The sequence below is a fragment of the Bos taurus genome, chromosome 25 (assembly GCF_002263795.3).
Source record: "Bos taurus isolate L1 Dominette 01449 registration number 42190680 breed Hereford chromosome 25, ARS-UCD2.0, whole genome shotgun sequence".
Lineage (NCBI taxonomy): Eukaryota > Metazoa > Chordata > Mammalia > Artiodactyla > Bovidae > Bos > Bos taurus.
The window spans coordinates 37,051,825-37,116,542 of record NC_037352.1 but is presented as its reverse complement, the minus strand read 5'-3'; the positions used below and the strand labels follow the sequence as shown (position 1 = coordinate 37,116,542).

The following is a 64,718-nucleotide window of genomic DNA, read 5'->3' as shown; positions in this document are numbered from 1 at the left end:
TAACGATCACATAGGGCCTTTGGTCCCCCATTCCTACCCCTGGTGAGATGACATGAGCACCAACTCAGAGAAGGGAGAGAGGTAGGAATTCAAAGACAGCCTGTGTGTCCAGCACGGTGCTCCAGCTCCCTGTGATGGCTCTGCTAGGTAGTTAGAATAGGGAAGGGAGTCCAGAATGGCGGTGGCTAAAAGACAAGGAAGGGAAAAGCCCGCAAAAATAGAGCAAAGGAAGGTCCAAGGACCGAGTGAGGACCTCAGGTAGAACAAATGGCATTCCTCGCTAGCCCAATTTATATAGGGCAGGCCCAGGGGGAGGAAAAACATATGAAAAGAGGAGCCAAAAGGCTGGGACTCTCTCTCTTCTCTTCTTGTCTTCTGGGTCAGCATGCCCTCACACCTTGAGGATGTATTTTCCTTTTATTCTCTAAATAAAACTGAGCTGTAACATGGAGCTATAACACTGATCTGTCCGAGGGCTATAACATGGTCTGTCCGAGAGCCGAGAGCTATAACACGGCCTGACAGCTGTGACAGGCCGAGGGCTTTAACGTCTGTTGCTTCAAGATTTTGTTGTGATGAGACAGAACCGAGGAGATTACACTCCCCTGATAGCTCCGAGGCATAAACGCTGTCCCCAGAGAGTACGGGAGGATACGGACAAGGTTCACACCAGCCCAGTCTGTGGCCCCAGAGGGAGTGACATAAATACGTGTTGAATGGATGGATGGATGAGTGAGTGAATGGATGAACGGATGGTGATAATGGATGGATGGATGAGTGAGTGAATGGATGAATGGATGGTGATAATGGATGGATGGATGAGTGAGTGAATGGATGAACGGATGGTGATAATGGATGGATGGATGAGTGAGTGAATGGGTGGATGAGTGAGTGAATGGATGAATGGATGGTGATGATGGATGGATGAACGGTGATAATGGACGGATAGATGGATGGATGGTGATGATGGATGGATGGATGAGTGGGTGAATGGATGATGGATGATGGATAGGTGCATGGGTGAATGAGTGAATGGATGGAGGATGGATGGTGATGATAGATGGACAAATAGACAGATAGATGGTTGGATGGATAGATGAGAGGTTATTCAGCTAAACTAATCTTTGAACCCACCAGTTTTTCAGACACTGGGCTTTGCTCGACCTTGGGAGAGTCACAGAAAGCAGAGATTCTCTTCTTTGGAAAACTAAGAATAAATACTTCTTGACAAAGAGGAATGATGCCAGACAGATAAAAAGCGAAAACGACTTTGAGATATTTTGAGATAATAAAATGAAAACGGCACAACGGTGCCAAATGAAACCAAACTGAGGTACAGGTCTAAGTGCAGTATGAGAAAGAAAGAAACGCAGCTGGAGAAACCTCTGCGCAGCAGCCGTGACCTCGGTATTTCTGGGATTCCATAGACTTCACAACTAATTAGGAATTCTCCAGTTGGCTTGGAATCAGAGAGTTTTCAAGCCGGGCTGGTTTTGGAGAACTCCTTGCGTAGGTCCAGCTTGCATCGGCCCCGATGCAGAACGCTGTGTTAGAGGAGCCGGTCTTGGGCCTCATCTTCCATTTCAGAGCCTGCAAGGACAGTTCCAGCAGTAGCCTGCTCAGGCTCTCCCCTCCTGAGATGACACTGCAGGATTCCAGGGGTCTCTGGAGCGAGGAGCTACTTCTGGGCCGAGACTCCGTACGGGTGTTTGGCCTCCAAGGCGCACACTGTGATTGTACTGCACCTGCGGAGGCCTCACCCGGCAACCCTCCTGGGAGGGCACTGCTCCCCTCCCCCACTTCCCCCAGGAACCAAACAGAAGCTGGGAACGCAGCTTCTGGAGCTGCCAGGAAGGACCCTCCAACCACCACCCAGGGGCGAAAAGCCAAAGGGAAACTCGTGAGACACCTCTGATGAACATTCGTTACATTTTTTACACTAAAGAATAATTTCCAATCCTAAAAACAGTCCTTCTCATTGAAAAAAAGAAAGCTTTAGGCAATACTGATAAGTTTAAAGAGGATTTAAGGGAAAAAAATCACCTGAAATCCCACCGCCCAGAGCTAATGGGTCCGACCACCTGGCTGACGATCCTTTCAGATAAGCTCTTAGGGCCTCTGCTTACAGAGGTGCCATTTTGCAAAAATGGGCTCGAGCTGTTCTATAGCCTTTCTTAAAAAAACAAAAACCAACAGCCTGCTGTCAGCCTCGTTCTATGCCAATGAATATGAATTTACATCGTCAGTTTGAAACCCATGCATTGTGCCTTTATCCCACTTGATTTATAGTTCATAATTAGATTATGAACGAATCCCCTATGGACATATAGGTTGTCTCCTGCTTTTCATCCTCACAAGAACATCCCACTAGCAGTCTCCTACAGAATTTTCCCTTCTGCTCCCTTCATGGAAAGCTAGCTCAGAGACGCCTGCAAGGAGAGAGGGAGAGAGAGCTGGAAAAAAAAGAGAGGAGGAAGGACTTCCCTGTGGTCCAGGGGCTTAGGGTTCTCTCTGGCTCTCAACACAAGGGGCTTGGGTCAGGGAACCAGATCTCACTTGCCACAACTAAAAGATCCCACGTGCCGCATCTAAGACCCGGTGCAGCCAAAATGAATGAATGAATAAGGAAATAAATGTGTGCTGTGCTAAGTCAGTTCAGTCATGTCCCATTCTTTGCAATCCCATGGACTGTAGTCTGCCAGGCTCCTCCATCCATGAGATTCTTCAGGCAAGAATACTGGAGTGGGTTGCCAGGGGATCTTCCTGACCCAGGGATTGACCCCGTGTCTCTCGCATCTCCTGCACTGGCGGGCAGGTTCTTTACTGCCAGCGCCACCTTAAAAGAGGAGGAGAGAAAAGAACAATGGTGTTTGGGCTTCTAAAGAGGTTCCCTGGAGGAGCTGAGGTGGCAGCCTGGGTGGGAAGTGCCTGGGGAGGGGTTGCTCCAGGCCCAAGGTGGGAGGGTGGGGCCAGAAGCCTGAGGCTTGACTCAGCTGCCCTTTGCCTGATCAGAAGGTTCCAGAACCCTAGAGGCGTGGGTCCAGCGTGCCCCAGCCCCAGCAGCTTAACAATAACCTGTATGTCCAAACCGTATGGAACGCAGAGCTGGGGTGATCAGAGAGGCTGTAATGAGCTGCTTCCACAGGGGTGGGGATCGGGTTGCTGAGGACATGACTCTGCTGACACCTGTGGAAACCGGCCGAGGGTCACCAGGCAGGATAAATATATTCCTACTCTGGCCCTACCCCCTCCCAGCCCCAGCCCTGAGCCAAGTCCTCAGAACTCACAGCTCCAACACTTGACCTTGCTCAGAGGAGCCCAACGTGCCCGGGGCATGCTGCCCAGGAGAGATAAGCAGAGGTACATGGAGGGAGTTTCTTGGGGTCTCCATTCTGAGTCATGTGAGAACATCCTTAATATGTAGGCAGCCTATTACCATTCAACAACAATTTAAAGACAAGCCATGGCCTAGGGGAAAGTATCTTCATAGCATATATCCAACAACAGCCTTGGGTCTAGAATATACAAAGAGCTCTCAAAATAAATTAATAAGAAAATAGGGACGTCTTAGGACTTCCAGTGTTTAAGACTCCATGCTCCATTGCAGGGGCCACGGCTTCCATCCCTGCTTGGAGAGCTAAGGTCCCACATGTGCTTAGTCGCTCAGTCGTGTCTGACTCTTCGCAACCCCATGGATTGTAGTCTTCCAGGCTCCTCTGTCCATGGCGATTCTCCAGGCAAGAATACTGGAGTGGGTTGCCATGCCCTCCTCCAAGGGATCTTCCCAATCCAGGGATCAAACCCAGGTCTCCCACATTGCATGCAAATTCTTTACAGTCTGAGCCACCAGAGAAGCCCAAGATCCTTCATGGCATGGCCCAAAGAAGAAAGGAGGAAGGAGGAAAGAGAGAAAGAAAACTATCTGATGATGAAAAATGGGCAAAAGGCCTGAACAGACGCCTCACTGCATCTGCTATCTGGGTGACAGATAAGCATGTGAAAAGATGCTCAGCATCATTCGTTGATGATGATTAGTTACAAATTTTTAAAAAGCATTTTTGAGTCCACAACTGATCATTTCATCATTTCTGTGAAGTTAGTGGTAGTTATTGTCATTATTATTAGTCCCATTTAATAGTGAAGAACTGGAGGCTCCTGGAGGTGAAATGACTTACCCAAGGTCAAAAATGAGACTCAGAGTCACGGAACTCCTTCCACTTAAGAGGTCTCTGTGGTTTAAGAATGTTCTAGAAGCCGACACTTTGTATCCAACTGGACAAGGTCACATTTCTCCTTTTAAGTGAGGAGAGAAGACCGCACCCAGCCGCATACCCTGCCATCATGGATGGACAGACCAGCTTCATAGCAGGAGGCCCTGGTACAGGGCTGGCCCCTAGGGGAGTGTAAGACAGAGTGACCACTGAATGCCCAACAGCAGGGGCGCTCATAGGCTGGAAAGGCCTGCCCCGTGGACCTTGCAGAGCTGGCGTTTGGCTTCCTAGGAAGGGGGCCTACCCCAGGAGCAGCTGGCTCCGATCCAGGGTCTGGCACATGGTAGCAAACCTGTAGGTTTGGCTTCCTGGCTGTGGATATGGACAGGAGTCCAATTAAAAAAAAGAAAACTTATTTATTTAATAATTTGGCTGCATCGGGTCTTAGCTGTGCCATGCGGGATATTTCATTGCGGCGCATGGACTCTCTAGTTGCCACACGCAGGCTTGGTTGCTGTAGGGCATGTGGGATCTTAGTTCCTTGACCAGGGATTGAACCCTGCACTATAAGGTGGATTCTCAACCGCCGGATCACCAGGGAAGTCATTAGGGGTTTGATTTCCATCGACTCACCTTGACTGAGAACTTCGCTCCATCCAAAGTTATGGATGGGCCCTGGTCCTGGCACTCGGGGACCCTGCAGGGGGCACTGCGGGGGTTGGGGGTGTGGTCCTCAGGGTGGAGAAGGAGCAGAAGGCAGAGGATGGATCAAAGTGCCGCTCCCCCACCTTCATCTCCTCAGCTCCCCTGCCCGCCTCAGTCTGCCTCCCGCTCCAGCACTCAGCACAGTTCTCCCCGACCAGAGGCCCGTAGACAACAGTGCAGCCTCCTTGGAGGCAGAGAAAGAGTCCAGTTAACTATCTGTCCTTGCTGGGGTCTAGTGAAGAACGTGCCGCAGAGCTCCAGGGACTGCGGAAAGGCAGGCAGGCAGGCGAGACTGTTGCATAAGGAGGAGCAGGCCTGTTCTGTTGGGAGCAGAGCCCAGCCCTCTGTGTATGCTGAGCCAAGGGGTTTCCAGATGCAGACACCAAGAACAACTTCCACTTCCCTGAATAGAGTGCTGTGCTTGGAGTCATTGGTCCCATCAAAGGGCTCCAGCTTTCATTCATTCAACAAATATTTTGTTGATCATCTACTAGATGCCAGGCACTTTACAAGTATGAACTCAATTCTCCCAACAACCTATTTAATTTCATGGCTGCAGCTATGAAATGAAAAGATGTTTGCTCCTTGGAAGGAAATCTATGACAATCCTAGACAGTGCATTAAAAAGCAGAGACATCACTTTGCCAACAAAGGTCTGTCTATATAGTCAAAGCTATGGTTTTTCCAGTAGTCAGGTACAGATGGGACAGCTGGACCATAAAGAAGGCTGAGCACCAAAGAATTGATGCTTCTGAACTGTGGTGTTGGAGAAGACTCTTGAGAGTCCCTTGGACTGCAAGGAGATCCAACCAGTCCACCCTAAAGGAGATCAGTCCTGAATATTCATTGGAAGGACCGATGCTGAAGCTGAAGCTCCAATACTTTGGCCACCTGATGCAAAGAGACGATACACAGAAAAAGACCCTGATGCTGGGAAAGATTGAGGGTGGGAGGAGAAGAGGATGAGATGGTTAGATAATATCACTGACTTAATGGACATGAATTTGAGTAAACTCCATGAGATAGTGGAGGACAGAGGGGCCTGCAGTCCTCAGGCGTGCTGCAGTCCCTGGGGTCACAAAGAGTCAGACACGACCTAGAGACTGAACAAGAAGCCTAATTGGTAATCACTGTTATCCTCATTTTATGGGCAAGAAAACTGAGGCAGGGAGAGCAGTAAGGGGCAAACCTCATGGAATCTGGTTTCTGATTCTAGTTCTTTTATTAAAAAAAATAATAACAGCTGTCTTTTATTAATTTATTTTGCCCATCCCTTGGGGTATGCAAGATCTTAGTTCCTTGACCAAGGGTGGAACCCATGCCTCCTGTAGTGGAAGCAGGGAGTCCCAACCACTGGGCCACCAGGGAAGTCCCATGAGTCCAAGTTCTTGACCACCACACTGCAGTACCTCCCAGTAGAGAGATCAAGCCCCTGTCATCACCACGCTTATGTTCTATGAGGACAAGACCCCCAAGTCACCTAGCAGATCTATAATGCATGGTTGGATAGTGACAAGTGCCAGGAAGAAAAACAAAGCCATGTCTCAGATGCTGACTCGCTGTGTGCTTTCTTGAAAATTGCTTCGTCTTTCTGAGCCTTGGTTTTCTCATCTGCTAAAAGCAGGTCATTCACTCATTCACCCTACCCACCTGCCCAGGTTGTTGGAAGGATCAAAATGAGCTCATGGACAAAGGAGCCCTTTGTTTTCATGGTTGAATCAACACCAACCCCTGACTCCACGAAATTCTCCCCCAGGAGATTCAGGTCAGCTTACCTCCTACAGAAAGACATCACTAGACTTCCCGCAGGTACCTTTAGGAGCCAGATGACTCCAAGCCCAGTGCGATTCTTAGTGTATTTTTGTAGGCAGAGAACAATGCATTCACCTGTTCTTGGTTACCTTGTGGGCCTTCCCCAGACCAAGCACACTTACTGAAATGGAACTTTCTGGCATGCTGACTATTAAAAACTCCCCCATGGAGACGTCCCTGGTGGTCCAGTGGTTAAGGCTCCACGATCCCAATGCAGGGGGAACGGGTTCGATCCCTGGTTGGGGGACTAGGGTCCCACATGCTGCATGATGGGGCCAAATAAATAAATTAATTAAATGAAAAAAAAAAAAAGATGGCCTTTTCAATTAAAAAATTTAAAAAACAACCCTTCCCTGTGAGAAAGACAAACCACAAGAGACTATGGGGGCAGATGCTGGATGCCCTATGTTTGCTTTAGGTCTGTCCCGTCGGCCACCCGATGGTAAGAGCTGACTCATTGGAAAAGACCCTAATGCTGGGAAAGATTGAGGGCAGGAGGAGAAGCGGGCGACAGAGGATGAATGGCATCCTCTGTCTGTTGAATGGCATGGCCATCGTGTCTGACTCGATGGACATGAATCTGAGTAAACGCCGGGAGTCGGTGATGGTCAGGGAGGCCTGGTGTGCTGCAGTGCATGGAGTCGCAAAGAGTCGGACACAGCTGAGCGACTGAACAACGACAACAGCAGTTTGCCACCCATCACCACCCTGTCCGGTGTCCCAGGAGGCTGGTCTCCCCTGGCCTTCCAGGTCCCTGCTCTCCCACTGGGTCTGGCTGGGCAGTGGCTGTGTCAGCCCTGAGGGCCAGGCTTTCCCTACAGCTGTATCCAGGTGGGGTGGCTCTTCAGTCACCTCTCTAGGGATGGGGGCGGCCCCTCACCATCCTCCGTGGGTTTCCCATGACACTGCCCCAGTTAGCTTGTTGTCTTTTCATCAAACTCTAGGCAGCAACCCTACAGCAGTGTGCTCTTTCTTGCTGGGCACCACCCCGCCCTGAAGAACCTCCTGTTGGGGAATATCCCTTCCCAGAATCACGGCAGGGCAGGGGCCAGGCTCTTCTCACTGGCCCCCAACTCATTAGCCAGAAGATGAGAATCACGAGGGAAGAAGCTGGAAGCGCCCCGGGCTCTGGGTGGGGCACTGCACTCCGAGGATGGACTCCAGGCCTCGGCTGGCGGGGGAGGGGTGGAGGGCCCCCCCCCCCTTCCTCTCCTGGATGTCTGGGCGCTGTCCTCAAAGGCTCTACCCAGAGAAGCTCCACTTTCATCATTCACAAGCCAGACTTCTGCACAAAGGTCTGCCCTTTAGAGAAGCCCTACTGCTAGAGAGATGAAAAACAACCCTATCCCGTGAACAGACTCTGAAGAGCAGTAGGTGGGAGGGAAGGGCACCTCGGCGGCAGCATCGAAGACAGCCCTGCAGGGAGGAGTCTCAGCCAAGATCTGATTTTTACCTTTGGGGAAACTGAGGCCCTGCTCAGGAGAAGTGAGGTTCATCCTCAGGTGTGCAGTATTCAGGCTGAGCGAGTGCTGGTAAAAGACCACTTGCCAATATGAGTCTTCATTGTGGGATTCCAGTTTTCAGAATACAGGGACATGCTCTAGGGATCAGATGGTAATAGAAAACATATGCAAGACATTACTATGTGCTAAATAAAAGGTTCTTTGGGTCTTAAGTAGTTGGTTCCCAGGCCCAAATCTAGAGAGAAAATAGGGAAATTAGCTCTGTCTTCAGTGGGCTCCTTTTTCCTTTAGGAGTGGATTCAGGGATTTCCCTGGTGGTCCAGAGATGAAGGCTCTGCGCTTCCAGTGTAGGGGGCCCGGGTTCGATCCCTGGTCGGGGGGCTAAGATCACACATGGTACACATGGTATGGCCAAAAAATAAATAAATAAGAGTGAATCGAGGCATCAACCCTAAATGTAAAAGTTCAAACTGTACCACTCTTAGAAGAAAATGCTGGACAAATCTTCATGACCTTGAGTTTGGCAGTGGGTTCTTAAATATGAAACCAAAAGCACAGGGTGGCAAAATTAAAAAAACAAAACAAAACAGATAAGTTGGACTGCATTAAAATTAACTTTTTGGGGGGTGGGGGAAGGAAAGATTGGGAGTTTGGGATTAACATATACAAACTAGTAAATATATTAATAGGATGATAAACTACAAGATCCTATTGGATAGGGCTTCCCGGATAGCTCAGTTAGTAAAGAATCCGCCTGCAATGCAAGAGACCCCGGTTCAATTCCTGGGTCGGGACGATCTGCTGAAAAAGGGACAGGCTACCCACTCCAGTATTCTTGGGCTTCCCTTGTGGCTCATATGGTAAAGAATCCGCCCGCAATGCGGGAGACCTGGGTTCAATCCCTGGGTTGGGAAGATCCCCTGGAGAAGGGAAAGGCTACCCACTCCAGTATTGTGGCCTGGAGAATTCCACGGACTGTATGGTCCATGGGGTCACACAGAGTCAGACACAACCGAGAGACTTTTACTTCCCTCACTGTATAGCACAGTGAGCTATACTCAATATACTGTGATAAGCCATATGAAAAAGAACACGAAAAGGAATATACATGTATAACTGAGTCATTTTGCTGGACAGCGGAAATGAACGCAATGTCGTAAATCAACTACACTGCAAAAAAATTTAAGATAGATAAAGAAGAAAAAATAAATAAAATTAACTTTTGTGCATCAAAGGACATTATCAAAAACTGAAAAAGCCCACAGAATGGGAGAAAATATTTGTAAATCATATATCTGATAAGGGTCCAGTATCTAAAATATATAAAGAACACTTCCAGCTCAACAACAGAAAGACAAACCAATTTAAAAATGGGCAAAGGACTTGACATTTTTCCAAAGATATGCAAGTGACCAACGAGCACATGAAAAGATGCTCAACATCATCAGGCATCAGTTCAGTTCATTCACTCAGTCGTGTCCGACTCTTTGCAACCCATGAATCACAGCACGCCTGGCCTCCCTGTCCATCACCATCTCCCAGAGTTCACTCAAACTCACGTCCATCGAGTCAGTGATGTCATCCAGCCATCTCATCCTCTGTCGTCCCCTTCTCCTCCTGCCCCCAATCCCTCCCAGCATCAGAGTCTTTTCCAATGAGTCAACTCTTCGCATGAGGTGGCCAAAGTACTGGAGTTTCAGCTTTAGCATCATTCTTTCCAAAGAACACCCAGGACTGATCTTTAGAATGGACTGATTGGATCTCCTTGGGGAGTCTAAATAAAAACCAGAATGAGATACCACTTCCCACCCATTAGGATGTCCATAGTTTTTATTTTTGTTTTTAAGGAAAATAACAAATGTTAGTGATGGATGTGTATTAGCTGCTCAGTCGTGTCCGACTCTTTGTGACCCCATGGACTGTAGCCCACCAGGCTCCTCTGTCCTTGAAATTCTCCAGGCAAGAATACTGGAATGGGTTGCCATTTCCTTCTCTAGGGGATCTTCCTGACCCAGGGATTGAACCCTGGTTTCCTGCATTGCAGGCAGATTCTTTACCACCTGAGCCACCAGGGAAGCCCAAATGTTAGGGAGGATGTGGAGAAATTGGAACCCTTGTGAACTGCTGGTGAGAAGGTGAAATGATTTAGCCTCCTGTGGGAATAGTTTGGGGATTCCTCAAAAAACTAAACATAGAATTACCAAATGGCCCAGCAATTCCATTCCTAAGGAAATATCCAAAAGAATGGAAAACAAACACAGGCGCACGTTTGTTCAGAGCAGCACAAGGCACAGCAGTCAAAAGGTGGAAACAAGGGACTCCCTGGTAGACCAGGGGTTATGAATCTGCCTTGCAATGCAGGAGACATGAGTTCAATTCCTGGTCAGGGAACTAAGATCTCCCAAGCTGCGGCGCAGTTGAGAGCCCCACACACCACAACCAGAGAGCCTGCGAGCCACAGTGGAAGATCCCGCGTGATGCAACGAGGATCCCATGTGCCCCAACACAGAACTGACACAAACAAAAAAATAAATAAAATAAAATAAAGGTGGGAACAACCCAGATATCCATCAGTGGATGAACAGATAAAGAAACTGTGGTCCAACAAAGAGAAAGAGGATTATTCAGCCCTAAAAAGGAGTGAAGTGCTGATACATTCAACAGTGTAGATGAACTTTGAAACCGTTATGCTAAATGAAAGAAGCCAGGCACAAAAGTCATTGTATGCCGTCGTATGGTTTTACTTCTAAAATTCTTAGAAAAGCTAAAACCATAAAGACAGAGAGCAGACTGGTGACTGCCTAGGGCTGGGTGAGAAACTGTTTGATGGTTTGTAGATTTCCTTTTGAGTTAATGAAAATGTTTTCAAACTGTTAATAGATAGAGGTGGTAAGCAGCTACAGAACACTGAGAATATACTAAATGCCACTGAGTTAGTTACTTAATATGGTTAATTTTATGTTACATTAAATTCTTTATCAATTAAAAGAATAGTGAATTAGGGATCAGAGGGTGGAGATGGGGTGATTGCAGAAGGAAGTTCCCTGGGCAAGTTTCTCCCTCCAGACCCAGAGGCTGTCTCTGGGCTTGAGAAAGTCACAAAGGACTCCTGCTGTGTTTAGTGGCTCTGACTCTTTGCGACCCCAGGCTCCTTTGTCCATGGGGATTCTCCAGGCAAGAATACTGGAGTGGGTTGCCGTGCCCTCCTCTAGGGGATCTTCTCAACCCAGGGATCAAACCCAGGTTTCCTGCATTGCAGGCGGATTCTTTACGATCTGAGCCATCAGAGAAGGACTCTTAAGGTCCTTCCATCCTCTTTTATGGATGGAAAAGACAAGCCCTGAGAAGACAGGGACTTGCTCAAGGCCTGGAGAACAAGGAAAACCACAGAAGAATTAGAGGTCAAGATTCAGAACTCAAAGCTGCCATTGTACCATGGTGCCCCATGGGCTCTGCTGGCCATGGTGGGCTGGAGGGGGCCCACAGCCATGATCAGATGAGGGAAGTCCAAGCTCACACTTCTGGCCTGAGCATATGAAAGGGACAGAGTCATCAACCAGCTTTTATCCAGGCTTATCCATGCCTAGGGCCTTGAATGAGCCCACCCATGTCTTCTTCCTTGAGCGTAAGCCCCCTGCATGGTGCAATTACAGTTTTAAGAGGAAAACTCATTAGCCAGCTCTTTGATTTCTGCCCACAGCCGACACCCCTGGGCTGAGGTCATCAGTTTTCCCACAAGGGCATTGGGAGGAAGGCAAATGTCCTAGCAGCAGGGCATTCACTGATCCCTGCAGAGGGACCTGGGAGCATCCAGTCAAGCCCTGGAAGGGGAGGCCTACTGAGCCCACTGGAGCCCTGGAGGGGTTCTTTTCTTCTTTTTTAAGTTTTGCTGGCTCAGACCTGCAGGGCAGGTATAAAAGGGAAAGGCCAGCCTCTGGGGGGACCCAATCTCTTCCAGTGTGACCTCAGGTGAGTACCGCAGAGGGGGCTGGGGGAGGTGGGGAATGGGGAGGGGGTGCCATGGAGAAGCCACCCAAGGAAAGGAGATGTAACAATGAGAGATTCACAAGGGGGAGCAGAGAGGAGGCATTTCTTGAGGGGCTGCAGAGTGGGCACGTCACTCAATGCTCCCGGGGCTCTGGACCTAGGGGACAGGAGAGAGCTGCCTCGTTCCACAGCGAGACAGGAACAGAGGGGCTTGAACCCAGATCAGCCCCACTCCACTGCACCATCCGGCTCCCACCAGGGGATGGCGGGGATGTTGGACTTGAGCTGGGTTCAATCCCCGCCACCCACTTCCCACACTCTGCAATGCATCTCTCCTCCTCTTAAGACACTTTAAGCATTTGCATCCCATGCACTGATTTTTTTCTCTGTTTTGTGGTTTGTGGTTTTGAAAACTGGATCTTGTTATCAAAGATGACTGGGAAAAGCAGTTGTCTGGGAGGCAGGGAGCAGGAGTTGTTTACATGCAGGGAGCCCTGGAAGATGCGGTCACAACTGAGCAGGAGGCTGGTGGCTCCTGAGAGGGGTGGTTCCTGGTGTCAGAGGCCTGCATGGCCCTCAGGGTTCCTGGTCCCAGGGATCTGTGCCCCAGGCCACCAGGCCAGGACAAGGGCCACCTGTGGTTTGTGGCAAAACCACCATTAAAAAAAAAAAATACAAGCAACTTAATTGGAATAAACAAAGGAGAATTTCTGGCCCCTCCTCCCTAATTAGGACGATTGAAAAGGAACCCAGCACAGAGACAGGAGAAGTTGTTTTGTTTTCAAGACAAATCTAATGCATTTTAAAAATCTGACCTTGTGGATACTCACGTTTTCTTTTCATGTGGATTTTGGTCTCATCTCCCTGGTGACTTCCATCTATGTCAATCAGAACCACTAAAATGAGACCGCAGAAAGGCAGTGCGATCGTCCTGCCAGGGACAGCAAATGGCAAGAGAAAGTTTATGAAGAGACAGTGTCTCTTCCAGAAAGGGGGTGGGGGACGCCCAGCGAGGCCACTGAGCTGCCCAGGGTGACTGTGGCAGAGCTGAGAGCCTGGTCTCCTAGATGCTGGAGGAAGACAGTCCAAAGCTACCGGGGACCTCCCAGCCCCATGCTCTCCACCAGAGATGGGACTCCGGGGGGATCGGGTAGGGTTCCTACCCTGGGCTTGGGGGTCTTCAGCAGGAGAACAATTGCATCATGATGTTCACCACCTTTACCCGAAATGTACCATCTCCTCCCCCTTTTTAACACAGATGACAAACCACAGTCGTATTAGCAGTACCTGTGACTTTGTCAGCAAAGGAAATCACCAGTATTTTCATATATCAGTTATTGCAGAGAGCTCAAAAGATTAATTCTCACGGCTGCTTTAAAATGAAAGTTACTAGACCTGCTGTTGTTGTAGCCACACATTCCGGGAAACAAACTCACTCAGACGGACAATGCAGATAGTGGAGTGCAGTTTATTACACCGGCGGGCCCAAGGCAGAGTCTCCTCTTAGCCAAGGAACCCAACCAGTTTTTGTGAAAGTCTTATATACCCTAAGTGTATAAGGTTCCCTGAAACTAGTCTGAACAAAGGAAAAAGAAAGATACAATCAAAGTTAACCCATGATCATATGTCTTAAGCCATATGCCTTAACAGTGGAGGAGTAATTATCAATAGGCCTGTGGTCATACCCCAATAAGCATAATACAATGTATGATTCTATTCGGTTACACAGATAATTAGGGTATTCTTTAGGCAACGGAGATCCCTGGGGCTCTTCCTTCTGGGGGCCAGATGTTCCAGTTGGTATGTCCTTTCCATAGATATTGGGCATATAGCTCAAAGCCCACAGTCCGGTCCAAGATAGAGTCCTGCTTTCGAGATGGAGCCTGTTCTGTTTCCTCCTTCACCGTTAGATCGTGTTACCAGATACCTTCATAAAGAAGTGCGTGTATTGCCGTATCAGGCATGTTTAATACTGTGTTCATTACATGTCGATGTCATTTGTTTCCTTGGTGATCTTATTCATTTTATTACCTGAATTTAAAGTTTTGTCCAATGAGAGCACAGACATCGCCAGATGGACAAAGAAGTCAGTGGGCCACAAAGGCACAGGACCCCTGATACCCCTTCTCTCATTCTCATTTTCTGTGAAATGGACCAGCTTAAGGGTTGGAGAACCCAGGCTTCGGCCAGAACTCTCTAACCTGGACACCACACTGAGGTGAGAAGAGGAGAACGCGTCTGGCTTTGCCTCCATCACTTTCCTGTTCCGACTCGGCCTCTTTTGGAAAACTGGCAGGGAATGCTGGAGCTCCCCCAAGGATACTTCAGTGCAGTAGGAGGCCCAGGAGCACCACTGTGAGAGCCTCCGTCTCCAGCTTAAAGGTGAAGGCTGTCCCCTTGGCTTGAGAACAGCACTTCTGGCAAAGGGGCTCAGAACCACCTGCTCCCCCAACCTTCCAGAAGGTCCTTCACCCTCAAGACAGACTGGGATGCCCCTGACTTCTCTCTGCTACTAAAAGTCCCCGGTCCTCTGCCTTCCTGAGAGACTGTCTGCATTTGGAAACCAAGAGGCCCAGCCTTGACTCCCGGCTGGCCTCATCTTTTTTTTTTTTTTTTGGCCTCATCTTAAGAGAGAGAATCACTGAGCCGGGGTGATTATTCAGCACCAGGGACTCACTTAGCATCTGACAAAGCCTGTGGCCCTCTGCTCAGGTTAGTGTTTTTAAATGCACAAAATAAACTATGCAGGGTCACAAAGGAAACCAGGGGTATTAAAATTCAGTTATCAAAATATTTTCAAAAATCAGTTTTTGATATAGCATTTCAAAGTAGACTTTACTGTTAGTAGTTTTAAATAATAACTTCTAAGTGAGGGTCTCATGAGACCATCATTTTGAAGCTGAGATGAGTGTAAGTCATATTTAGAGATGCCTGCAGCCATGCTACCGTGAAAGGAGAATAGTGGGATTTCTGTTGGGGACAGGCCACAGTAGAGCAGGACTGTGGTGGCTTGTGGCCTCTGCTCAGACCTTACGGGAAAATGAAAACCAAATGGTAATTGTTTTCTCGTCCCATTTCATGGTTAAAAGTCCATGCTTTAACCTCTCTTGGTCTTTATCTTCTCCTCCATAACATCAAATCCCTGAACCCTACTTCACAGCCTTAGTGTGGGGGCATATGGAACCACAGACGCAAAAGCATTGTGTGGTGGCTGGGGGTACACAACTCTGAGGAGCTATCAGTTTATTTGTTATTCTCAGTGGTATGTGTGTGCTTAGTCACTCAATCGTGCTGGACTCTTTGCAACCCAGTGGACTGTAGCCCACCAGGTCCTCTGTTCATGAGGTTTTCCCAGCAAGAATACTGGAGTGGGTGGCCACTTCCTACTCCAGGGGTTCTTCCTGACCCTCGCCTCTTGCATCTCCTGCATTGGCAGGTGGATTCTTTACCACTAGCACCACCTTGGAAGCCATTATTCTTAGTTATTAAGACCTAATAGCACCAAAACAATGAAAGTGGCATGAGAGAAGCAGCCCCAGCCTGTACTACAGTCTTGGCAAACCATCCTCTTTTTGCTCCGGCACCCAGGGAAGCCCTGGCTCCCACCGGTGGCTCCTTCCTGCTCCTCCCTCAGCTGAGCCACGATGCCCGGTGCACACAAAGGTGAATGTGTGGCTAATGTGGACCAGATGCCCTTCCTGGCACCTCCCGATAAGGGGAGGATCGAAGGCATGAACAAGCCCTATGATATCAAGAGGTCCTGCTGGGTCAAGGATGAGAAGGAGGGCTTCATTGCTGGGGAGAACCAGTCTGAACAGGGTGACCAAGTCACCATGAAGACGATCACCAACAAGCCGGGTGGGAAATGATCCTTAGGATGGAACTGAGCTTGAGTCCTGGACCCCCAGGACTCAAGAGGCATGGTGGCAAGAAGAGCTGATGCCTCTGAGTCCCCTGTGCTGGGTTCAAGTGCAGACTCAATGACACTCGACCTGTGGGGCCCTAAGCAAAACACTTTCCCTCTCTGACCTTTGGTTTTCTCACAGTAGAGATTCCAATGTGATATGACATGAGAGTGGTTTTGTATGCTCTGTAAAACAGTGAATGTGTGCAAGAGATCGTAACGAGAGTTGCGTGTGTGTGTGTGTGCACTCAGTGGTTTCAGTCGTGTCCGACTGACTCTTTGCGACCCCATGGACTGTAGCCCGCCAGGCTCCTCTGCCCATGGGATTCTCCAAGCAAGAATACTGAGTGGGTTGCCATGTCTTCCTCCAGGGGATCTTCCTGCCCCAGAGATCAAACTTGCATCTCCTACAGCTCCTGCATTTGCAGGCAGACTTTTTACCACTTAAGCCACCTGGGAAGCCCATCATGAGAGTTACTTATCTTTAAAGCCCCAGACAGCTCTCACATGGAATCAATTTTCTAAGAGTGAGGAGGAGCATCCCATCAAGAGTGAGAAGGAGCATCACATCCATCAGGAAATTGTGCTACGTGCCCATGATGGTGTGAGGGCTGTGAGACAGGACCTGGAATACCCTGGGCAACCCAGGTGAGCTCTCCAGTGTCATGAGCTACAGATGGTGGCACTGAGCCCGTTGCTGCATGGTGGTGCTGAGCTGGGGCTGCCTTGTCCTGGCTTGTAAGGATCCAACTCTAAACATTCAGGGGCTTTGCAGGTGGTCGTTAAACCTTTGGCATCCTGGTGTCAGCCATGGTGGAAATGACAAAAGGTGCAAATCATGGATTTTTCCCCCCCGTATAGCTGGTTTACTAGCACAGCTCTCTGCGTTGGTCCACACTCTGTCCAGCTACAAGGATTGACTTCAGAGAGTGGCTAGAAAATTTGGTTTAGGAGACCCCTCACCTGGAGCAAACTCCTGGGGGAGGCACTGGATATTTTGCTTAATGCTTTTAATAACCTTATGGTAGTGGGATGTATGAACCCTGTTTTGCAGAAGATTAAAGAGATTTTAGGTAACTTGCCTACAGCTACAAAGACAGTGAATGATGAATTCAGATTCAAAGCTTGCTGCATCTGGACTCACAGAGAACAAACTTAGGGTTGCCAGGTACAGGAGTCGGGGGAAGAGACAGGGAGTTTGGGATCGACATGTCCACTCTGCTGTGTTTAAAACAGATGACAAAAAGGTAGGTCCTCCTATACAGCACAGGGAACTCTGCTCAATGTTACGTGGCAGCCTGGATGGGAGGGGAGTTTAGGGAAGAATGGATGCATGTATATGTGTGGCTGAGTCCTTTTGCTGTCCACTTGAAACTATCACAGTATTGTTAATTGGCTATACTCCAATATAAAATTAAAAGTTAAAAAAAAAATAAAACTGATAAATCTAGGGGAAAAAATACCCCAGAGCTTACTGTATGTGGCTCCAACGTCCATGCCCCTTCTACAGCATCACCTCATTTTCCACGTGGACTGTGGGGGGTGGGGGGTGTGTGGGATCAGTGCTTGGTTAATTTCAGGGATAAGGGGACAGAGACCTTCCATGATCAGAACTTGTGATATCTAAGCTTTATTCTGTGCCTCGCCCCTCTTTGATAGGAGTGGCCATAGGAAAACGAGGCTACAGCTGGGGTCCAGTGGGTTTGAATACGAAAGTCAAGATTAACGTGCAGGAGAAGCATCCTTCTCAGAAGGGCAGGACACTGCAGTGCTGCCAGGAATGATGGATGATGAGAGCGAAGCGCCAGAGGCCCCAGTTTGGGTACAGTTTAAGGACAACACAACTTCTGGGAGCATCTGCGGTAGACAGGCATACAGCAGGGTTTGGGACAGAAAAGATCGACTCATCTGGCTCTTAATGATAAAGCCACAGAACTCCATTTCTCTGCTGGGGCTGAAAGACAAGTGTTTGCCTGTGGGCGAGGCCCAGAGATCAGGAAACTACCAGAAATGGACCCTGAAAGAAATCTAGCTGGATTTACTGTGGGCGTGGTGACCATTACTGGGTGTATTTTCCAGAACCGTCAAGATTTCAAATTATCTGCCTGTTGAACTCATAAATTATTAAAAGTCCCAGAAATCCCAGTTGGTGTTTGAGCCTCACATCTCAGGCTTCAGGCAGCGGAAAGATATTTGTTTTCCCGATCACATGTCTCAAGCTTTGGCCCCAGTCGCTGCCACACAAGAGCTGGCGCTAGTTCACATTTACAGGGGAAAAGCTGGGGTGCAGAGTGGGGATGGGAATTTGTTGTATTATTTTTACCCTAAAATATATATGGCTCATCGTTGTTGGGTTGTTTTTTTTTTTTTTTTTTTGGTCTTGTTTGCTAGCTTGCTTTCAATTTTATCCTTCAAGGTGGTTTACTGGGAGCAGGGGAATGCCTTTTTTTAATGGGAAATGTTCACTGCTATTTAGAAACCACCACTAATTCTCAAGGCAGAGGGCAAGAGTCACATCTCTGCACAGGGTCCCTGGGATCAATGAGCAAGTTCAGCTACCAGAATGGACTTGGCTGAAAGAGAAGCACTGGTCAGAGATGGTTTGAATATAGGGAGGGAACATCAAGGTCTTTTTACTTGATGCCGCTTCAGCCCATATAATCCTCCCAGCAACCAGCCAAGGAAGCCATTGCCGTCCCTACTTCAGAGGGGAGGCACCTAGAGCTCAGAGGGCCGTGGATGTTCCTCCCTGTCCCACGTCGACGGGACATGGCTGCACCGGGAGTTGGACCCACTGATCCAGTTTTTTTCTTGAAGCCAGAGAGCGGGTGGTACTCTGCCCGATGCCGCCGTGGTGTTGAGACAGTTCTATGTCCTGATGCGCGTGCTGTGTTTTGACCCTCAGACGCTCATCGTGAAGGAAGATGACATCCAGCAGATGAACCCTCCCAAATTCTACCAAACCAGCAACCTGGCGGACATGACCTTCCTGAGCGAGGCCAGCATCCTGGACAATCTGCGTCAATGCTACGTCAACACGAGGATCTGTGTAAGTGTCAGGGCTGGAGGGGGAGGAGGGGGTGGCTGCGGTTCTTCGGCCTCTCTCCTCCCCAACAACCCACGTGTCTGCCTCTCTAGATGTCTTTACTAGAAAAGAAAGAGGCAATCTGGTAGGACTGGGTGAGCTGGGGCCCCACTTCAAGGTCAGGGGACTTCCCTTCCCTGGGTTTTGGTGACAGTCAAGAGAGCTGCCGCTTACTTCTTCCCCTTGCCCTACTTCAATACTGCTTCAGTTCCAGATTCAGACCTTCGGCAGCACCAGAGCTACAGGCGGTGCTGGAGGATCTCTGGAAAGCTCTTGGGGTCATTTGCTAGGGCCACAGGCTGGTGAGGCATCACTGGATTTCACTCTGGGAAAAGCCACATCCGCAGCCTGGCTGCGCCTTGAGCTTGGGCAGAGAATGTCCGTGTGGGCTCAAGGCCAAGCTCAGGGCCTGGGCTTGCTCAGAGCCCCTCTGCAGCTGAGCCCTCGCTCCCAAGGGTGGCCACACCATGACTCTGGGCTAAGGGACTGCAGGCTCTGTGGACAGTGGCCTGAGGTACCAGGGCAGGAGTCTCCTCTTAAATCCAACACCTCAGTTGAACCACTGACTGAAAACCTGGGGTAGGCAGGGCAGCCGCCCTCTCGTGTCCCTCCTGCGAGGGTGGTGGGGGCCTCTCCTCTTCATTCTGGCCCAAAAAGGGACAGAACTCGCTTCTGTTCTGCTCTCTCTGCCCCACCCCAACCCCCAGGAGAGGGCTGGAGGGAAAGAGCGACTCGGTGGCTGGATCCCGGATGAGACACAGTGCGTCATCCTCTTACGTCTTTGCGTGGGTTCTCTGCCTCTTCTCTTTGCTCCTCTTTCTTTGGGTCGCTTTCTATTTAATAAGGTTCCTTTTAAAAATGCAATATAATGCAGCTCTGCTAAGGAGAAGCTGAGGGTGTGTATCCCCACTTGGAATACAAAATGGAAACTTTTCGAGTTGACATGAAAAGAGGCAGAGAGTGGAGACACAAGAGGTCAGTGTGAATGTCTGCCAGGAGAAGCTTGGGACCCATGAATTTGGCCATTTTCTGCCCTCACCTATTCTGCCCTCAAATAATTTCTTTCACTACTTCACTGGTTTTTCTGATTTTAAAAAAAAATGGAATGATTTCCTGAAAAAAATTGCCATAGGGTAAAAGAGTATCTTCTTAAGAGTAGACCAATCCCTGTTGCCCACCAGTTGGCAGATCGTGTCCATAAAGAACTCCATGAACTGTCATGGAAAACCTCTCCCATGAAGAAAATCCAAAAATCAAGATATAAAAGAGTATCATGTATCATTTCTATGTGAAATCTAAAATACGACAGAAATGAACATGTCTACAAAACAGAAGCCGACTCAGGCGTAGAGAACAGACTTGTAGTTGCCAAAGGGGATGGGTGCGGGGCGGGACAGGGAAGGAGCAGGACTTGGGGATTAGCACATGCAAGCTATTATCCATAGGACGGGTAAACAACACGTTCCTACCGGACAGTATAGATAACTATATTCAATATTCTGTGATACCCATAATGGAAAAGATGATGGAAAAGAATATATACGTATAACTGAATCACTTTGCCGTACAAAGTGCCGTACAAAGAAATGAACAGAATGTTGTAAATCAACCATACTTCAAAAAAACTTTTCCGTTAAAAAAATAAAAAATAATCTGTATCATAGAAAACAATTGTTTGCTTTAAGAACAAGGTGAGGGGACAAGAACATATCTCTGGGTTTGTTTGTATACTATGAGAAAGGGATATTAGAAACCAACATGGTGCTTCCTTCTGGGAGGAGGGGGCAGGCGCTGAGCAGCTGGGGGACTTTTTGCTGTGTATTTGTCCATAGAAACGATTATGTTATCAAGTCAGATCCTGGGGTTGGCCAAAAAGATCGTTCTGGTTTTTCCGTAAGATGTTACCAAAAAAAACCCTAATGAAATTTTGGCCAACCCAATAATTAAACCAAAAGAAAATGAAACAGATACATATTAAAGAGAAGACTGGTTTTGCCTACTGGATAAAGACTCAGACATAGATTCTGCCCTCAGAGAGAGCATCACGGAATCTTTCCAGGACGGCAGGATGCTCCAGCCAGGATGCTCTGCGATGGGCCGGGGTCCAGAGGGAAGGGGGAGTCAGGAGAAGGGCCAGATAATCCTCTTCTTTTCCTCTCACCAGACCTACTCGGACTTGTTCTGCATGACACTCAGCCCCTACCGGTGGCTGCCCATCCGCGGGGCCCACGTGGCCAACATGTACGAAGGCAAGAAGCGTGCATGGTGATGTCACCCCACCTCTTCTCCATCTCGGATAGCACCCACCACGACAGGCTCATGGGTGCGTGTGGGGGTGGGGATAGTACGGGGCCGCCGGGGCAGTCATGGCAGGGCTAGAAAAATCCCTTTGCCGCTGGGGCTCCAAATGCATAAGACCCCCGTGCTACCCAGTCCCAACCTTGATCCCTCATCACCCACTGAAGATTTTTTTTTTAATATTGCTCAGTGAGTGTGCTTGCTAAGTACCAACCCTACCTCACATCCCGTCTCATTTAAGCATTACAAAAACATGGGAAACAAGCTAAATAATGTCCAGAACTCAAGTCAACCCTTAACCATTCCCTATGCCATCTTCACCATACAGTACAAAGTGATTTTTATTATTGTTACTATTTATCTTGATGTTGCTTACGACTAGGCAGTTTCCTGAGATGGGGCTGGTAAATTCTTGGGCCCTTTGGCAAGGATGTGGGCTTCAGCGGCAGGTGTGTAGCCTCGGACCTGACGGGATCCTAGCTCTTCTTCATCTGCCGGCCACTGCAGCCGTGCAGGTGTCACGGCTAGGGTGTTGCCAAATGTTGAGTTTCTAAGTGTTTTCTAATTACATCTTCCTGTTGACAGGTCCCTCCCTACAGAGCGTGAGAATCAGTCTATGCTAATCACATAAGTGTCCCTCCTGCCTCTCAGTCTATAGACATGTAATTAGGTCTGTGTCTTACACATGTAATTAAGCCTTCTTAGAATTAATTGGGGGGACTTTGTATGGAAATCTGCAGTCTGCGAACGAGTGGGCTTAGCAGGGTAAGGCTGCTGCTGCTGCTGCTAAGTCACTTCAGTTGTGTCTGACTCTGTGCGATCCCATAGACGGCAGCCCACCAGGCTCCCCCATCCCTGGGATTCTCCAGGCAAGAACACTGGAGTGGGTTGCCATTTCCTTCTCCAATGCGTGCAAGTGAAAGGTGAAAGTGAAGTCGCTCAGTTGTGCCTGACTCTTAGCGACCCCGTGGACTGCAGCCCACCAGGCTCCTCCACCCATGAGATTCTCCAGGCAAGAGCACTGGAGTGGGGTGCCACTGCCTTCTCCAAGGGTAGGGCTGCATCTGCTAAACTGAGTCGGGGTGAGGGGTTTCGGGGCCCAAGTCCCCTCCTGCCCCACCCTGCCGGCCCCGATGGCTGGGACCTTTCATCGCTTTGCCTCTCTGCAGCCACTCCCCTCTCTGCCCGTCACTTGTCTGCACCCGCTCTCCACCTGCAGTGGAGAATCTGGTGCCGGCAAGACCGAGAACATGAAGAAAGTCATCCAGTACTTTGGCGACATTGGAGGAACTGGCAAACAGTCCTCGGATGGGAAGGTAGGGCCGTCTGGGGACACTTGGGGCCTAGGGTCCACACAGCAGAGCCCTGTGACCCTCACAGCTGCTCTCTGGGTTAGGGCCACTTTATAGATGAGGAGATGGTAGCTGAGAGATAAGCGACTTGGGCAGAGTCCCATAGAGAGAAGGTGGCTGCAGACCCAGATCTGACCCACTGGATGGACTCTGATGCTCCAGGCCACGTCTGCCCCTAGAAGTGCTGTGCCAGAGCCCCTTGTGCTTGGCAGGGGAAAGAGGGAACCGCCAGCTCCTGGTTACGCTGCTTCTGCAGGCCCTGGCAACCCCAGGGCTCAGGGAGCACTAGCTGGGCCAGTGGCAACTGTAAAAAGCCAACAGAGAGGAAAGGAAGACTTTGCAGGAGCACCAGGGGTGCCCAGGGAAGGGTTTCAAGGTTCACAGAGGAGTCTCTCCACCAAGAGCAAAGGAAAGAAACAGCAGCTAAGAATCAAGGCCTGTCATCTGGCAGGGGTGCTCCGACAGGGACTGCAGGGGCACAGTCCTCAGGCGGTGGCCCTCCTCCCAGGTCCCCTCCAGTCCCGCTCTGCCAGCCTCCCCAAGGCCGTGCCCCTCCTGGGTTCCTGGCACATACACCACTGTCATTTGAAAGCCCTGGCTTCCCAGGCAGCAGCCGACAGGCCACCCCACCTAGTGTTTCTCTCTGGGTCAGGGGTCCCCGGAGGATCAAATCATCAGGCAACGCTGAGCTGGAGGCTCCAGAAACAACAGCTCCTCCTGCTTCGTCAGTGTGACGGCGGCAGGGTGGCCCCAGGGTGGTGGGACAGGCTTTACCACCCCGCCCCAGGGAGGAAATCAGGGCTGACTGACACTCACCAATGGGATGACCCAAGTCCCAGCATCTCCTTCCCAGACACTGGTATCAGTCAGGAGTTTCCCCGGCGGTCCAGCGGTTAAGACTCCACACTGCCAATGCAGGGGACATAGGATCAATCCCTGGTCAGGGAGCTAAGACCACCCACGAGTCGTGTGGCACGGCCCCAAAATATTAATAAATAAAATGGTTCATAATAAATAATGCTTTAAAAAACAAACAAAAAGAGTCCAATTCAGCATTTAAATCCAGGGGCTTGAGTGCAGAGAAGTGGGCACACGGTGATGGAAGGACTAAGAAGTCAAAACAGGAAACCCGGAGATCGCAGCGGCTGGAGGCTGAACCCCCCCCCCGCCCCATCCACCCAGGGGCCCCGGGGCTGGCGGGATGCGGGAGAGGCGCTGTCCCCAGGGCCCTGGTGGCCCTGAAGCCTGTCTGGTGGGAGCTGGGTCGTGGATGGAGCTCAGTAGATCTGCTGCGCCTTTCCCTGCTGACCCCGTATGTCCTGCTGGGGCCTCTCACTGCCTGGGGAAGAGAGCTGGGCGGGGAGGAGGTGAGGATAAAAGGCGATGGAGACACCGAGACTCGTGTTCCAGGAGAGTTTGTCCTTGACTGATCCGGCGTCTCTCCATAGGAGGCACGGTACAGCGCCCTCTATGTGTCACTTCAGTTGCTCAGTCGTGTCTGACTCTGTGACCCCATGGACTGCAGCACGCCAGGCCTCGCTGTCCATTGCCAACCCCCGGAGCTTACTCAAACTCGTGCCCATTGAGTCGGTGATGCCAACCAACCATCTCATCCTCTGTTGTCCCCTTTCTCCTTCTGCCTTCAATCTTTCCCAGCATCAGAGTCTTATTTCTAATGAGTCAGTTCTTCGCATCAGGTGGCCAAAGTATTGGAGTTTCAGCTTCAGCATCAGTCCTTCCAATGAATATTCAGGACTGACAACTCCCACCACGCCTGCCTAAGGCGGAATTCCAGAGGGTTTTAGCCTCTCCTGCAGGGCACCCCTCTGCTCCATTAGATGCCCCAAAACTGCAGGCTACCCCCAGACCCTAGGTTTAGCTCCAAGACCTGTCCACTTCCTTCTCTGCCTGTCCAAGTGGGAAGTCCACAACTCCACGTACAGCCACCTCTGGCCCAGTCACCTTTCTGCAGTGCCCTTAGAATTCGGGGTGGGGGGGTGGGGGGAGGGAGGGTCAATGAGTGACCGCAGCCAGAGAGTGACAGGGTGACAAGCTTGGTCTGGAGTGCCACACGTGCTCCTTCATGACCCTCCCCGCCCAGGGCAAGTTCATCCGATCCACTTCGGAACTCCGGGCAAGCTGGCAGGAGCTGACGTCGAGAGCTGTGAGTCAGGCTTTTTTCAGAGAGTTCTTGGGGGCAGGACCAGCTACCGTCATGGGGTGCAGCGCACAGTGAAAGCACGGGCCCCTTGTTCCAAAAGTACTGAGAATTTCCAAATAGCAGCAGAGGGACTCAAGCGTGGGGCCCTGCTGAGCACAGCCTGGATCACATGCGGGAGGTCAGCCCTACTCCCAGGCCCCCCTCCCTCAGGAGCCAGCCCCCTGCCCTGGCCATGGGTCTGGGGGAGAGGGAAGAGGACTCATGCCTGGACATGGCACTGGGCTTTATGGGGAGGGGATCCCTGCACTCCAGGGAGAATGGGCTGAGCTCATGGGCACATTGGCTTCTTCTTTTCCAGATCTCTTGGTGAAATCTCGTGTCATCTCACAGCAAGCAGATGAGAGGAGCTACTACATTTTCTACCACATTCTAACAGGAAGCCTGAGCTTGTCAGTAAAGATCTTCACGTCTCTCTCATTGTCTCTTAACTGCTTTTCCGCTATTTCCAATAATGAAAGAATCTCCTGTGTGTGGAGGGGTTCTGTGGTTCTACACAAATCTGTTTAGTTGAGAATTATGTGAAGAGGTTACAGGAAAGTTTCTCAAAGTTCTACTCACACCCACCTTCACAATAGCCTATGAGGCTTCACACCATTGCTGGCCCATTTCACAGATGGGGCTTTGAGATGCTATGGTTGAGATACAGACCTAGGGTATAGGATTTTAGATCCACTTGCCTTCTCCCCTGACTCCTTGTCTGGGTTTCCCAAGTGACTCAGTGGTAAAGAATCTGCCTGCCAATTCAGGAGACACAGAAAACGCAGGTTCAATCCCTGGGTTGGGAAGATCCCCTGGAAAAGCAAATGGCCAGCCCACTCCAGTATTTTTGCCTGGAAAATCCTATGGACAGAGGAGCCTGACAGGCTACAGTCCATGGGGTTGCAAAGAGTCAAACACGATTGAGCAACCGAGCATGCATGCATGCCTTCCATAGCTTGGTCAGACAGCAGCAGAGAGGTCAGCCCAGGACCACTGCACGTGGACATAGTCCTGTGAGCAGTTCAGCAAGCAGACTGCATTCATGCCCTCAGTGGGATGCCCTTGTGCAGGCAACAATCTACTCAACTGTCCATGGCAGACCTGCTCAGAATCTAAGGTCCAGAGTGAGATGAAGACTCGGTCTTCCACATACACACCTCTTTTCCCAGCCAGAGACAAGGGCATTGAATACCACCCCCTACCCACACACATGGGTTTTATTTGTGTTGGAAATGGTGTACTTTTTAATTAATATATGCCATTTTGAAATTGGAAGGTGTCACATAAAAACCAAACTTCTGGTTTCTCTGGAATAGCAGGACATCTGGTAGGCATGGCCTGCCCTGGCATGTGGCACGAGTCAGGGAAGTTGAGTGGTAGTGGGCCCTTCGGATGGAGCTCAAGCTCTCCTGTTTACCACACTCCCCACCAAGCCCTACTGCCTGCCTGACCCTGGAGCAGAGTGGCAGGCACCATTCATCTTCCTTCTTGGGCTGTAGTTTTTTCTTAACAGTAGAGAGAAAAGGAAAGGACAATATGTCTCGCACCCATGTCTCTTCCAAAAGCGAAAAAGACAGAACAAGAGGGGCACATATTTGAAGAAAAATAGAAGCGAGTGTATTTCTTTGCAAAAGTGACAGCATCCCAGGCATCCTATATGCAAGTGATTCCTACTGCCTGCTGCAGTCTTTGGGTTACCTTCTGCCTTTGAGCATGACCTGCTCTTTACAGGAGACAGAATGGAGAAAGAGGTGCATTCATTTATTCCAGAAACACCTACTAGTTATCTACCAGGTGCCAGGTCCTGGGCCAAGTGACAAAGGGCACAGCCACATTCCTGAGACCCTCCTGTCTCTCCAAAGTTCCTCACGTGCCTCATTCAAGTCCCTCGATGAGTCCAGGTGACCTAAAGGGGCACGGAGCACGTTGTATTCAGCTCTGTAACCACCACAATGACACCATCATACCTGGCACAGGGGAGGCATTTAGAGATACAGGTTAAAAATGAAAAAGAATGGACTTCTCTGGCATTCCAGTGGTTAAGACTTCGCCTCCCAATGCAGGGGGTGTGAGTTTGATCCCTGGTCAGGGAGCTAAGATCCTGTATGCCTCAGGGCCAAAAAGCCAAAACATAAAACAGAAGCAATATCGTGACAAATTCAAAGGACTGAAAACTGGTCCACATCCAAAAAATTAAAACTAAAAAGAAGGAAACCACGCGTCACCAGCCCGCTAACCTGCTTTCTTGCAGAAAGCCTGCTGCTGGTCCCCAACCTGAAGGAGTACCACTGGGTGAGCCAGGGCATCACTGTGGTGGTAACATGGACGATGGGGAGGAACTGCAGATGTGAGTGGGTGGGCATAGCCAGCAAAAGACGGGGGAACTCTGGGGCCCTGCAGGCACTGCCATCTGAACTGGGTGGGGCAGGGTCAGAGGGGACACGAAGAGTTGCCAGGCAGCAGCCTGGGTTCTCCCAGGCTGTGGAGATTGCTGGGGTTGCAGCCGGTGTTTTCCCCAAGCCTGTCATAGAGAGCAGCGCTTCTCTGCAGAGTTGAACTGTTACTCGACAGGGACTTGCGGGGCGGTCTACTCCACATTCCTCCGCCTCCCCAGCCCAGCGAGACATCACCTTCTAGTCCCACCAGTTCCCACAGCACCTCTCTCTCCTCCTCTGTGACGCTGAGCACCTGGGGCTTCCATTAGAATACTGTGTAACTCTCTCTTTTTTGACAAAAGAATCAAATCCTGATGCATTGATGCATTTTTGCCTTCCCCTTCTCTAAGGACCTAGCAAGGAGCCTGTACAGTAATAATGGTGGGGATTATAACACTATTTCCCATTTGTTCCTATCACTGTGGTTTATCTTTATGATCACCTGCTGCTTCTTCTGCTGCTGCTAAATTGCTTCAGTCGTGTCCGACTCTGTGCAACCCCATAGACGGCAGCCCACCAGGATGCCCCGTCCCTGGGATTCTCCAGGCAAGAATACTGGAGTGGGTTGCCATTTCCTTCTCCAATGCATGAAAGTGAAAAATGAAAGTGAAGTCGCTCAGTCGTGTCTGACCCTTAGCGACCCCGTGGACTGCAGCCTTCCAGGCTCCTCCATCCATGGGATTTTCCAGGCAAGAGTACTGGAGTGGGGTGCCATTGCCTTCTCCGTTATGACCACCTACAGGCCCCATTTTGCAGATGACTTCACTGAGGCCAGAAGGTTAAATGAATACAAGGACTGCCTTGCAGAGCATCTGGCCTGGGCTCCTTGGAGGAAAGACTCACCCTGGTCAGGGTCTGTCTGGCCATTGGTGCCACCTCTGGCACCAAATGGTGGCCTCCACTCTGAGGAACAGGAAGCCAGGAGCTCCTTGGTGTTCCTCCCCCGGGAGCCTTGCAGAAAGCCTTTGATGTGCTGGGTTTCAGCGCCAAGAAGATCGGCGTGTATAAGCTGAACGGGGGGCATCATGCACTTCGGCAACGTGAAGTTCAGGCAGAAGGCCAGAGAGAGCAGGCCGAGGTAGGCCCCAGAGAGGATAGGCGCAGGGCGGGGGCTGTGCGGGAAGGGGGTGGCCAGCAGTGGGGGCAGGGGAGGCTCAGGACTCTCCAGGCTTCCTGCGCATGTCAGAGACCCTTGGTAAACTGAGGATGCTCCTTTCATACCAGACATCAAGAGCTGCAAAAGGCGTGACAGTCAGAGACATAATTTTGGTTTCTATATCACCCTGCCGCGTGACCTTGAGCGAGCAAGTGTGGAAACTGTTATCAGACTTCTGTTTTCTTTCTTTCCCCAATATTCCTAAATTTTTTAAATCAAAATATAGGTGATATACAATATATGTTACAAGTGTACACTATAGTGCACAATTTTTACACATTATACTCCATTTATAGTTATTATAAAATATTGGCTATATTTTTTCTGTGCTGTACAATAGATCCTTGTAGCTTATTTTATACCTAATAGCTTGTTCCTCTTACTCCGCTACTCCATCTTGCCCCTACCCATTCCCTCCCCACACTGGTAGCCACTAGTTCGTTCTCTGTATCTGCGAGTCTGCTTCTTTTAGGTTATACTCACTAGTTTGTTATATTAGATTTCACATACAAGTGGTCTTTAGCTGTCTGACTTATTGCACTGACCATAATGACCTTCCAGTCCTGCCAAACTGCTGCAGATGGTGAATTTTCGTTCTTTTTCATGGCTGCATAGCATTCCGTTGTATATCTCTGGCACAGACAGCTTCAGACCCCAGTTTTCTCAATGGCAACATGGGCGGTCTCCCCATCTCTCCCCATAACCCCTTCTCTAAACACAATAGACAGGGGCTATGGTTCTCCAGGGCAGGGCACCATCTTTCACTCCCCTGCTTTTTCTTTCCCTGCTCAGTGGCTGACAAAGTTGCCCACCTCATGGGTCTCAACTTCAGGGAGCTCCAGAAGGGCATCACCAGGCCGCAGGTCAAAGTAAGCAACAAGTTTGTGCAGGAGGGCCAGAACATGGAGCAGGGCCAGAACCCCATCGGGGCCCTGGGCAAGACCGTGTACGACAAGATGTTCAAGTGGCTGGTGGTCAGGATCAACAGGACCTTGGACGCCAAGATGCAGAGGGAGTTCTGCACTGGGACACTAGACGCTGCCGGCTTCGAGATCTTGGAGGGGTATCTGGCCTCACTTTGCCGTAGCCACCCTCCTTTGATAAGAACCTTTTCACCAGGGTTCTCTCGCTTCTCACCTTTGACCTGGGGCCAGCCAATCTCAGTCTGCTCCTGGCCTCCAGCTTCTGGCCTCCAGAAAGTTCCATCTTCATGTATTGCTCCAGGTCACAACAGGTAGAAGGAGTGGTGCGCTGGCTGGAGCTGGCCTGTCCCAGCTCACCAGAGCTGACTGGGGGAACTTTCAGGAATTCTGAGAGCCGGTCAACACCCTGTTGCTGACATGTCCATAGTACATTTACATGGCCAACACTACAAACCAGGAGCTTTTTTTTGAGAGAGAGCTGATTTATCAGCACAGTACTGGTGGTCCCTGTTTCTTGCCCAGACGAATGAGACTCAGGTCTCATCACAAGACGAGTGCTGTGCATCAGGAAGATTTTGCCTTTATGATTATGAGTTAGGAGGCCCGGTTCTGGACTTGGGTTGGCCACCAACCAGCTGTGTGGCCTTTGGACAGTGGCTACCCCTCTCTGAGCCTCACCTGTCTCAACTCTAAAATGACCCGGCCGGAGGTGATGACCTCGAAGGTGCACTCCAGCTCTGCTCTCCTATTATTCCAGGACTTCTGTTAGCCACAGCTAGGGTTTTAAAAAATAATTTAGCCCCATTTCTATCAGGCTTCCCTAGTGGCTCAGCTGGTAAGAATTCACCGGCAATGCAGGAGACCCCAGTTCCATTCCTGGGTCAGGAAGAGCACCTGGGAAGGGATAAGCTACCCACTCCAGTATTCTTGGGCTTCTTGGTGGCTCAGCTGGTAAAGAATCTGCCTGCAACGTGGGAGACGTGGGTTTGATCCCTGGGTTGGGAAGATCCCCTGGAGGAGGGAAAGGCTACCCACTCCAGTATTCTGGCCTGGAGAATCCCATGGACTGTATAGTCCATGGGGCTGCAAAGAGTCGGACGCAACCCAGTGACTTTCACTTTCAATTTCTCTCAGGATCCAGAAGGCTAATTTGGCTGCTGTCTACAACAAAATCATTTAATTCCATAGGTGGAAAGGGCCTTAGACAGAGTCTCAAACTGTGCTGCCTGGAGTCCTGGGCAGCTGCCGATGGCCAGCCGAGTGGGGCTAGAAAGGGAGGAAAGCGCCTGCGCCAACAGAGGGGTATGTGCAGTAGACAAACAGGGCTGGACTCCCAGCTCTGCCACTTCCATGCCATGAACCTCCAGGTCCCCATCTTTAATGGGGTCACCGATCATTCTTGCAGATGCAGCTTAACCATGTACGTCTGACACACGTACATGCTCAATGCAGGTGACTCTGTGATCAAAACGGCCCCTCTCCTCTGACTTGTTTTTCATAAGAGCCTTCCATGTGGGCTTTCATTCAGAGAAAGCAGTCTCTGGTTTAAAAAAAAAATGAATAAAAAGGCTTGCAAATCCCTCAAACCCCTTCATCCTCCAGATGAGGATGAGAAAAACTAGACAGAGAGACCTATCCAAAGGCACACCAGGTTGGGGCAGGGTTCAGACCCACAAAGCATCTCAAAGGATTTCGCTCCCTAGAAAGGAAATGATTTCCTCCCACGTTGGTGTTCACGCACCGCGCGAGGCTGGAGTCTGAGTTTCAGGCGCTGCAGCAGCAGTGGGGGGCTTGGGCGGGCATGGGGCAAGGCGCTCTGTGCCTGCATGGGGAGGGGGCCGAGGGGCTTATCATGGGGCCTGGGAGCACCGACTGGCCAGTTGGTGTTACGGCATCTGTGGCTGTGCCAGACACTGGCCAGCTTCAGCTCTGCTGGAGGCCCAGCCCTCCGCCCCTCCTGGGGGAGGCTCTGTCTGCATCTGGGCTGCCCCTCTTTCTATTTCCACCCCACAGTTCAACAGCTTCGAGCAGCTATGCATCAGCTTCACCAAGAAGAAGCTGCAGCAGTTCTCCCAGCACCACATGTCTGCGCTGGAGCAGGAGGCATGCAAGAGGGAGGACATCCAATGGGTCTTCACAGATTTTGGCCTTGACCTGCAGGCCTGCATCTACCTCCTGGAAAAGGGACCCCACTTCTCGAAGGAGGGGCTTAGAGAGAGGTCGGGACCCTGACTGGGGCACGTCTCAGGAGGGGATTTCACTGGGGCCAGTGCTTTTGGGGGAATCAGCAACACAGCTGACGGCTCTGGTTTATCTGACCTCAAGCTTCCTCTCTAAAACGGCACAACACCCACTGCAGTGGCCACTGTCAGCTCGGCTGTATTATGCCTTCACTCATCGGATCATCGCAAGCTCCTGTGTGCAGGGGGTAATTTATTATAACCATTTCACAGATTCCCAACACTGAGGCACCAAAAAATGAAGTTGCTTGTCCATGGTCATCCATCCTATGAAAGGCAGAGTCAGGTTTTAACCAGGCTGTCTAATAGCCTCCCATGTAATCACATCATAGGCAATGTTTTAGCAAATGGCCCTCATTAGAGAATATATAAGATTAGTAGATGCAAACTATTTTATATAGAATGGATAAGCAACAAGGTCCTACTGTAGAGCACAGGGAACTATCATCAGTATCCTGTGATAAACCATAATGGAAAAGAACATGAAAAAGAATATACATGCATCAGATCAGATCAGTCGCTCAGTTGTGTCCGACTCTTTGCGATCCCATGAATCGCAGCACGCGAAGCCTCCCTGTCCATCACCAACTCCTGGAGTTCACTCAGACTCACATCCATCGAGTCAGTGATGCCATCCAGCCATCTCATCCTCTGTCGTCCCCTTCTCCTCCTGCCCCCAATCCCTCCCAGCATCAGAGTCTTTTCCAATGAGTCAACTCTTCGCATGAGGTGGCCAAAGTACTGGAGTTTCAGCTTTAGCATCATTCCTTCCAAAGAAATCCCAGGGCTGATCTCCTTCAGAATGGACTGGTTGGATCTCCTTGCAGTCCAAGAGACTCTCAAGAGTCTTCTCCAACACCACAGTTCAAAAGCATCAATTCTTCGGCGCTCAGCCTTCTTCACAGTCCAACTCTCACATCCATACATGACCACTGGAAAAACCATAGCCTTGACTAGATGGACCTTTGTTGACAAAGTAATGTCTCTGTTTTTGAATATGCTATCTAGGTTGGTCATAACTTTCCTTCCAAGGAGTAAGCGTCTTTTAATTTCATGGCTGCACTCACCATCTGTAGTGATTTTGGAGCCCAGAAAAATAAAGTCTGACACTGTTTCCACTGTTTCCCCATCTATTTCCCATGAAGTGGTGGGACCGGATGCCATGATCTTCGTTTTCTGAATGTTGAGCTTTAAGCCAACTTTTTCACTCTCCTCTTTCACTTTCATCAAGAGGCTTTTGAGTTCCTCTTCACTTTCTGCCATAAGGGTGGTGTCATCTGCATATCTGAGGTTATTGATATTTCTCCCGGCAATCTTGATTCCAGCTTATCACTCTGCCCCGTACAGCAGAAAAAAACACAACATTGTAAATCAACTATACTTCAGCAAAATAAATTTTTTAATTGGAAAAGAAAATAAAAAAGGATATGTATTGTTTGATTAAATGCATCAAGTGACAGAAAAAGGACATTAATGAGGCCGATGACAAAACGTGAACAGAGTCTGTTCACAGTATTGTACTGATGTTGATTTCCTAGTTTTCATTATTTTACAGAGTTTACTGTAACATTTGGAGAAGTTGGATGAAGGATGTATAGGAATTCTTTGCACTAGTCTTGCAAGCCTAAAATTATTTCAAAATAAAGAGATAAAAAAAAAAGAATATACCTTGTCTCCAAAGTTCATCCTCGGATCCATCATAGAGAAGTTATCATCAAGGAAGCCAGGGGTCTTCAATGGGAGGCTTTCCTCTCTGGAAAAGTCACCAAAAACAGTCTGTGGGGACTTCCCTGTGGTCTAGTATGCTCTGTGAGATGGCCTAGTTAAGAGTCTGTGTCCAGCGTCACAGAACCCAAAAGGCCCTCATGCTTGAGCTTTGGGAACAAGCATTGCCCTCTTCTAGGAGTCTGCTTCAGAAATCCAGACCTTCCACGGGAGAGGGCATATTGCATCACTAAGGGCATTTGTGAGCTTCTTTTTCTGGTGGGAAGAAACCTAGAACCACATGAGGCCCAGGTTGCCAGGAATGTCACTGAGAAGGAGGAACAGATAAAAGAGAATTAAACATGGGGAAGACAGGTGTCATTGACGTCACGATTTTTCTGAGAGGCAAGTCTGCCTGGCACCTGGGATTAGCATTTGGGGAGCTACGTAGCACCCTAGAGATGTCAGTCTTCCCTTCTCTTGGACCTGATGAATTCTAGCCTCTTTCAAGTCTAAATAGCCATGGCATTCGAAGACCACGGAAAACCAGACCACGCTCAGAGGTTGCTGCCCAGTTCTGCATCCTGGCTGGCCACATCAGGTGTGGGGCACCCCTCCCACCAACCCCAGGCCAGTGCCAGTCACCTCGCTGGCCTCCTCTAATGCCATCCACTCCTTTTTCCTTCCAGCCCACGGGCATCTTCTCCATCTTCCCCAAGGCCACAAATGCCACATTCAAGGCAGCCCTGTTCCTCAACCACCCAGGTAAGTCCAGCAACTTCCTAAGCCCAAGGGGCACAAGGGCAAGGGGCCCAAGGCCCACCCTGAGCTCGTCCACTGCTCAGGCACCGTGAGTACCTCCCCCAGGGGCCACCTGCCCAGTACCTCCACCTCCCACACATGGAAGTCCATCCTGCCATGCCCTCTCTGAGGCTTCCTGCCTTCTACTAACATGGCCATCATCTAACAGGGCGACCAGCTGATTGAAATGACCTCCCACTCCTATTTCCTCCTCACTTCTCTCTCTGGGAGAGAGAGACGTTCTCTCTTGGAACTCTCTTTGGGAGTTCCAAAGCAACCTAGCCAAGAATGCCCTCAGACCTGCCAGGGCCATGCCATTGTCTACGGCCCTCCATTTGATCTTGGTCAGAAATGGTAACACTTGCAGGGGATTAAAACTCTGCCCTTCCAATTAACTGTGGAAAATTCTGAAAGAGATAGGAATACCAGATCACCTGACCTGCCTCTTGAGAAAATTGTATGCAGGTCAGGAAGCAATATTTAGAACTGGACATGGAACAACAGACTGGTTCCAAATAGGAAAAGGAGTACGTCAAGGCTGTATATTGTTACTCTGCTATTTAACTTATATGCACAGTACATCATGAGAAATGCCGGGCTGGATGAAGCACAAGCTGAAATCAAGATTTCCAGGAGAAATATCAATAACCTCAGATATGCCGATGACACCACCCTTATGGCAGAAAGTGAAGAACTAAAGAGCTTCTTGGTGAAAGTGAAAGAGGAGAGTGAAAAAACTGGCTTATAGCTCAACATTCAGAAAACTAAGATCATGGCATCCAGTCCCATCACTTCATGGGAAATAGATGGGGAAACAGTGGCAGACTTTATTTTTTTGGGCTCCAAAATCACTGCAGATGGTGACTGCAGCCATGAAATTAAAAGACACGAAAATAAAATAAAATAAAATAAAAGACACGTACTCCTTGGAAGAAAAGTTATGACCAACCTAGACAGCATATTATAAAGCAGAGACATAACTTTGCCAACAAAAGTCCATCTAGTCAAGGCTATGGTTTTTCCAGTAGTCGTGTATGGATGTGAGAGTTGGACTGTGAAGAAAGCTGAGCACGGAAGAATTGATGCTTTTGAACTGTGGTGTTGGAAAGACTCTTGAGAGTCCCCTGGAGAGCAAAGAGATCCAACCAGTCAATCCTAAAGGAAATCAGTCCTGAATATTCACTGGAAGGACTGATGTTGAAGCGGAAACTCCAATACTTTGGCCACCTGATGGGAAGAGTTGACTCTTTTGAAAAGACCCTGATGCTGGGAAAGACTGAGGGCAGGAGGAGAAGGGTATGACAGAGGATGAGATGGTTGGATGGCATCACCGACTCAATGGGCATGAGTTTGAGTGAACTCTGGGAGTTGGTGATGGACAGGGAGGCCTGGCGTGCTGCAGTCCTTGGAGTCGCAAAGAGTCTGACATGACTGAGTGACTGAACTGAACTGAACTTCCATTGCAGGGGGCATTGGTTCAATCCCTGGTTGAGGAACTAAGATCCCACATGCCTCGCACCATGGCCAAAAAAAAAAAAAAGAAAGAAAGAAAGAAAAAGAAATAACACTTGTAAAAAGAAGAAAAAAATTCCATCAGCCCAATAAAGCAGTGCTGCAGTCAATGCCACTGCCTCTGGTGCCACAGCATCGGGTGATCCTCTGTGAATTTAGCTTCGGGGAAACGGCAGGCTTAGGACCAAGGTGTCAGGAAAGCTGCTGTTTGACTGGGTATTGGAGCCAAGCTTTTATGATCTCCACAACCATGACGATGCCCATTACTGGCCAAAGGGACTGTGCCGCTGCCCAGAGCGGGCTTGGGGCTGAATTGCAGTGCTCCACCTCAGCCCCTAAGATGAAATGAAGAGGGTTCCGTGTTTGTAGTAATGGGACATCCCAAGTCAAGGGGGGCCTGTGCACTTCCAAGAAGGCTCTAAGAAGGGGCCTGGAGGTGATGAATGTCATACACCATGTAGCAGAAGGAGAGCCCAAAGGTGCTGGCTTCTCATCTGCATCCCTAGGTTCTCCGTGCTCAGGGGAAGGATCTGAAAGGTGCCTTCCTCTGTGCCTCTCCAGCTGGGGCCACCTGGCAAAATGGGAACCAGACATCAGTGTGTGTCCAACGACTTGGGCCCTTGGTGCTGGATGGATGGAGCCCCCCTCCCACCAGGCAATGTGGCAGGGAGCGGGGGTGGAGTTGTGCTTCTCAGCGTCTCAGCAAGGAGAGAACAGATACCTTTGTAGGGAGTTCTTTACGTGGCTCGGGATTCCATGGGTCAAGCTCAATAGCTAAGACTGAAGTAAGATCAGCCATCCTGGGTAGAAGGAGACCCAGGTGTTGGGGAGGCTCAGGGTGACCAGCAAAGCCAGACATTCAAGAGAAGGTCACACTTGGCAGAGAGTAACTGGGGAATCCTGGTGTGTGGGCACAGCTCAGAGATGGGGTGCACCACACAGGCAAACTGCAAATGCCCAAGACGTGGGGCTTCTGGGCCATCCCAGGACTCCAGGCAAGTCATCAGGACAAGAACTGAAGCCCCGGGAGACGCTGCCGAAGATCTGGCTGTGAGGTGGCCCTGGGGTTGAAATGCAACCACTGGCGTCTGCCCCCCTCCAGGTGGGTTACAACATCACGGGCTGGATAGAGAAGAACGAAGACCCCTGAATGAGTCAGTGGTGGGCTCATTCCAAAAGTCGAGCCTGGGGATCCTGGCCCTTCTCTTCAAAGAAGAGGAGGCTCTGGGTATGGCTGCTCCCTCGTATGTCCAGTCTCTCTGTGCTGATGCCCTTTAGTGACCAGGAGAAGAAGAAAGAAGAAAACCAAACTCTTGTATTCAATTATTGTTGAATAAATGAATGAATAATGAATGAATGAATAACAAGTTGCTTGAGATTGTCTATGAATGCTAGTGCAATAAAGTGATGCAGAAGCATCCTGGGAGCTTCCATCAGCTGACTTGATCACAGGGCCCATACCACCTCTAAGGGGAGCAATATTGCTTTGGAGAAGTGGACACCCAAATGCGCTGTGCTTATTTTCTGCTTCCCGCTCTCCTGTCTGAGCCAAATGTCAAGCCCAGGCCTGCCTTGTACCCTGCTGAGGTTCTGTGGCCCCAGGGGAACACCCAACAGGGTCATCACTCAGAGGGACAAGAACTGCAAATATTCTTGGGCTCAGAGGTGTGCTCGCCACCAATATGAATTCCTCTGGATGGTCTGTGGGCTCCTCTGCCCAGGCAGTGGCAGCAGCAAGCGGCCTCGGGCCAGCCCTAAATCACACAGGGCCACAGACCCTCCAGGGCGTACAACACTCCCTGTGAGTTATGCCACAGGCAGCCCGTTCACCCTCTCCTTGGTAGATCTCAATTACCTGGTGTGGAGGGCCCCCCTCAGTAGTCCCCAGACAATCCTTTTTGAAACCAGAGAACACACCTCCTTGTCACAGAGCCTGCCCCTCTGCTGGCCACTGACGTGAAGCAAGCTTCTCTCTCTTCCTTAGCTGGAAGCAAGAAGCAGAAATGAGGGTCCTCCTTCATGACTGTCTTCAGCTACTACAGCGTAAGTAGGTAGGTGCTGCCCCAGAGGCCGCCTGGTGGCCAGTACCCCCAACTCTCCCTTTCACTGGAGACGTGGTCGGGCTGCCAATTCGCAGCTCAGGATAGGATGAGTCCACTTCTATGCCTTTGGTCACCTCTTTCATTCAAGGGGTCTGTTTCCTTCTGCAGAGGCCACAAAAACCACAGACCACAGGGCAGGAAAATCCCTTAGAGATGGTCCAGTCCAACTGCACTGTTTCGGACTGAAAACCCAGGGGATGATGGGACGTGGCCAACATAACAAGCGGAAATACCAATGCCTAAGGTCTTGTGCCAGTGGGTCTTCAGGGCTGGTCACAACTTCCACAAAGTTTGGGCATTACTGGAAATATGTTCCGAAGTGCAGAAATGCAGCCGTTGCATTTAGAGACGTTGCACATAGAATGGTTTCAGTGCTTCACAAGGATCTGGCTTTCCCAAGGCAGAATGGGCCACCCCACTGCATCCCAAGTGGAAGAGGAAGGTTCAGTAGGGAGGTTTAGAATGGGGAGGGATTTGTCCATACAGGCATTACGATTCCTTCTAGAAGCGAGATTCTACAGTGAGCCGGCACTGAATTCAGAGGATCCCTCTTGTAAAACCTGTCACTCTGGGCAAGTCCCTGGACCTCTGAGAGCACTGCTATCTAACAGAACTTTCCACAATAGTGGAATGTTCTCTTCTGTCCAATATGGTGCCGCTGCCCAATATGCTGTCCAGTACGATAGCCACCAACCACATGTGGCTCGTGAGTGCCTGAGAAGTGGCTGGTGTGACCGAAGAACTGAATTGTAATCGTAGTTAAATTAATTAAACTCTAAACAAATACCTCTTCTGAGCACAGGTGTCCTGTCACACCAACACGGAGCTAATGCTTCCTTTCTCTCCACCCCCAGGAGCAGTGGAACAAGCTGATGACCACCCTGCACGGCACCTCCCCACATTCTGTCTGCTGTATCGTCCCCCATGAGTTCAAGAAATCAGGTACCTCACAGGAACATGCCTCCCAGCTGGAAGCTTTCAGGATGTGTGAAGTTGGGGTTCGTGCCACATTAAGTCCACTTGTAGTCACTGGGGTTGACTGGGGCAGGACAGGGCGTTGAAAGAACCTCCAACCTCCATGGATCACCCAAAGAGCACATTCTAACTGCTACTCTGTACAGCTGAGTGCGGCTGGTCTAGCCAGAGTCACACTCAGGAGAGCTTTTGGTCCTTGGCTGAATTGTGGGGGACCTGGGACACCCCCCCCGGGGCAGTGACAGGAGGAGATAGGACATGGATATGCAGGTCAGCGTCCTTGAGGGACAAGAAGTGGCCTCAGATACCCCAGGGTAGTAACTCCCTGTCCTGTTCTCCCTCTTGGCAGGCGCGAAGGCCGCCCACCTGATCATGCACCAGCTGGCTTGCAACAGAATCTTGGAAGGCCTCCGGATTTGTAGGAAGGGCTTCTCAAACAGGCTGCAGTACCGAGTTCACACAGAGGTGAGCGGTGTCTTCCTGATGCCTTGAGCACAGTTCTCGGTGTCCGCAGTTGGCTCCTGATAAACAGTCCCATTGGAGCAGGCACTGTGGGTACCTGATGGACACTGTCTTATTGTCACTACTTCTGTACACAATGACACAACTTTCAGTGGCCAGCACCCCGTTTCTTTGCCTGGGTGCTCTCTCTGGCTGCGAAAGTTGCTTCGCTCTTGGCAGGCTGAAATGATCAGCAATTAATGACCCCCACCCCAGCCCAGGAGCAGCTCTCAACCAAGAGGACTAAGGACAGTTGGCATATAAATACTTCAGCTCCCCAACCTTGGTGATGGGCTAACTCTGAGGCATCTTCTATACTGGCTGTCAGACAGCTGTGTGTTGGTAAATGTTTAACAACAGGGCTCCAAGTTAAAATTTAAAAAGAAAAAGAAACGAAGCCCTGATTTTTAGTATCTACTGATTTCTAAGGTATAAATACTCCCACCATGTGGTAATTTCAAGCTACTAATGTGACATCACTCTATGCGGGGTTGGTAAGAGACGCACAGAAGCTCTTGTGAGCTAGGGGGAGCTGGTCCCGCACACCAGGGTCCCCCAGTAGCATGAAGCCCCAGATGCCTGTGGTGATAACTGACTTGACAACGTGCTTTTTGCTGGCTCCCCTGCCCCACTCCCCAGCTCTGCCACCTCTCAGATAAACTACTTGCACTTGAACCCTGGTCTCAAGTTCTGTTTCTGGGGAGCCCAAACTGAGAACTCCACCTTAGGGGTTCTTTTACTTCCTAACTGTTAGAACACATGGTCACAGATGATGGTGCGGGAAGAGTCACTAGAGGTCATCCTGTCCAAGCCCTCTGAAGTCCCTAACTGAGGAATGACTAAAGGGGGCTGCTGGCAGGTCAGGAAAAGGAGTGGTTCTGCCAGGTGTGGAAGAAAAGATCAGGAAGGAAAGGTTTTGGTGTCTTCTTGCAAGGCCCCTCCCTCTGCCTGCCATGGGCCTCGGCAAACCAAGCCTAACAGCTGACTCAAAGGCCATCTCACAGATGGACAGTGACCGTGCAGGCAGACTTCCTGGGCTGCCAGCTTGGGGAGGATGGGGACTGTCATTGTCTCTCCCAACAGGTACCAAGTGCTGAACCCCGACGTGATTCCTCAGGGGTTCGTGAACAACAGGGAGGCCTCAGAGCTGCTCCTGGGGTCCATCAACCTGGATGTCAATGAATACAAGATTGGACACACCAAGGTAGGGTCTTCTCCCTCAGCCTTGTCCCAGGAAGGTCGGTGGTGACATGTGAATTCCAGCTCAGCTGTGAACCAGTTGCGTCAAACTGCTGAGAGCTTCTGTTTCCTCTTCCGAAAAATTGGGGCTGCTAAATTCAATCTCATAGGATTGGGAGTAGCGTACGTGAGAACTCAGCTCAGACACAGCGGTGTTCAGTCAACAGGAGAACTTTCCTTAGGACTGCATGGGCCCCAGATTTCTAAGAATAAAAGGAGCCAACCTGAATCAAGGTCCTGGATTGGACCAGGGCACCATGGCACGTGTATGGGCAAGGTCTGGGGGTGAAGTGCCGAAGCCCAGCCCACCCACACCGCGAGCTCTGGCCCTGAGCTGGCAGGTGAGTTGGGGTTGACTCAGACTGAGCGAATGCCCGACCCTGACTCACGGGGCCTGTGTCTGCTCCACTTCCTTGCCCTGCAGAATCCTGTTGGGATTGGAAGGGCAAGGCTGAGGGTGGGTGGTGTCCATCGACAGCTGCCCAACCTGCCTGCACCCCGACGTGACAGCCAGGGCGATGTGGGAAGGGCACTGGCTTTGCATCAGGCTCAGCGTGGGCCGCCAAGCAGCCCTGAGTGGGTCGCCTGCCCGTCCAGGTCTCATGGGGGGCGCAGGCAGGTGCAGCTTCTCAGCTGGCTGTGTGGCTGGAACTCCGGGGAAGTTCCAGGTTGCATGTGTGTCCAACACGTACAGAGCACCTCTTGTGTGCCAGGCACGGTGCAGGCTTAGGGATATGCAGGTGGACAGAACGGAGAGCCCCTAATTTCCTGCAGCTTGCTCTGTAGCCAGCGGTGTTGGCGGGATTGTAACACCGTTCTCAAATCTGCCAGCACCGTAAGCTTTGGCCTCCTGCACCATTGAACTAAACTGACTTATGGGAACTTGGTCACAGAACTGCTGAATACCTGAGCCAGAAAGAACCTCGGAGTCTAGCTCCTTCCCCTACACCACCTTTGATGGGTGGGAAACTTAGGAAAGCCTGGAGAAGGTGTGGAGGTCACGTGCCTAATTTCACAGAACTAGGGGGGCCAGAGCAGGCCTCACGCCCCCCAGCTGCAGGTCCTGTGATCAGGCAGGCCGGGGCTGACATCGCCTGTGTCTGACACAGCTGTCTCTGGGCAGGCAGACTGCACCTTGCTTAGTCCAAGGGTTGCATTGGGCACCTCGGGTCCAGGTAAAGGCCCAGGGCTGCCAGGGACAGCTCCGCTCCCTGGGGGCCAGGCCCGCTCTGGCAGCAGGGGCAGAACAAGGGACAGAATGACTCTGCCTGTATGCGGTGTGCCCACCTGTGACTTTGGCTCACGTGGGCTCTGCCCCGCCAGCCACATGCTCACCTCACTGTCCCCAGAGACCAAACCTCAACCACAAGTAACTTGGAAATATCAAGCCCAATGTCTCTACCCTATAATGGCTACTCTGGGGTTTTGGCGGAAAGAGGGCAGGGGGAGAAGCATCCTCTTCCACCTTTTTCCTCTCAGTATCCAAGTGACCACATAGAGGATTCATCTGAGGGGGCTCCAACCCCATATCCAAGCGACTGTGACTGTCCCAAGCCTGCTTTGTGAGGTAGTGAAGAAGAATTGATGCTTTTGAATTGTGGGGTTGGAGAAGACTCTTGACAGTCCCTTGGACAGCAAGGAGATCAAACCGGTCCATCCTAAAGGAAATTAGTCCTGAATATTCATTGGAGGCCTTACAAATAGCTGTGAAAAGAAGAGAAGCGAAAAGCAAAGGAGCAAAGGAAAGATATAAACATCTGAATGCAGAGTTCCAAAGAATAGCAAGAAGAGATAAGAAAGCCTTCTTCAGCAATCAATACAAAGAAATAGAGGAAAACAACAGAATGGGAAAGACTAGGGATCTCTTCAAGAAAATCAGAGATACCAAAGGAACATTTCATGCAAAGATGGGCTCGATAAAGGACAGAAATGGTATGGACCTAACAGAAGCAGAAGCTATTAAGAAGAGATGGCAAGAATACACAGAAGAACAGTAGAAAAAAGATCTTCATGACCCAGATAATCACGATGGTGTGATCACTGACCTAGAGCCAGACATCCTGGAACGTGAAGTCAAGTGGGCCTTAGAAAGCATCACTACGAACAAAGCTAGTGGAGGTGATAGAATTCCAGTTGAGCTATTCCAAATCCTGAAAGATGATGCTGTGAAAGTGCTGCACTCAATATGCCAGCAAATTTGGAAAACTCAGCAGTGGCCACAGGACTGGAAAAGGTCAGTTTTCATTCCAATCCCAAAGAAAGGCAATGCCAAAGAATGCTCAAACTACCGCACAATTGCACTCATCTCACACGCTAGTAAAGTAATGCTCAAAATTCTCCAAGCCAGGCTTCAGCAATATGTGAACCGTGAACTTCCTGATGTTCAAGCTGGTTTTAGAAAGGGCAGAGGAACCAGAGACCAAATTGCCAACATCCGCTGGATCATGGAAAAAGCAAGAGAGTTCCAGAAAAACATCTATTTCTGCTTTATTGACTATGCCAAAGCCTTTGACTGTGTGGATCACAATAAACTGTGGAAAATTCTGAAAGAGATGGGAATACCAGACCACCTGATCTGTCTCTTGAGAAATCTGTATGCAGGTCAGGAAGCAACAGTTAGAACTGGACATGGAACAACAGACTGGTTCCAAATAGGAAAAGGAGTACGTCAAGGCTGTATATTGTCACCCTGTTTATTTAACTTATATGCAGAGTACATCATGAGAAACGCTGGACTGGAAGAAACACAAGCTGGAATCAAGATTGCCGGGAGAAATATCAATAACCTCAGATATGCAGATGACACCACCCTTATGGCAGAAAGTGAAGAGGAACTCAAAAGCCTCTTGATGAAAGTCAAAGTGGAGAGTGAAAAAGTTGGCTTAAAGCTCAACATTCAGAAAATGAAGATCATGGCATCTGGTCCCACCACTTCATGGGAAATAGATGGGGAAGCAGTGGAAACAGTGTCAGACTTTATTTTTCTGGGCTCCAAAATCACTGCAGATGGTGACTGCAGCCATGAAATTAAAAGACGCTTACTCCTTGGAAGGAAAGTTATGACCAACCTAGATAGCATATTCAAAAGCAGAGACATTACTTTGCCAACAAAAGTTCGTCTAGTCAAGGCTATGGTTTTTCCAGTGGTCATGTACGGATGTGAGAGTTGGACTATGAAGAAGGCTGAGAGCCGAAAAATTGACGCTTTTGAACTGTGGTGTTGGAGAAGACTCTTGAGAGTCCCTTGGACTGCAAGGAGATCCAACCAGTCCATTCTGAAGGAGATCAGCCCTGGGATTTCTTTGGAAGGAATGATGTTAAAGCTGAAACTCCAGTACTTTGGCCACCTCATGTAAAGAGTTGACTCATTGGAAAAGACTCTGATGCTGGGAGGGATTGGGGGCAGGAGGAGAAGGGGACGACAGAGGATGAGATGGCTGGATGGCATCACTGACTCGATGGACGTGAGTCTGGGTGAACTCCAGGAGTTGGTGATGGACAGGGAGGCCTGGCGTGCTGCGATTCATGGGGTCACAAAGAGTCGGACATGACTGATCTGATCTGATTCATTGGAAGGATTGATGCTAAAGCTCCAATACTTTGGCCACGTGATGCTAAGAGCCAACTCGTTGGAAAAGACCCTGATGCTGGGAAAGATTGAAGGCGGGAGGAGAAGGGGATGACAGAGGATGGGATGGTTGGATGGCATCACAGACTCAATGGACATGAGTCTGAGCTCCGGGAGTTGGTGGGCAGGGAGGCCTGGCATGCTGCAGTCCATGGGGTCACAAAAATCAGACCCGACTGAGCGACTGAACAACAAAGGAAGGCAGCTTGGTGTCCCACTGCCGAGCAGTCACCTTATACAGCAGCGAGGATCCTAACAGTCTGCCACATTGCACTCAGAGCTTCACAGTCTGCAGAAGCGCTTCCCTCCTGTTACTCCATTTGTATAGTAACCCTCTAGGATTACTCTAGGGGAGGGATCAACACCCCCACTTCCCAGATGAGGCACTGAGGCCCTGAGATGTCAGGGGACGTGTTCCAGGTGACCCAGTTAGTAAGTGCCAGGCCAGGCTGGAGCCCGTAGGAAGGTCCACGACGAGCAAGAGGAAACAGACGCTGGGGCTGGCGTGCTCTGCTGGGCAGGTTTCCAGGCCGATGCCAGCTGTTTCCCAAGGGCCTCAGACGTCGGCACCAGGGTCTCCAAATGCCGAAGGACCCTTCTAAAATATCGTTCTTTGCTTCTGAACTGCCACCCCACATCCACCCCCCAAGCCTCTGCCACTGGTGAGCTGGGCTATTCTCAGATCACTGTGTCTTTCCCCGAGGTGTTCTTCCGAGCGGGCATCCTGGCCAGGCTCGAGGACATGCGGGACGAATGCCCCACCGAGATCATGACCATGTTGCAGCATCGGCTCTGCAGTTTCCTCGTGAGGGTCCAATTCAAGAAGATGCTGGAACGAAGGTAGCACCAAGCGGGTGGGCCCACTGGAGCCTCAGCAGTCACATGGAGCAGCTGGGACCCTGCCCACACACGGTGGTCAGCCCCACCAGTGACACTGGGCAGTGCGGAGGGAGGCTGACAGTGTCTCTGCTGGCCCGAAGAACCCTCAGCAGAAACTTGGTTTCCCACAGTCCTGGAGCTCAGGGGCCTGAAATGAAGGTCTTGGCAGGCAGGCTCCGCCAAGGCCTGCAGAGCAGCCTCTCCTGCCTCTTGCAGTCCTGGGGGCCCAGGCCCCCCTTAGCCCATGGCTGCCCCACTCCAGTCTCTGCCTCCATCCTCACAGGGCTGTCCTCATATGTCTCCCTTCTTTCTCTAAGGACACCAGTCCTCTGAGGCTAGCCACCCCCCACTCCAGGATGGGGGCTTCCCAGGTGGCATTAGTGGTAAAGAACCTGCCTGCCAAAGCAAGAGATGCAAGAGACGCAGGTTTGATCCCTGGGTCAGGAAGATCCCTTGGAGAAGGAAATGGCAACTCATTCCAGTATTCTTGCCTGGAGAATCCCATGGACTGAGGAGCCTGGAGGGCTAGAGACCACGGGGTCACACAGAGTCGGACGCGACTGAAACGACTTAGCGCACACACATGCACTCCAGTCCGACCTCATCTTAACCTCAGTCATTCCATCCGCAAAGACTCTATTTCCAAATATGGTCATAGTCACAGGTTCTGGGAGGCAGGACTCCAGCCTATCTTTTAGGAGGGGACACAGTTCAACTCCTGACACGGACCACCTAATACAAACCTTTCTCTTTACAATTGACAAGTCACTCTCACAGCCTTCTCCTTACTTGATCCAGATAATGACGCTGAGAGAGGGGTGTGGCAGAACAGCAACCCCATTTTACAGATGTGGAAACTGAGATCAGAGGGTGGTTAAGGTACTGGGCCAGAGAAAGTCACAATCAGAACCCAAAAGTCTTCATTCCAAGTCCCTGCCCTCAGAATCGTGTTTTTCAGCCATCTCCCTAAAATGGTAATCTGAGAAAAGCTCTGGCGGCCCTGTGGTGGACTCTGGCTCTTTGTGGTCACAGTATAAGTAATAAAAACAGTAGTGAAGAAATAATAAGAGTAGTGAAGTCCGGAAAGCCACCAGCAGGACCCCTGTGACCCGGCCAAAGGCAGGGACAAAAGTCAGGGGCTAAGTGGTGGGACTCAGTGTCCAGAAGCCCCCACTAGATGACCGTTGAAAGAAGCTGTTAGGGGCCAGGAGGGCTGATTCCAGAGACTGCAGAGATGGGATCTGAAGACTAAATGGATTTCCAGTGAGGGAGTGGAAGGAGGGGCAATGCAGGAGGAAGTGAACTCAGCCCTAAGCTGTCTGACAGGAGCTGGTTCCACTGGGGCAGCCGGTCCCCTATCACCCTCCCCCACAATGCCTGCATTTTAACCCCTGGAACCCTAGATTCTTTTTTGCAGAATGTGCCTGCAGGTCATCCAGAGGAACACATGCAAGTTCCTGCAGCTGCGTTCCTAGGGCTGGTGGAAGCTCTACATCAAGGTGAGGGCCTCGGGGCCTTGGTTCCAGGCACAGGGGCCTCTTGGGGGTGGGAGGCCTCTTAGGGATTAGGGAGGCTGCAGGGACAGTCTGGAAATGAGGGCGCCTTGGAGGAAGAGTGCAGCCTCCTTTCAGACAGGGGTGGATTCCTCCCTGAGAAAAATGATGGTGTGTCCTCCCAACTTTCAACTTATCCCTCAAAATAAAACCCTCTGAGGATGCAGAGAGTGCCCCCCAAATGTGGGCCTGATGCTCAGTGCCTCACCCCTGGGCATGCTGAAGCCCCTTCAACCCCTTCAGTGACGTCCTCGGCTTTAGGAAACCGTGGAATCCCGTCTCTCCTTTACCAGGCTGCTCTGAGGCAGTGAGGGTGAGTGAGTCAGCCGGGTGGTGGGGCTGCAGGTGCCCAAGCAACCAGGCCACTCTCAACCAATGCAGGAGTCCACGAGCCACCTACTACATGCGGGTCAGGTCATGCTGGGGCCTGGCATCCCGCCTGGGGACCCCCTGTTATGAGGAAGCATACCACTGGACACCGGGGACAGGGCTGCTGCACTCAGGAGGCCGGAGGACGGGGTTGTCTTGAGGGGCGGGGTGTTCTGGGCAGCTACGTGGAGGGGTGGACAGGCCACAGGTCATCTCTGGGGGTCCTGAGCCCCCCACAGCTCACGCAGAAGCTTCTTTCTCCTCCCCGTAGGAAAGGACTTTCTGACAATCGGTGCTGACCACAAGTAGAAAGGTGGGGCGGGGGTGAGGGGCGTGGATAGTAATTCTGCATGGCCAGAGGTAGCCATGCCCAGGCCAGCCTGCTGGAGGGCTTGAGATCGCAGAGGGAGCTAAATAAGAATTTCTCAAATTTGGATATCATGGTACTCTCCCCGCCTGTTCTATGTCTGACCCTCTTTCCTTAAATCAATTCCCTTTTTTACTTTGAAATTTTTATTTTAAAAGGAAACTTCACATCCTTACCTGTCTCATCCCAAGCAGGTTGTCCATAAAAACTGAAGATTTAGGAACTTCCTTGGTGGTCTGGTGGTTAAAACTCCATGCTCCTGATGCAGGGGTCACAGGTTCAATCTCTGGTCAAGGAACTAAGATCTTCGCATGCCTTGCATGCATGGCCTAAAACAAAATAAAACAAAACAAAAAAACCCCTGTAGATTTAACAAGAAAGGAGGGTCGCCTTCCAAGAAGCCATGTCCATCCAGGCCATGGGGAATTCTCAGACTTACCTTTGCTTCATTGCCATGTCACCCTTGACCCAGCTACCAAAAATCTCCATCAAATTCCTGTTTGCCCACAGCAGCAGGCTGGGCACACACACATACAGTACATGCTGGGTCTGAGGGATTATCCAGACATGGGGGCGGTCACAAGATGGTGGGAGGAGTGCCCTGGCTCCCCTGAGAACCTTGGGAAGTTGCCCTCTTTTCTCTGATTCCTTTTCCTCGCCCATCAAGTGCAAACACAGTAGGGAGAACAAATGACTTAGTTTCCGTGGGAAGCCAGACTCCCAGCACGATGAGTGGGTTCACTGCTGTGACCCTGCTGGTTTACAGAGGTCCTTCTCTGATTTGACCTTCACAACCACCTCTTGAGACACCCAGTTCTCATATGTATCTTCAGGGTATAAAAGTACATTTGACTGAATTTTGGAGACTTGATCACGGTCCCAAGGCTATCAGTAGAAGACCCTTGACTGGGAGGGGCCCAGTGCCATCTCGACCCTCCCTGCCGTCATGGCCGTGTCTCCTTGACCATCATGGTGTTAGCACTTGAATCATCCATCCGCTTTCCCTGAAAGTGAAGTCACTCAGTCATGTCCGACTTTTTGCGACCCCATGGACTGTAGCCTATCAGGCTCCTCCATCCATGGGATTTTCCAGACAACAGTGCTGGAGTGGATTGCCATTTCCTTCTCCAGGGGATCTTCTGACCCAGGAATCAAACCCGGGTCTCCCGCATTGCAGGCAGACACTTTACCGCCTGAGCTTTACCGCTTTCCCTAAGCTGTCTCTAACATGGTTTCTCCACAGTCTGGAGGCGTTGCTCCAGCTGGGACCCTCATTCAATGTTTGGGAGGCTGAGACCAAGTGAGACCACAGGGATAAAACGATCTTCCCCTTACAGAAGCACCTTCATGATGACCCTTTCCCTTATTTTGCAAAGAAGTGAATTTCAGTAAATTTATACCACAAACTAAAAGTCATCTAGCTGGTCTGGTCTTCTACCCACATGGCCCCTGACCTCATCTCAGGGAGACCCCAGGGGACACCCCCACTTACTGCCTGTGTGCCTTCTGACAACTCCACCCCCTCTGCATGTTGGTTCTCTCAACGCCTGCCTGGCTTGCTTCTCAGCATTGTTAAAAGGAGGAACTGTGGACAACGGAACCAGATTGTTAACACAAAAGTGCTAAACCAATGCTGGGAGTCATTTGGGTGGAGAGGCCCCTCCCCGTGGGTGAATGGAAGCACTGTCACACCCGGGGTCAGAGGACCAGACGGCACAGCCTGGACTTCTCCTAGACCACTCTCCTAACACCTCGAGGTGCACCTGATCACCTGGGATCTTGTTATGATGCAGATTCAGATGAACAGGCCACAGGTGCGGCCTGAGATGTCGCATCCTAGCCGGCTTGCTGGTGATGCTGCTGCGGCTGGTCTGGGACCGCACTCCTGGACGACGCTTGGTCCCGCCCATTGGCAAGGAGCTTGGAGATGGCCCAGCTCTCCATCCAACCCCCAGGACACGTTTGCTTGGGGCCCCAGGCCTGTTTGCATTTGTTGTCCCCTGTAGGTGCTGGGACCCTGCCTTTGGCCAACGCTCTTTCCTCCACCAGGAGCGTGAGAACCTGCTGGTCGTGGAGGAGCGCCTGACCCCAATGATGAAAGCCAAGACAGGGCTGGAGAGCCAGATCTCCAACACGCGAGAGCGGCTGGAGGAGGAGGAGGGCCTGTCAGCCTCATTGAGCACTGATAGGCGCAAGCTGCAGGGGGAGCTGAGCGACCTCAGGCGGGACCTGGAGGGCCTGGGAGACCATGCTGGCCAAGATGGAGAAGGAGAAGCAGGTGGGGAGGCCCCAGGCCTGACTCTAGTCCTCCCAGGGCCAGGGAACCCCCTAGTTGGCTCACCCTGCAGGAGCCACACCCAGCACTGCCCAGCAGTGCTGCCCAGGACTGAGCTGCCAGCCAGATGCAGCTATTTTAACTTAATTCAGCACAATTTCAGAGGCAGCTCCTCGGTCGATCTGGCTGCATTTCGAGGGCTCAGTAGCCATGCACGGCACTTGCTACGATGTCAGACAGCAGTTGACTCAGGGCTGAGGGCTGCTCCCCTCATGGGGACACCTGGGCCTGTCTGGGTCTCCTTGTGCCTGGGTTCCTGGGTGTCTGCCTGGCCCACTGCCCACTCAGCCTCAGCATCCCTGGGGCCCCTCACGGAACACCCCTCTGCACCACCAACCATATCTGCACCCCTCTTCCCAGAAGAAGCAACCCTGTTGTAAGGTGGAGTCACCTTTAGCTGCTCAGTTTCTGCCCAAACAAGCAGTTGCTGCCCCTGCATGCAGCTCCCCAGCTCCTGGTACTGGGTGGCTGGCCCTCAGCCCCAGGCCCCCTTCCAACCTCACATGGGTGGGACCCCCCAGCAAGGGAAGGTGGACCGGGGTGTCTCCAGTGCTGAGGTGCACACGAACCACCAGGACCTCGATAAGACGCACACTCTGGGCCGGCAGGTCTGGTGGGGCCGAGGGGCTGTGTTCCCAACAGTCCCGGGCGATGCCACGGCTGCTGTCCGAGGACCAGGCGTTGAGTAGCCAGGGCCTGACAGTGTCCTCGTTGCCTCCTCACCCCGAGATCCTGACTTGGTTGGGTATTGGCATCTCCAAGGCCCCCAGGTGACCCTGGGGTGCAGCTATGCTGAAGACCTTCTCTTGGAGCATGCACCCCCTCCCCCCTGCCCCCAAAGATATTCCCAGCCTTAAAGTCCCCCACCCCACCTCCAGGCCCTGGATCACAAAGTCTGTTCGCTGACTGGGGACCTCTCCCTTCAAGAAGACTCCATCGCCAAGCTCTGGAAGGAGAAGAGGGAGCTGGAGGAGCTGCATCAGGTAGGTATTGCCTGCCCTCCCCTTGAAGTGGGAGTTCAGAGACAGGAGACCCCTGTTCAAACCCCAGCTTTGCCACCCCTCAGCTGGGGCCCCTGGGAAGTCACCGAATCTCCCTGAATCACGGTGCCTTCGTCCATCAAGTGGACATGGTCACTGGCGGCCTCCCTTCCGGGTTTGCTGTAGTGGGGTGATCATGTCATTTATCACCCAAACCAGGACAGGTTCAGAGTGAAAGGGGGAAGCAGGTGTGGTCAGAATGGTCCAGGCACCAGGGAGGGATGCTCCTAGCATCGTAGGGACAAAGTGGGCCCATGGAAGTGCCCTGGAGTTCTAAAGCACCAGCAAATCTTGATTCACCGCAGCAACAACAGACGTGAGCTCTTGAGATCACAGGGCTCTGAGTGCAGAGGCAGCTCTGAGCACACATCAGTGCCGACAGTGGCACGGAACGCCTCCTAGCCCGGATCAGGCCCCAAGAGCAAGCTGAAGCCTGGAACCAGATCAGTGGACCCACATCCCTGTGTTTGCTGACATCATGGGTCTACGTTATGTCCCCAGAGCGCCTCTCTCTGCTGCCCCGGCAACACCTCCCCTTAGACTGTGACTCTCCATCATATCAAACCCAGAGCCCTCTTTTACAACAAACACACTCAGTTCTCATTATTTGAGGTGATGAAGTCACTGAATTCAGCCTGAACCTCTGCTCTTGGGGAAATACAAGGTTCAGTTCAGTTTAGTTCAGTTGCTCAGTCGTGTCCGACTCTTTGCGACCCCATGAACTGCAGGATGCCAGGGCTCCCTGTCCATCACCATCTTCCGGAGTTCACTCAAACTCACGTCCATCGAGTCGGTGATGCCATCCAGCCATCTTATCCTCTGTCATCCCCTTCTCCTCCTGCCCCCAATCCCTCCCAGCATGAGTCTTTTCCAATGAGTCAACCCTTCGCATGAGGTGGCCAAAGTACTGGAGTTTCAGCTTTAGCATCATTCCTTCCAAAGAACACCCAGGACTGATCTCCTTTAGGATGGACTGGTTGGATCTCCCTGCAGTCCAAGGGACTCTCAAGAGTCTTCTCCAACACCACAGTTCAAACGCATCAATTCTTCGGCGCTCAGCTTTCTTCACAGTCCAACTCTCACATCCGTACACGACTACTGGAAAAACCATAGCCTTGACTAAACAGACCTTTGTTGGCAAAGTAATGTCTCTGCTTTTAAATATGCTATCTAGGTTGGTCATAACTTTTCTACCAGGGAGTAAGCATCTTTTAATTTCATGGCTGCAATCACCATCTGCAGTGATTTTGGAGCCCAGAAAAATAAAGTCTGACACTGTTTCCCCATCTATTTGCCATTAAGTGATGGGATCAGATGCCACGATCTTAGTTTTCTGAATATTGAGCTTTAAGCCAACTTTTTCACTCTCCACTTTCACTTTCATCAAGAGGCTTTTTAGTTCCTCTTCATTTTCTGCCGTAAGGGCGGTGTCATCTGCATATCTGAGGTTATTGATATCTCTCCCAGCAATCTTGATTCCAGTTTGTGCTTCTTCCAGCCCAGCGTTTATGTTCCTGCAAACCTTTGGTCATAGTGTTTTTCTCAACCCATCGATATATCATACATGGTTTCGATTTATACATTATCTTGTTTTATGTGTGTTTCTGTTGAAAAACACACAATATTTAATACATATTGTTGATTCCTTGACATTGAACTCACGGTCAACAGTCACTGTATCTCAGGCCTGAACAAAGCTCATCCAACACACAGATTTTCTCTGCAAAGCACTTCAGAGCCTTCTTGCGTCAGGAACACCAGGCAGCATGGTGGCACTGTGCGTGGTGGCATAGTAAGCAATGAAATCACCAAAAAAAAAATCACCAATGTAAAAAAACCCGGCACTAAACAGACCAGGAAAAGGACACTTGTTTGCAGTAGGAGCTGAACCGAGATGATAGAGCATCATTTATCCAACCTCAGCTGGGAAAAATGTGCTCCTCAGGCAACTTGACATTTTCGCTGCTCTGCGTGTCCATGAATGACCACAAAAGCACCATGAGTATTGATTTGGGGATTACAAATACACTTTAGTGAGCAGACAAATTGGCAAATAGATAACTCACAGACAATGAGGATCAGCTGTATTTTGGAAGGCCCTCTTACATCCCGAATTGAAGACAACAATAATGTAACTAATACATAACTTCAGGAAAATCAATTGGGTGCCCTTCCATATAATGGAGAAATGAGTGACATTAGTTCATAATAAATAATGAGACTGTCAAACTGCAAAAGCTCAGGTGGATTTGAGAGTGCTGCCTGCCCAAGGCCATCTATGACGGCTGCAGATGGGCACTGGAGGGGGTGTTGGTGACTCAGGTAGCCAAGTGTGGGTGCTGCCAGTGATGAGACTTTACGAAACAGAGAATAATTCTCAGGGAAGTTTCAACAAGTAAATCCTCTCTCAGTTTTCATGGTAGATCATTCTTTTAAAATGTAGTGTATGCTAAATGAAAAAAAAATTTTTTTTGAGTTAAATGTGCAGAGGTGCTGAGTTCTAGGTTCAGAAAAGCATAAATAGTTGTTTACTTACATGAATGGCTGGCTGGACTGCAGAATTATTCACAGCCTATTGTCCAGAGCACAACCAGACATCCAGTGTCTCTGGAAACACCCACATAGTGAGGACCCCAAATGTTGTGACAGCCAGAAGCCACACCCCTGCAGATTTCCTATGTGCCCCTTGGAGAACCAGAGCCCCCAGCTGCCCCTGGGGTCCACCTGTGGCTGACGGGAGATCGTTCTGCCCTGGGCTCACGTGTCTCTCAGGAGCAGGCGCTCACATCATCAACTCGGCCCAGAAGTGATGGCAGAGAACCAGCTCTGTTCAGCTGCTCCCACCCGCCTTGTGGGACACACACCTGTATCTTTCCAGGAAACCCTTGACAACCTGCAAGCTGAGGAGGACAAGGTGAACCACCTGACCAAGACCAGCAGCAAGCTCAGCAGCCAGATCCACGAGGTAATGCCCCGTCCCCAGGCCTGATTCTACACCCTGATGGCCGGGTCTGTCCATTCTGGGAAACAGGAAGCGAGGGTCTTTCTGATGCCACAGCTAAGGAACCTGGCCCAGTCTGGTTCTTTACTGCATTCTGGCCTCAGACACCCCCTCCCCCGCCACGCACACAACTCTACTTTCTCTTGTATTTTTTGTCTCTGCAGCCAGAGGATAACTGGAAACAGGAAAAGAAGATTTGGGCGGAAGTGGAAAAGGCTCGCCGGAAAGCTGAGAATGACCTGAAGATTACCACCGACCCTCTCAATGAGATGGAGCGGTCCAAGCTAGATCTCCAGGAGGTGGTGAAAAAGTATGCACTTTTTCATTTCGCCTGCAGCAGTGTTAGCAACACCGAGCACTTCCTGGACAGTCTGTGCTCAGGGCTTTGTGTACTAAATGCACTTCCCCAGCACCTACTCTGTGCCAGGCATGGAGGATTAGGGAGGAACAAGTAGGTGCTCCCTGTGCTCAGGGAGCTCCCAGCCTCACACAGGGCCATGGACACTGGACAAGAGGCTGATAGTAAGCAAAGCAGCCACCCCAGAGGGAGGGAGTCTGCGCAGAAGCCTACAAACTGAGCTGTCCAAGATCACGAGGAGTGGAGGGGGTATGTTATCAGCGTCACCCTGGGAATAACACGAAGGACAGGTGGGGTGAGAAAAGCTGGCAGCAGGAAGACAACTGGGAGGCTACTGTAACAGTCCAAGCATAAACCAGAACCAAGTCAGAGGCCAAGGGGAAGGGAGAGAAGGAGGCAGGTAAGGAGGGCCCTTGTGGGGCAGAAGCTGCACTCTGTGTCTTTGAAGCACATTCTGCCTAAGGCAGGTCTAAAGTGCCACTGGCTGCCCCGAGGGCGTGTGCAGCGAAATCCACCTCTCAGCATGGATCTCGGGAGGAACACCCAGAAGATGTGGGAGACCCTGACCTATCCTCCCCATCCATCTGCTTGGTCTCTGGCTTCTTAGTTCTCACATGTGGCTCCTGACACATGGGACTCACGCATTAGGAGGAGACAGCCTTTTGCGGCAAGTTTTGGAAGGAACGTTTTCCCTAAAAAGGACAAGTGTTTTGTGCGATTCTGGGGTCTGTAGACTGTAAGCTGCACCAGAGAAGGGAGTTCTGTCCGTTTCGTTCACTGATGAGTCCCTGGAATCCCAGGTGACGTCTGGCACCAGGAGGGACTCAGTACGTAAGAAAGAAAATAATAAATGCACGAGGGAGTGAAGGAATGGGTGGGTCCGTGAGAAGCCAGTGGAGGGTGACTCATCTGCAGGGTGAGAAGGCCAGGGGTCGGGGTGAGGGGGTCTCAGCAGGGTCAAGGTCTCCCCCGGCTCCACTCCCACGCCAACCCACTAGCCCAGCCTCAGAGCTTTTCCTCAGGAGGGCAAACCTCCTCCGGCAGGAGGGATATGGAAATCAACTCTGTCAACTCTAAGGAGAGGACAAGCAGTCTCTGAATTCCACACTGCAGCGGAAACTGAAGGAACGCCAGGTCTGTCTGGGGCGGAGGAGACCCGACTCCCCTCCTGAAATGCACTGGCCTGGGCCTCGGCCCCCATCTGCTGACCGGCCACTACCACAGTCTTCGGAGACTACCACAGTCTTCAGAGACTGACTCACATCCGCCTCACGCCAGCTTCAGTTCCAAGTCCTCACGGTGGCCGCAGGGCCCTCCACGAACTAGCCCTGCTCCCTCCCTTGCTCGTCACCCACTGTCCCCGCACCACTCTGTCCAGGCCAGCCAGGCCGGCCCCCTGGCGGTGTCGTGTACACCCCTGCCTCCCTCCTGCCTCCCATTGCACACTCTCTGCGCCCTGCTTCCTTCTGCTTTTGACAGTGTCCCGTATAGGCTAAGCTGCCATCCCTCATTTCCATCCTACAAGGCCAATGGGTAGGTCTCTAACCTCACACCTGGAGAGAGAAATTGCTCTGTCTGCTTATTTGCCTGCTAGGCATGAATCGAGGAGCTGAATCAAGAGCTGGAGGCTGAGAGGGCAATGAGCCAAGGTGAGTGAAACACATCCACTCTTCCTGGAGTCAAAAGACCCAGGGAAGCCACAGTCCAACCAGGCGCAGAAACTCCTCCGGAAGCCAATAGAGAGGAGGACAGGGTTCCAGCTGGAAAGGCCTTGTTAGTTTCTTGAGTGCCTCCCGTGTGCCCGGCACTGTGCCACACGTGCACACTGATGTTGCACAGATGCTCTCTGTGCTGCCGCCCAAGGGGAGGCGGCAGCAGCAGCCTGGGCGCCTGAAGACTGAATTGAACAGGCAGAGGGGGGGAGGAGGTTCCAGGCAAAGGGGATCAGATAGCACCTGCATGTGCAGGCACAGAGGTGTGAAGGGGAGAGCAGGAGTGGAGGGAGGCTTGTGGGGAGGGATCCCACAGGGAGATGAATCCAAACACACACATTCCAGCTTCAGCCCGGTGCGGCTGGGGGGCAGGACGGGCACTAAGGCCCCCAGACAGCTCCCTTTGCTGAGGGTGGGGGGCGGGGGGCAGAAGACAGACCCCCTGCAAGCGCAGGCCCCTGACCTCACAGATATCACTCGGTCATCCCAGTCTTTACTAGAGGCAACGGGGGCTCTTGGACAGTCAGGGTCAGCATCATTCATCTCCCCCAGGTGGAGAAACAACACAGCAACCTGTCCCGAGACCTGGAAGACTTAAGTGACAGGCTGGAAGAGGCTGGGGGAGCCGCATCTGCTCAGGTGCCATCCTAAGGGGCCCAGGACCCCCAAATCCTGCCCACCTACTGGACGATGAGCAAGGGGATAAAGACCAGTTAGTCCTTGCTGAATTTCTGGGGCTACCTAGGGGAGAAACCAATCAATAATAGAGAACAGGCAAGAGGGGGCTGGTTCCGTCCACTTGCTCTGGGCTGCTCAGTTCAGTGGGTACAAGCGGGACTGAGACTGAACGTCTCAGGGAGGCTGGTGCTGGCCTGCCCATGAGCCTGCCTCTGCTCTGCCCGGTTCGAGCTGAACCACAAGCGGGACGCTGAGCTGCTGCAGCTGCGGCAGCGGGAGCCGGAGGAGGCGGCCCTGCAGAGTGCAGAGTGCAGTGTGCAGGAAGCACACGGACTCCATGGCCAAGCTAACTGAGCATGTGGAGAACCTGCAGAGGGTGAGGTCCAAGCTGGAGAAGGACAAGCAGGGCATGAAGGCCGAGATGGACGCCAGCGTAGAGACCATGCAGAGGTCCAAGGTGAGGGGGAATCCCTGCAGAGCCTTCTCGAATAATATCCCCTGAGGAGCCCCCCGACAGACCTGAGGTGCGATCTAGATGCTGTGAAGGGAACCAAGATGGACCCATCACAGACCCCACACGCCGGGGATACAACCTTGGCCAAGGTGCACCACCCAACTGTGCCTTGGCTTCCCCATCCATAAAACGGGGGTAAAGATAATCCCCGCCTCACATTGCTCGTTAGGGCTACAACAGTCCCTGGCACATGAGGAAGAGCTCCGTAAATGTGAGCTACTAGGATCTCCACGACATTAGGAGGACTGTATCCTCGAGGAGCTGGAGACGTAGGAAGAGAGACAAGTGCAGTCACGGCCACGCTGAAAAAGCGATACATGGGAGGAAAGAAAATGAAGTCAGTCACTCAACATGCATTTATGCAGCACCTGCCACAGGAAGAGTCTTCATGTGACATGAAGGAAGTGAGGGGCTCCAGGGAAGTGGGGGGCTCCAGAGGTGAGCAGGGATGTGGCTTCAGGGGCCCAGGTCCCAGCCAACAGGTGTCTCCAAACTGTAGACACTCCAGAGAGACCACAGTAGCGCCTGTTTTATCCTGCTCTAATGCGGCATTTTCTTAGTGGGTGAGGTCAGCCGGGGCCCACAAGTGAGGGGCTGTGTGCCAACCCAAAGGCTCTGGGTTTATGTTGATAGAAAATGGTGAGCTGCTGAGATGAGGGTGTTCTAAAAGGATGAGGCAGGTGGCCAGGGAGGCTGCAAGAGGGCAGCCCAGCTGGGAAACAGGGTGGGCCTGGCCTGGGCCTGCTCGTTCCCTCACTGGGTCCATTCTCGCTGCGCAGATGAATGCTGAGGCCCACATCCGAAAGCTGGAGGACAACCTGGCAGAGGCCGACGTGAAGGTGGCTGAGCTGGAGCGGAAGTGGGTGGAAATTAACGCCATCTGGACCCGCCTCCAGGGTGAGCTCGCCCCTCCCCGCAGCTTCCTGAGAACGGAATGGGGATCCTCAAGGAACCTGAAAGAGGAGCCGGGTCCCCTCCTGGAGCCTCCCTGACCTTGGAAAACCCACATCCCCTGTGATGAGACAGGGATGTTTTTTTCTGCCCGCTGAGTGCTTGCTCCAAGTAACATCTTTACAGCCTAAAACAGGGAACACAATTCAAAACATTTTCATGTTGGTTCTCTCAGTCTCTCTGTGGGATCAGCGGGAGGAGCAGTACTACTGATATAACACAGTTTTCAAGCATTTTAAAACATGATCAGCCTACAAACATAAAGCAAACACGGGTCACTAATGAGGGAACTGGAAAGATGGTAGAGCCACCTTTGAAAAGCATCTGAGGGACCAAGGTTTACACAGCCAGTTGGGAAAGGAACGCTTCAGTAACTCTGACAAGTTAGATGCAAAACTGGTTCCTGTCCAACAGGGCAGTAATACTGCAACCTCTGGGTCTGATTTGGGGTTTTTTCTATCAGAAGAAATTCTTTACATATCTAGGTCAAAAACGATTTGCGACTCATGCATATGCAAGTTAACATCCAACTTCGCAGAGTCTGGGCCCTAGACAGGGGTCAACAGTTGGGTCAAGCAAAAGTGTAGTTCCTTGGAGAGCTTCACACTCCTTGGGTGTGCCAGTTAGACACAGCTCTCGAGCACTGACACCAGAGAACCTGAAGCATCATTTGGCCTTACTGCCGCATCCTCAATACTTTTAAAAATCAATTTCCCCACTGGATGGATAAGAAGAGTGAACAGTGAGGTTGGGGGTGACTCGATCACAAAACTGAAGACTTACAGGGCAGAGCTGGAAACCCTTGCCGTCCTCTGGCTCCAGAAATCAGTCCTCAGATGACAGGAGTGGGTTCAGGGGCTGTGACGAATGGATTTTTCAAAGTAAACATTCTTGGCCTCACTGTTGTCTCCAAACTTGTGTGTCCCCTGCCAGGGGCTGGGGGCCTCATTATCCGAAGCTACTTGTCCCACGCACATCACCTGGACAGTGGGGACCCTTGGGCATTGCGCCCCTCCTGGGCCCACTTGATTTGGGCAGCTGAGGTGGGGGTCACCGTGCTCCCCATCCCAGCCCTGCCGGCCAAGCTGTCATATTGATGGGTTCTCCAATAGCCCATCTGGCTCCACATTTCTGTCTCCTCACCCAGCTGAAAACGGTGAGCTGACCTGGGAGTATGAAGAATCCCAGAGCCCGCTCAACCAGATCCTGGGGATAAAGACATCCCTGACGTCGCAGGTGGACGATTACAAGCGGTAGCTGGATGAAGAGTCCAAGGTTGGCTTGCGGGTGAGGTCGGGGGCAACAGTGCCGCCTCCTTGAAGAAAGTTGTGTGTTATGAAGATGCAGAAGGAACATGAAAATTATCTGATTCCACAGTGAGTAAAAAAGTTAACTACAAAGCCAGAGCATGCGTGTGGGCGCACGAGGCTAATTAAATGAAAGAAATTATGTATCCTTGTGGACAGTAATGGGGAGAGATCAAGGAAAATTAAACCTCGGTGGTTTGGGTTGCAGACTCCTATGTTTTTTCACCTCTTGCTGCACTGTTGATCAACATCACATATCTTTAAGTGATGGTCCCAGGTGCCACAGGGACCAGGGGGACTCTGACAGTCCGGTCTGGCCCCCACAGGCCCGCAGCACGGCCAAGGTGAGTTTCGCCAACACCACGCACGACCTGGACCTGCTGGAGGAGCCCCTGGAGGAAGAGCAGGGAGGCAAGTCCCCGGCCCCCTCAGGACGTAGAGGTTTGACTCTGCTGCCATTCACTGCCAGCTCTGGGCCCACCACGCTGACTCCATCAGTCACCCAGGCACCCGCCACCCTTCCCAAAAGCCTGGCTAAAGGTCAGGCTTACAGGAAATATGGTTCTAACTAAAACGACACTATGGCTCCACTGGGAAGACGAGGGGATGGGAAATGAGGAACAGAGGCCAGAGAAAGTGCCAAAACCACACCTTCCACAGCAGGGCTGCTGCTGCTAAGTCACTTCAGTCGTGTCCGACTCTGTGCAACCCCATAGACGGCAGCCCACGAGGCTCCCCCGTCCCTGGGATTCTCCAGGCAAGAACACTGGAGTGGGTTGCCATTTCCTTCTCCAATGCAGGAAAGTGAAAAGTGAAAGTGAAGTCGCTCAGTCGTGTCCAACCCTCAACGACCCCATGGACTGCAGCCTTCCAGGCTCCTCCATCCATGGGATTTTCCAGGCAAGAGTACTGGAGTGGGGTGCCATTGCCTTCTCCGCCACAGCAGGGCACCAAGAGCTAATGCCTAAAACCACACAGAGCACATTTCATTTAGAAACATGGACATCAAAGCCCAAAACCATCAGCTAACAGTGATGAAGGCAGGTGTCCGGGATGACCTGGAGTGTGCCCCTGACCCAGGACTGCTGTGTCTCCTAACGAACCTTACAGAATGACTGAACTCTTAGGATGTCTGGGCAGAAGCAAAAACAACGCACATTTAACTGGAACAAGCCAGCTTTACGCCCCATTTTCCACCGTGCATTGGTCACGGGAGGAGCAGGCCAACCAGACGCTGGCCCGCTACAGAAGACAGTGCACGAGCTGGGTGATGTCAAGGAGCGGACGGGCATGGCGGAGACTGCCCTCAGCAAGCTGCACTCCAGACACCGTGCGACCGGCAAGGGCATCACCTCCTGGAGATCGTCCAGGCGTCTAGGCTCCTCCAAGACGCCGTCTGAGGAGTGAGGGCCTGTGGCCCCAGCCCATAGCCGGTAGGTGTGGACTTCATGCTCTGCAGAGAAGGCAATGGCACCTCACTCCAGTACTCTTGCCTGGAGAATCCCATGGATGGAGGAGCCTGGTAGGCTACAGTCCATGGGGTCAATAAGAGTCGGACACGACTGAGCGACTTCACTTTCACTTTTCACTTTCCTGCATTGGAGAAGGAAATGGCAACCCACTCCAGTGTTCTTGCCTGGAGAATCCCAAGGGTGGGGGAGCCTGGTGGGCTGCCGTCTGTGGGGTTGCAGAGTCGGACATGACTGAAGCGACTTAGCAGCAGCAGCAACCGTGCTCCAAGCTCACCTGCTCTGCTTTGCTCTTTCCGACTTCTCTTGGGTTCAGGCTAAGCCTTTTCTTACCGTTTGCTTAGGGAGGGAATAAAAAAATAGGGCACAGAATCTTTGTCTTAATTCTGACTCTTAAATAATGATTCTCTCAGAAAGTTAAGGAAACCAGTGTCTTGCCTCTGGATGAGTCTGACGATTAACATGTAACCTCCTTTCAGGGCAAAAACCTCAACGGGGTCCCTTCTGTTGAGCTCCCCTCTCTTGGTGGGGGTTACTCCTGAGGCTCCCTGCACCACCCAGACTCAGGAGGCATTGCAGCCCCTTCTACCTAGGTCTTATCTTCCAGGATCAGGCACCATGTGAAGCAGATCCCCCGGTTATGCCTGGGGTCTGCTGGCCCTGGTCCAGTTGCCCTGTCTTCATGTTACCGTCCTGTGTCACCATGGCACAGTCCTGCCAACAGCATCCAGAGGTGATGAGGTGGAGCCCCTGGGGTCTGCTCTCTGTGTTCTGGTTCATTCTGTCTTTAACCCCATATCCCAGGCCTATCCAGGCATGCCAGGCCCAAAGAAGGTGTCCCTAAAGCCTTATGACCTAGAAGAGAATGAACCAGGTATGACCTGGTGATGCTCATTACAAGGAAGAAAAAGCAGCCCACGCACCTGGCGGCACTGTCTTTCTAGCAAGAAGGCGACAAAGATGTTAGAACTCCCAGCTCTGGCCCACAAGGATCTTCTCACCCTCTCTCTCTTTTTCCTGCCAGGGTGATACATATCTCAACAGCAGACCACTGAGAGGAAAAAATATACGAAAAATGGAAAACTGGGCCTATCCCAAGACTACTATGCAAAGGAAAGTGCAAGCCAGAAAAAGACAGGTGCAAAAGAATAAAGATAGCTGTGGGGGCGAGGGGCTTGAGGATGTAAATACCTGGCCATCAGAGGCAGGAAAATTAGCATGGCTTCTCTGAGAGACAGCATCAAGCACAAGCGCTTGGATAACAGTAACTATGGGTCTGCTTTAGCTGAGATCCTACATGTTCATGTCAAGGATGGAATGTGTAATGTCTGTGGGACCTGGCTGTTCTCTGGGAGTAATTTCTCAGGTGGACAATTTTAATACCTTGTCCCCATGAATCTTAAATAGAAGAAACATGAAAAATAGGCTGACTGAAGATTGTTTTTAAGTGAAGAAGTTTTTCCTGAGACTTCCAAATCCAAAGGCAATTTTACAGTATACCAGGGTCCTGTGGCGACCCTGTGTCCTCCTTCACAGGCTTGTGTCTCAGGGATATGAAGACAGAGAGCTGAGATAGTTACAGGATGCTCTGGAGGGATGGCAAGATCCATCCAGGCTGACGACTCAAAGGCCCCCCACACACACACCCTGCCTCAGTGTCTCCCCCGATGCTCAGACACAGGCAGGTCAGCTCTGTGAGGGCAGATGGTTTTGGGTATTGTATTTCACTGCTGTTAATCAGCAGTGAGAGAGTGCCAGACCCGAAGGGGCAACAGAGTGAATATGGTAAACACATATGGAGTGAATGCCTCCCAAAGAAATGCACTGCTTTCTGACACTGCACAGAGCACTTCCTAAAATCAGGCTGGGGACTTCCCTGATGGTCCAGGGGTTAAGAATCTGCCTTGCATTGCAGAGGATGTGGGTTCAGTTCCTGGATGGGGAACTAAGACCCCACATGCACTAAGCCCCCGTGCTGCAACAACTGAGCCTATGGGATGACCTGAGGCAGCCAAATAAATAAATAAATAAATGAACATCTCTTTTAAAAAAAAAAAAAAAAAGAAAATCAGATCCCTGCCTCCTGGCGGAATCCACTTGCCAACCCTGGTGTTGATACCCAGAACCCTGCAGAACCACCTGAATGGAAGAGAGGTCTCACGGTTTCTTCAAGTCACTCTTCCGTTCCTGGGTCCTTCAGTCTTCCCAAGTTTCCTTCCCAGATTTCCTTTGTCATCTTCTGGCACTTCTCAACCCCATTCCTTCCCTTTCTGTCCTAGTCTTTGGGGGTACAGGGGCAGAGCCCTCAGAAAGACCCCCGCCCCAGCCCTCTGGAGAAGGGGGCTTCCCTTTGAATCTCACCACCTGACCTCTCTCCAATGCACTGGCAGACAGAAGTCACTGTTCGGACTGGTAGAGGAAGGGATAGTAATATTCTGTTGGTGGTGCCCACATCATGCTTGTGATGTTTCTAAACTTGGCACTCTACAGCTCTGGAGGGAACCTGGTTTGGGTCCTTGGGTGCAAATACACCAATGTGAAAACACTGCCCTCTGGTGGTGGGGTCTCCGAATGCTGGGTGTGACTAACTGGGGAGACCCCAAATCACACAATCTAAGAATTATTATATATTAGAATTTTAGGGACTTCCTTGATGGTCCAGTGGCTCAGACTCCATGCTCCCAGTGCAGGGGCCCCGAGTTTGATCCCTGGTCAGGGAACTAGAGCTTACACACCACAACTAAGTTTCCACAGGACACAAAATCCTACATGCCGCAACTGAAGGCCCTTTGTGCTGCAACAGACTGAAGATCCAGAGTGCTGCAACTAAGACCCAGCACAGCCAACTAAGGAAATAAATACTTGCAGGGGAAGGGATTTTAGAACTGGAAGGGACATTTAGAGGGTATCAAGTCCAGCTTTTGGCTAATTTTGGATTCCCTTCCATAGCATCCCTGAAAAATAAATGGTAATCCAACTTGAACTCTTCCAGTGGAAAAAGGCAGCCCATTGCGGTTCTGGCTGACAGTCATGGTGCAAAAGTGCCACTCAGTACTGAATCGCAATGTCTCCCCTATTTTGACCTTATTCCGATCTAGTCTTCACTTCTGTAATTACACAAAGTAAGTTTAATTCTTATGCATTGAAGTCAGACAGATAAGGTTTCCACTTTCCCACGAGTATGACCTTGGGCAACTTAACCTATCTTACCTCCTGCTTTCTTGACTATTAAATGAGGAATAATAACAGCATCTGCCTCGTAGGAATGCGAAGTTTAAACAAGAGGAACTTGGCCCAGCGCCCATTATGCTAACGCTGAGCCATTTGCCAAGCTCCTTCTAGCATTCCTTATGACTTCCGCAGTTGACCTTCCCGGGGAGGCTCTCCCAGGCTGTTAGTCTGGTAGCTGATGGCAGCGAGCCTCTTGCTGGAGAGATGCCAGGGGCATCCATGAGGTTTAGACCTGGAGGACAGCCCACACGTGGAGAATTCTCCAGAATTCCCAGCAGCTCCTCACTCTGCTGGGGAGAGTGGGGGCCCAGACAGAGGCAGGCTCAGTGACTTGCCCAAGACCATTCGGTTAAGGCAGAGAGAGAAATAATTCTTCGTGGCAGGAGATGAGATGAAGTTTCTGACCCAGTATTTATTTAAAACACACACACACACACACACACACACACACACACACCAGACTTCAGTTAGCCACATACGCTGTTTTTGCCTGAAAGTGTTAGTCGCTCAGTCATGTCCGACACTTTGGGACCCCATGGACTGTAGCCTACCAGGCCCCTCTGTCCATGGGGATTTTCCAGGCAAGACTGCTGGAGCAGGTTTCCATTCCCTCCTCCAGGGGACCTTCCCGACCCAGGGATTGAACCGGGGTCTCCTATATTGCAGGCGGATTCTTTACCAGCTGAGCCACCAGGGAAGCCCACTGTTTTTGCCTAAGGAC

The 64,718-nt window shown here is 51.0% G+C and overlaps 1 pseudogene; it reads left to right on the top strand.

Annotated features, from left to right (window-relative positions):
* The first annotated feature begins 15,768 nt into the window (after window positions 1–15,768).
* Window positions 15,769–60,575, top strand: MYH16 (myosin heavy chain 16 pseudogene; annotated as a pseudogene).
* Window positions 60,576–64,718: the final 4,143 nt, after the last annotated feature.